This window comes from Bufo bufo, chromosome 3 (assembly GCF_905171765.1).
Source record: "Bufo bufo chromosome 3, aBufBuf1.1, whole genome shotgun sequence".
Lineage (NCBI taxonomy): Eukaryota > Metazoa > Chordata > Amphibia > Anura > Bufonidae > Bufo > Bufo bufo.
In genome coordinates, this window is record NC_053391.1 from 257191111 (window position 1) to 257263199 (window position 72089).

General features: G+C 43.3%; 1 protein-coding gene across 1 annotated transcript; it reads right to left on the reverse strand.

Annotated features, from left to right (window-relative positions):
• Nucleotides 1–16171: 16171 nt before the first annotated feature.
• LOC120995103 lies at nucleotides 16172–45182 on the reverse strand. Its single transcript, XM_040424111.1, has 8 exons — nucleotides 45068–45182; nucleotides 30563–30621; nucleotides 30133–30410; nucleotides 28002–28054; nucleotides 27324–27647; nucleotides 23762–23956; nucleotides 22136–22285; nucleotides 16172–16617 (listed from the first exon to the last, which is right to left on the reverse strand). The coding sequence occupies exons 1-8, from the start codon at nucleotides 45119–45121 to the stop codon at nucleotides 16441–16443; spliced, it is 1290 nt and encodes a 429-aa protein (XP_040280045.1). The 5' UTR covers nucleotides 45122–45182; the 3' UTR covers nucleotides 16172–16440.
• Between the last annotated feature and the right edge of the window lie 26907 nt (nucleotides 45183–72089).

Sequence of the window (72089 nt, forward strand, 5' to 3'; positions counted from 1 at the left end):
ACAGACCACTTCTCAGTTCCTATGCTTCCTGGCTGATGTTTTGTCACTTTTGAATGCTGGCTGTGCTTTCACTCTAGTGGTAGCATGAGACGGAGTCTACAACCCACACAAGTGGTAGTGCAGCTTATCCAGGATGGCACATCAATGCGAGCTGTGGCAAGAAGGTTTGCTGTGTCTGTCAGCGTAGTGTCCAGAGCATGGAGGCGCTACAAGGAGACAGGCCAGTACATCAGGAGATGTGGAGGAGGCCGTAGGAGGGCAACAACCCAGCAGCAGGACTGCTACCTCCGCCTTTGTGCAAGGAGGAACAGGAGGAGCACTGCCAGAGCCCTGCAAAATTACCTCCAGCAGGCCACAAATGTGCATGTGTCTGCTCAAACGGTCAGAAACAGACTCCATTAGGGTGATATGAGGGCCCGATGTCTACAGGTGGGGGTTGTGCTTACAGCCCAACACCGTGCAGGACGTTTGGCATTTGCCAGAGAACACCAACATTGGCAAATTCGCCACTGGCGCCCTGTGCTCTTCACAGATGAAAGCAGGTTCACACTGAGCACATGTGACAGACATGACAGAGTCTGGAGACGCCGTGGAGAACGTTCTGCTGCCTGCAACATCCTCCAGCATGACCGGTTTGGCATTGGGTCAGTAATGGTGTGGGGTGGCATTTCTTTGAAGGGCCGCACAGCCCTCCATGTGCTCGCCAGAGGTAGCCTGACTGCCATTAGGTACCGAGATGAGATCCTCAGACCCCTTGTGAGACCATATGCTGGTGCGGTTGGCCCTGGGTTCCTCCTAATGCAAGACAATGCTAGACCTCATGTGGTTCGAGTGTGTCAGCAGTTCCTGCAAGACGAAGGCATTGATGCTATGGACTGGCCCGCCCGTTCCCCAGACCTGAATCCAATTGAGCACATCTGGGACATCATGTCTCGCTCTATCCACCAACGTCACGTTGCACCACAGACTGTCCAGGAGTTGGCAGATGCTTTAGTCCAGGTCTGGGAGGAGATCCCTCAGGAGACCGTCCGCCACCTCATCAGGAGCATGCACAGGCATTGTAGGGAGGTCATACAGGCACGTGGAGGCCACACACACTACTGAGACTCATTTTGACTTGTTTTAAGGACATTACATCAAAGTTGGATCAGCCTGTAGTGTGTTTTTCCACTTTAATTTTGAGTGTGACTCCAAATCCAGACCTCCATGGGTTGAAAAATGTGATTTCCATTTTTTTATTTTTGTGTGATTTTGTTGTCAGCACATTCAACTATGTAAAGAACAAAGTATTTCAGAAGAATATTTAATTAACTTAGATCTAGGATGTGTTATTTATGTGTTCCCTTTATTTTTTTGAGCAGTGTATATAAAGGAAGTATTTATACTTCTTTCCTGATGGATCCACTTCTGGCTTTGGCTTAAAATCCTGCAGGCAGATTTGCCTCAAAACCTCTTCCCAAAAAATTCTGTGTGGCTGTACCTTAAGGCCTCATGCACACGGCCGTTCCGTGCATTGGGGACCGCAATTTAAATGGGTTCATGATCCGTCCGCACCACAAAAATAATATAACATGTTAAAAAAAAAATTGCAGTGCGGAGGCACGGACAGAAACACCACGGAAGCACTCCGCAGTTCCGGGTTGCTGACCCATTTATGTGAATGGGTAAGCATCCGTGATGCAGGGAGCACACGGCCGGTACCCGCATACTTTGGCCCTGCTGTTTGCGGGCCGCAATACGGCCACAGTCGTGTGCATGAGGCCTAAGGCTCATAGTTAAAGCTAATCCTAATTTGCCCCCACCCTATTGTTATAATTTCCATTTTACTTGTAAAAATTATAACAGTCTTAAAAGGATTTTCTCAGATGTTAATATTGATGACCTATCCGCCGTGCCGCCACTCTGTCCTCATTGACTATAATGGGAATGGGGCGGAGCTCCGGCGCAGTACAGCAGTTCGCGGCAAGAGGCCGCCGGACTAAAAAGTTAGACATGCAGGACTTTTAGTCCGGCGGCTTTTCGCCGTGCTGCGCTGGAGCTCCGCCCCCGTCCCCATTATAGTGAATGGGGACGGAGCGGCGGTCCGGCGAAATAGCGGAAGGACGGATCCGACAGGGTGAACAGCCTGTCGGATCCGTCCTGCCGCAAGTGTGAAAGTAGCCTTACAGAGCACGGCGTCTGTGCTTAGTATCGTGCTGAGCCCCATTCATTTCTATGGGACCGAGCTGCACCATGACACAGTGACTGATGAATGTGTCGTCACTGGCCTAGGAAAAGCTGCGAGAAGGCTGCAACACTCACAGGTGTGCCGCTGCATTCTCCAACAGGAGGAGAATAGGTCATCAGTATTAAAAGCTCATAAAACCCCTTTAAACTACAGGTCCCTCTGACACTAAAAACAAAAAACTGAGACCGGTGAAGTTTTTTTTTTTTTGTTAATCCCTCACCCAGCAACTCGATGCAGCCATAACAGTCGCGGCTCAGACAAGCTCTTTCCACTCTAACACACGTGAAAAGGTTTGAATTGTACAGTCAAATAACTGTTATTCTTAGGGCAGGTAAAGGAGCTTTTTCCGTTACACATGCTCACGCATTCACATGCTTGAACTATAAAGAGGATTATTTAACTATTGACATTTGCATAAACAATCAATCCTTCTCAAAGAACAGATGTATTTTTGAAAAACATGTTAGTTTATTAGGCAATGTAGACAAAACAAAGCGTCAGAAGAGATGCAAAAAATGTAGCAAACACAATTACTCATTTTTTATAGTCATATCTTTCCAGCAGATGGATGGAAAAAACAACAGATTATGTAAAAAAAACTGTAGCACCACTATAAATAAAAGATCTTTTCATATGTCTCCTTCACAACTTTTCTGCCTTTTAAAATACTATGCATTTCAAGTGTATTTTTAGGTTTATAGTTATATTTTTGTACAGTCAGTTTTAAAGCTTTATGAAAAAAAAAAAAGCCAAACCTGTGGCACACTGCATTTTGATGAAGGTGACACAGTGATGCGAGTCGCACAACAAAAAGGGTACATTTATGCGATATTTATGATGATAGTCAATAGTGTTGTACTGTGACATGCTGCGACTGTGATGCGACAGTTGCTCAAAAATCCAACTTGGATGGATTTTTTGCGACTGCCGTGTCGCAGCATTGACTATCATTACAACAAATGTTGCTGTGTAGCCCTAGCCTAAAACCCTACAAAAACAAAAAAAGGTATGCAAACTCATACGTTTTTGGCCAGTTCCACAAATCCTAGGCTGAGGACAGGTCAAACTAAGAGCATCATAGATGCCTAGGATTATGCAGTTAGTTCAAGACCTTAGACTCACAGTTACTATTATTTTTTATTATTAAAGCGCCATTCAGTCCATAGCGCTGTGGGATGGGATTTGTGGTTGTAAATGTGTTACACTTCTGAGCGCCTCTACCTCGACAGCTTTGTAGTGTCAAAAAATGGCCAATGCTAAATTTCACATGGTTAATGTTTCCATCCAGTGACCATCCATTATGACAATAGCATCCAGAATTAACACTTACCCATTCATTTCAATGGGTAAACATGCACATGAGCATTAGTTTTCCCTGACCATCTGTGCTTTCATGAAGAATAGCAGCGTGTGCTATCTTCATACCTTTTCACTCAGGACTGGTCCATTCCAGTAAGTTGTCAGTGAAAATAAAGACTGACAACATATGGACATCAGCCATGTGAGGTCCACTTTTCTGATGATTCAGTTTTTTTTTATTCACATTAAAAACTGATTCAGACAAACACGAATTCAACGTGCATGTAAAATTATCCATTTCATAATTAACAGACTTTGACACATTCCTTATCACTTATGTGAAAGAGGCCTAAAAAAGGTCATAAATGCACCGAAGAATGAAGACATTCGCCCAGTTTTCTGAAAAGCTGTGTCATTTTAGCCAGAGAAGCTTGAATAATTTATCATCATTTTGTCACCAGTTGATGACCACATGTAGCTTCTTTAACATACTGTACATTACGGCCATTAAAAGGGTTGTGCAGTGTTATGATAATGACCCATCCCCAGGATATATCATAGGCGGGGGTCTGACTCCAGGTACCCCTGCCAATCAGCTGCTTGAATGGGTCACGGTGCTTTTGTCAGAGCTGCATTCTCCTCAATCTTTAACTGCATGTGGTCTACCTTCTAGCTGTGGTGCATTGTAACTGCTTGTCCCATTCTAATGTGACCCCTTAAAAAAAAAAAAAAAAGCCAATCTGATATTGATGACCTTCCAAAAGACCGGTCTGGATCAGATTTCTGGATGTCGTTTTACATCCTTGCGGCTTGTTTGCGGTTTCAATGCGGCATTTTCCATAAAAGTGCGTTTTTTCTGCTATGTTTGCAATTTTATATTTATAGTTTAGTCTATTTGTAATTGCTCAATTGGGACAATCCATTCTTGTGTTATAGTCCTTAATGTAGGATGTCCTTTGTGTTTATTTTTCAATATAGGTTATTGCTGCCATTTATTCATTAGAAACAATACATAGTACTAAATATCAGATATAAGTAAAATTCAAACTGTAAAAAAAAATAAAAAATATGTAAAAAAATATATATACACACAGGCCTATTGCAGACTCCCACAATTTCTATGTATGGAGGATATTTTCCCTCTGATAATGGGTCTCTTTAGAATCTATTTTGACTAAAAACGCATGAAAATCATAAATATCTCCTATGATAAAAACATTTCCCCACATGTAAAATACCTAAAATGGTTCATATGAGTATAAAAATGTGGATGGGAGACAAAACGCAACCTGCTCAAAGAAAACGCAACTAAACCGCAGATGCGTTTTTAGTCAAAATAGATTCTGAAGAGACCCATTATCAGAGGGAAAATATCCTCCATACATAGAAATTGTGGGAGTCTGCAATAGGCCTGTATATATATTTTTTTACAATTTTTTTTACATATTTTTATTCATTATATATATATATATATATATATATATATATATATAAAGAAAAATGGCGGCACTGGCACAAAGGAGGAGGTACGGGTGCACGTCCCAAGGGGAATAGACTAATAACCCCAATCAATGGATCCGGAAAAAAGAGCGGCACTCGAGTAGGTAAAAGCTAGTGAACCCTTTATTCACCCAGGAACGTTTCGGCTCCAAACATGAGCCTTCTTCAAGCAAAAATACAACTCAAGTGGTGACAATTATATAGGGAAATCAATCAACATACAAGTCATGTGATCACATATCACCCAGTGGGTGTGTTACAAATCATAACAACAATATATTAAATAAATACAGTGTCTCATAGTGCATTAAATGAATCATGAGTTAAGAAGCATGACCATGCATGCTATATACATCATAGACGTGATACAAAATGTGTAAATCAAATACAATAGATTTAATCAGACAATGCGTCCACACTGATTATAGGTGTAAATAATACAACGGGAGGAGCAAGGCAGTAGTGCCGCAGACATACCGAACCAGCAGGGAGGCTCATTCAATATCGCCATGTCGGCGTTGTGGACATCTCATTGCGCAGGCGTGGCCAAGCACCAATAGCAGGCATTGGACATACAGGAAGCGCCGTGCATCATCACAGCAGGCCGGCAACCGTACGTCATACAGACGTCATTCCAGTCAGCCGCGATGATGCGCATGCCCAATGAAGGGCCTAGCTAGAAAGCGCCATCTTAGTGATTGGAAACTTGCCCATGGATCGTCACTCTGTGTAACACATCCAACCTGGAGCAAAATAGGGCATCAGAAGAAAAACTACCACAAGAGGACACAGTTTTAAATTAGAGGGGCAAAGGTTTAAAAGTAATATAAGGAAGTATTACTTTACTGAGAGAGTAGTGGATGCATGGAATAGCCTTCCTGCAGAAGTGGTAGCTGCAAATACAGTGAAGGGGTTTAAGCATGCATGGGATAGGCATAAGGCCATCCTTCATATAAGATAGGGCCGGGGGCTATCCATAGTATTCAGTATATTGGGCAGACTAGATGGGCCAAATGGTTCTTATCTGCCGACACATTCTATGTTTCTATGTTTCTATCAGTGGCTTGAAAAGGGCACAAAGCTCCCATAGAATCGGGTGCCTACATGCCCAACCCAGGCAAAGATCCACCGCAACTACGGAATCCGCAGTACCTGCAGGGTTCTCACCAGAGGTGCCAAGCCACCATTCTAGCCCAAGAGGGATCTCCTCATCTAGGTACTTAGATGCCACAGGGTAATAAAATGAATATCATGAACACATTATACCAACAGGGGCTATTATACCACAAAAGCCAATCCCGCGGTGCCCGCCATACCTGGCAAAAACAAAGGTAAAAGATGCCATCATAAAAAAACAAAATACAAAGTACAGTAGAGTGGCCCCCTCCTGAGGTATACTGCGTGCACACCATCCGTATGTTCCATCCCCCACGGTGCTGAGTGTAGGTGATCTAAAAAAAGAAGAAAAAAATATTAAAGCTAGAATAAATTGAGCTGTATAACTCTCCAAGTATGTACACAAGTAGCAGAACAACATCCCGCTAGACATCAGGGGAAAACCAACCCTCATGAAACATCCCCAAAATTATATTCAACATTTAAACCCTTGGGTTTCAAGCTGTCCAACTTGTGGATCCAGCTGAGCTCTCTACGCTTAAGTATCCTGGACCTGTCACCTCCTCGTCTGGGCTGAGGTATGTGATCAAGGATCCAGCACCTCAAATCACCTTCTCTGTGTTTGGCCTCAGTGAAATGCTTGGATACCGGCAGATCCAACCGTTTTTTCCGGATACTGAGGCGATGATTATTGAGGCGAGTCTTCAATTCGGTTGTCGTCTCACCCACATAAAGCAAATTACATGGGCAAGATAATACATAGACGACATGGTTTGAATCACAGGTTAGATGAAATAAGATACTATAGGTTGCGCCAGTGATAGGATGTACAAAATTCCTCCCTTTGCGAATGTATTTGCAGTTGACGCAGTTCAGACAAGGAAAACAACCCTGGCCGGGCTGCGTCAACTTGGTTTGTCTCAGGGATCCCTTGGGGCCAATATCGGCTTTAACCAATTGATCCCGCAAGTTTCTGGATCGACGGTAAGATGATAAAGGTGGACATGAAAACTCGGGGATATCTTTGAAACATGTACCAAGCAGACCCCAATGTTTATTGAGGATCCTATTTATAGAGTGGCTGAGTTCAGTGTATACTGAGACAAACGGAATCCCATCCCTATTGCGGACAGTTCTCCGCTGAGTCAGCAACTCAGTCCTGTCTAGAGTGTGAACCCTGTCCATGTGTTCCCTCAATAGTCGTTTGGGGTAACCCCTTGCTTGAAACCTATTGGCCATGGAATCTAGGGTCGCATCCAACTTGGCCTCATCTGACACAACACGTTTGACCCGGAGAAATTGGGAGAAAGGCAGCGACTGGATCATTCTCCTAGGGTGGGAGCTGTTATAACACAGAAAAGTGTTGGTATTGGTAGGTTTTGTATATAGTTCAGTATACAACATGCCCTCATTAAACATCACTCGGGTATCCAGGAACTGGATCTCAGTTCTAGAATAAACGAGGGTAAATTGTAAATCCGGATCCTGGCTGTTCAAAAAGCCATGAAAGTTCATCAAGTCAGTCTCTGAACCTGTCCATATGAGGAAGATGTCGTCGATGTATCTCCACCACCTCAGCACATGGCTGAAGTGGTGGGACAAATAGACGACATCCTCCTCATAGCACCGCATAAAAATATTTGCGTACGTGGGGGCCACGTGAGACCCCATAGCCACAGCACATTCTTGCAAATAGAATACATCTCTGAAAAGAAAATAGTTATATTGTAGCACAATTCTGAGCAAGTCAATTATAAATTCAGAGGCTTGAGGAGTATAAGTTGATGTCATCAACATTTGCTCAATGGCCTTGATACCCCTTTCATGCACAATTGATGTGTATAATGAAGTCACATCAAATGATGCAAGCACAACTGAAGACACCTGTGTCAAATCAACATCTTGAAGTTTGACCAGAAAGTCAGATGTATCTTGTATATAGGAAGATCCCCCTGTGGAAAAATCTCGTAGGACTTTATCTAAAAAGATGGCTATGCCACTGAAGATAAAATAAGAACCCGAGACAATGGGTCGTCCCGGGGGATCGATGAGGGTCTTGTGAATCTTGGGCAGCACATAAATCACAGGAGTGACCGGATGTGCTACCTCAAGAAACTCAAAAAGACCCCCATTGATGACACCAGCGGCCATAGCTTCCCTGAGACATCTGCGGATGATATCCGCTATCATAAATTTGGGGTCAGAATCTAAAATCCTGTATACCTGTGGGTCACCCAGTTGTCGCATAATTTCCTGTACATATTTGGAAGTATCCATTACTACGACCGCACCCCCCTTATCAGCCGGTTTTAGAGTGAGGGTGGGGTCGGATCTAATGGACTCCAAAGCTTCAATCTCAGTGGTAGTCAGATTGGGGCGTCTGAAGTCATGGTCTCCCTGGGAGGAGAGCCGGAGCTCAGAAATCCCGTCTGACAGCACCGATATAAGCATCCACTGAGGGTTCATTAACCATGGGTACAAAGTTGCTCTTTTGAAGTAAGTTGAGGGATCCCAGAGTGAAATCACTCATCTGGGGTCTCGCAATTGTATTCTTCTTATGAAACCATATTTTCAACTTAATACGGCGAAAAAAAGAAAACAAACTAGATTCTAATTCAAACCAGTTTACTGGTGCGCTGGGACAAAATGAAAATCCCTTGGACAGGACACTCACTTGACCGACAGACAGTACAACACGCAACAAAGAGACAACAGAAGACGGAGGAAGACAGCCCAGGCATCCCCTAATGTTGAGCAGTCTTTTTTAGACCAGGGTCCACAAATGCCGGAGAGACGCGGCGACGCATCAGGAGAGATGGTCGCGGACACAGAAGGTCAAGGCAGAGTACGCAGCAACAAAACCCGATCAATGGCAACCAAGATGGCCACAGGGAGGAGGAAGTGACTGTTGTCAATTTATCCTCCAAGGAACTGACTCCAGCTCAAGTGAGTGTCCTGTCCAAGGGATTTTCATTTTGTCCCAGCGCACCAGTAAACTGGTTTGAATTAGAATCTAGTTTATTTTCTTTTTTTTCGCCGTATTAAGTTGAAAATATGGTTTCATAAGAAGAATACAATTGCGAGACCCCAGATGAGTGATTTCAAAAGAGCAACTTTGTACCCATGGTTAATGAACCCTCAGTGGATGCTTATATCGGTGCTGTCAGACGGGATTTCTGAGCTCCGGCTCTCCTCCCAGGGAGACCGTGACTTCAGACGCCCCAATCTGACTACCACTGAGATTGAAGCTTTGGAGTCCCTTAGATCCGACCCCACCCTCACTCTAAAATTGGCTGATAAGGGGGGTGCGGTCGTAGTAATGGATACTTCCAAATATGTACAGGAAATGATGCGACAACTGGGTGACCCACAGGTATACAGGATTTTAGATTCTGACCCCAAATTTATGATAGCGGATATCATCTGCAGATGTCTCAGGGAAGCTATGGCCGCTGGTGTCATCGATGGGGGTCTTTTTGAGTTTCTTGAGGTAGCACATCCGGTCACTCCTGTGATTTATGTGCTGCCCAAGATTCACAAGACCCTCATCGATCCCCCGGGACGACCCATTGTCTCGGGTTCTGATTCTATCTTCAGTGGCATAGCCATCTTTTTATATACAAGATACATCTGACTTTCTGGTCAAACTTCAAGATGTTGATTTGACACAGGTGTCTTCAGTTGTGCTTGCATCATTTGATGTGACTTCATTATACACATCAATTGTGCATGAAAGGGGTATCAAGGCCGTTGAGCAAATGTTGATGACATCAACTTATACTCCTCAAGCCTCTGAATTTATAATTGACTTGCTCAGAATTGTGCTACAATATAACTATTTTCTTTTCAGAGATGTATTCTATTTGCAAGAACGTGGTGTGGCTATGGGGTCTCTCACGTGGCCCCCACGTACGCAAATATTTTTATGCGGTGCTATGAGGAGGATGTCGTCTATTTGTCCCACCACTTCAGCCATGTGCTGAGGTGGTGGAGATACATCGACGACATCTTCCTCATATGGACAGGTTCAGAGACTGACTTGATGAACTTTCATGGCTTTTTGAACAGCCAGGATCCGGATTTACAATTTACCCTTGTTTATTCTAGAACTGAGATCCAGTTCCTGGATACCCGAGTGATGTTTAATGAGGGCATGTTGTATACTGAACTATATACAAAACCTACCGATGCTGACTCAGCGGAGAACTGTCCGCAATAGGGATAGGATTCCGTTTGTCTCAGTATACACTGAACTAAGCCCCTCTATAAATAGGATCCTCAATAAACATTGGGGTCTGCTTGGTACATGTTTCAAAGATATCCCCGAGTTTTCATGTCCACCTTTATCATCTTACCGTCGATCCAGAAACTTGCGGGATCAATTGGTTAAAGCCGATATTGGCCCCAAGGGATCCCTGAGACAAACCAAGTTGACGCAGCCCGGCCAGGGTTGTTTTCCTTGTCTGAACTGCGTCAACTGCAAATACATTCGCAAAGGGAGGAATTTTGTACATCCTATCACTGGCGCAACCTATAGTATCTTATTTCATCTAACCTGTGATTCAAACCATGTTGTCTATGTATTATCTTGCCCATGTAATTTGCTTTATGTGGGCGAGACGAAAACGGAATTGAAGACTCGCCTCAATAATCATCGCCTCAGTATCCGGAAAAAACGGTTGGATCTGCCGGTATCCAAGCATTTCACTGAGGCCAACACAGAGAAGGTGATTTGAGGTGCTGGATCCTTGATCACATACCTCAGCCCAGACGAGGTGGTGACAGGTCCAGGATACTTAAGCGTAGAGAGCTCAGCTGGATCCACAAGTTGGACAGCTTGAAACCCAAGGGTTTAAATATCGAATATAATTTTGGGGATGTTTTATGAGGGTTGGTTTGCCCCTGATGTCTAGCGGGATGTTGTTCCGCTACTTGTGTACATACTTGGAGAGTTATACAACTCAATTTATTCTAGCTTTAATATTTTTTTCTTCTTTTTTTAGATCACCTACACTCAGCACCGTGGGGGATGGAACATACGGATGGTGTGCACGCAGTATACCTCAGGAAAGGGCCACTCTACTGTACTTTGTATTTTGTTTTTTTATGATGGCATCTTTTACCTGGTATGGCGGGCACCGCGGGATTGGCTTTTGTGGTATAATAGCCCCTGTTGGTATAATGTGTTTATGATATTTATTTTATTACCCTGTGGCATCTAAGTACCTAGATGAGGAGATCCCTCTTGGGCTAGAATGGTGGCTTGGCACCTCTGGTGAGAACCCTGCAGGTACTGCGGATTCCGTAGTTGTGGTGGATCTTTGCCTGGGTTGGGCATGTAGGCACCCGATTCTATGGGAGCTTTGTGCCCTTTTCAAGCCACTGATGCCCTATTTTGCTCCAGGTTGGATGTGTTACACAGAGGGACGATCCATGGGCAAGTTTCCAATCACTAAGATGGCGCTTTCTAGCTAGGCCCTTCATTGGGCATGCGCATCATCGCGGCTGACTGGAATGACGTCTGTATGACGTACAGTTGCCGGCCTGCTGTGATGATGCACGGCGCTTCCTGTATGTCCAATGCCTGCTATTGGTGCTTGGCCACGCCTGCGCAATGAGATGTCCACAACGCCGACATGGCGATTTTGAATGAGCCTCCCTGCTGGTTCGGTATGTCTGCGGCACTACTGCCTTGCTCCTCCCCTTGTATTATTTACACTTATAATCAGTGTGGACGCATTGTCTGATTAAATCTATTGTATTTGATTTACACATTTTGTATCACGTCTATGATGTATATAGCATGCATGGTCATGCTTCTTAACTCATGATTCATTTAATGCACTATGAGACACTGTATTTATTTAATATATTGTTGTTATGATTTGTAACACACCCACTGGGTGATATGTGATCACATGACTTGTATGTTGATTGATTTCCCTATATAATTGTCACCACTTGAGTTGTATTTTTGCTTGAAGAAGGCTCATGTTTGGAGCCGAAACGTTCCTGGGTGAATAAAGGGTTCACTTGCTTTTACCTACTCGAGTGCCGCTCTTTTTTACGGATATACAGTTGTGTTCAAAATTATTCAACCCCCAATGCTGTAAAGGGTTTTAGGGAATTTAGTGTACATTTGTAATTGTGTTCAGAATGAAATCTTACAAGGACTTTTTAAAGAACCAAATGCAACTAAAAGGACATCAATTGTTTTTGTAATACAGTATTAAATGTTTTTTTTGTGATTTCTTCTTTGACACAATTATTCAACCCCTTAAAGACTACCACGCTTAAGAACAAAGGTTCATTCAAGTGTTTTCGATCAGGTATTGAAAACACCTGTGGATGTCAAGGAGCAGCAATCAAGCATAATAAGCACCAATTAGGCAGATTTAAAAGGACTGTGATACTCAGCTCCTTCTAGACATTTACTGGTGTGTTTACAAACATGGTGAAGTCAAGAGAATGGTCCAAGAAGACAAGAGAAGAGGTGATTTCTCTTCACAGGAAGGGCAATGGCTATAAGAAGATTGCAAAGATGTTAAACATACCAAGAGACACCATAGGAAGCATCATTCTCAAATTCAAGGCAAAGGGCACTGTTGAAACGCTACCTGGTTGTGGCAGAAAGAAGATGCTGACTTCGACTGCTGTGCGCTACCTGAAGCGCAAAGTGGAGAAAAGTCCCCGTGTGACTGCTGAGGAACTGAAAAAATATTTGTCAGATGTGGGTACTGAAGTTTCAGCTCAGACAATAAGGCGCACACTGCGTAATGAAGGCCTCCATGACACAACTCCCAGGCGCACCCCTTGCTGTCTCCAAAGAATAAGAAGAGTCGACTGCAGTATGCCAAAAGTCATGTGGACAAACCACAAAAGTTTTGGGATAGTGTTCTGCGGACTGATGAAACAAAATTAGAGCTGTTTGGGCCCATGGATCAACGCTATGTTTGGAGGAGGAAGAACAAGGCCTATGAAGAAAAGAACACCTTGCCTACTGTGAGGCATGGCGGGGGGTCAATCATGCTTTGGGGCTGTTTTGCTTCTACAGGTACAGGGAAGCTTCAGCGTGTGCAAGGTACCATGAATTCTCTTCAGTACCAGGAGATATTGGATGAAAATGTGATGCAGTCCGTCACAAACCTGAGGCTTGGGAGACGTTGGACCTTTCAACAGGACAATGATCCCAAGCATACCTCCAAGTCCACTAGAGCATGGTTGCAGATTAAAGGCTGGAACATTTTGAAGTGGCCATCGCAGTCACCAGACTTAAATCCGATTGAGAACCTCTGGTGGGACATAAAGAAAGCAGTTGCAGCGCGCAAGCCTAAGAATGTGACTGAACTGGAGGCTTTTGCCCAAGAAGAATGGGCAAAGATACCCGTAAATCATTGCAAGACACTTGTGTCAAGCTATGCTTCACGTTTAAAAGCTGTTATAACTGGAAAAGGATGTTGTACTAAGTACTAAGATTCAATGTCACTTGGGGGTTGAATAAAACTGATAATGATGTGAGCACAGAAAAGACATTTGTGGTTATTTCATTATAAATGTTATGTTATATTTGTCTGACTTACAAGGGCCTCTTTGATTTAATTGTAAACAAGATGACTGAAATGATCAAAATCAATGTCAAACTGGCCAAAACACTCAATTTCAGTGGGGGTTGAATAATTTTGAACACAACTGTATATATGTATGTATATATATAGAGATATATATATATCTATATATATATATCTATCTCTTTTATATATTTTTTACCGTTTGAATTTTACTTATATCTGATATTTAGTACTATGTATTGTTTCTAATGAATAAATGGCAGCAATAACCTATATTGAAAAATAAACACAAAGGACATCCTACATTAAGGACTATAACACAAGAATGGATTGTCCCAATTGAGCAATTACAAATAGACTAAACTATAAATATAAAATTGCAAACATAGCAGAAAAAACGCACCTTTATGGAAAATGCCGCATTGAAACCGCAAGAATGTAAAACGACATCCAGAAATCTGATCCAGACCGGTCTTTTGGATACAATTCAGATCCAGATCGGATCTTGAGAAAGACCGACAATTAGTATAAATCACATTGATCTATAGAATCGGGGTATGCCACTGAGGAAGGGGAAAGTCTCCCTGAAACGCGTCTGGTGTAGAATCTTGGATAAATACCCCGCTTTTCATGGACACAAGTGCACTATAAAGAAAAAGAAAAAAGGAATTTTGCCACTTCACAAAGACCTCAAGACGTCATCTACCTGCGCCTGAAGTTGTAAGTACGTGACCCTCACACAGAGTCGGATCTCGGAAACAGCTGTGAGAGACACGTGGGACGCGACAAACTCCGTAGCCGGGATGCCGGCCAGAGGCGGCTCTAGACTTTGTGAGGCCTTAGGCGAAACTCGAACATGAGTCCCCCACAAAGATCGTTGGGATGCTCGTGATCTCCCGTACGGCTCCCCGGCTCAGTCCTCAAGAAATAAGCTGTGTCAACCACCGCACGGAGCGGTGGTGTGGTCAACACTCCCCCTCCATGTATCTCTATGGAAGATTTGGAGATACACAAGTGCTGTATCTGCGGCTCTCCCATAGATACATGGAGGGGGAGTGTTGACCACCACTCCGGGCACAAGGAGATCCGGAGTACCATACAGGAGATCGTGGGGGATCCCATCGAGCGGACCCCCCTTGCCCCCCCGAAGAGATGGGCACAGCAGCAAGCAGGACACACACCTGACCTTGGCCTTCTTCGGGCACCACGCACTGTCTGTCTTCGGGCGCCGGTGGCAGCCAGACAGGGACACTGAGGTGAGGCAGGGCTCTGGCTCCTTCTCCCCTGTGGCTGCGCAGCGCTCTGAGGGCGGGGCTGGCGTTGCGTTCAGTCAGAAGACGGGCCTGTGCGGCAGCACGCTCCGAGCCCTCATCCCCAGCAGCCACTGCTCTCTTAAAGAGGCAGAGTGCAGAGGGGCTCAGAGCGGCTGGGCCGCGGCGGCTCAGTCTTATTTAGTCCGCTTAGCACTGCGCAGGGCCCAGGCCACCCGGAAGCCAATAAAATTGTGGTTGCAGTGTTGTCTGGTGCTGGTGGGAGCCAGAGCGAGGCCTTAGGCGGCGGCCTAAGTGGCCTATTGGAAGAGCCGCCTCTGATGCCGGCATACAGCACGGAGTAAAGGTTTACTCGCAAGTCCCAGCGAAATAAGAATACAGGTAAAGGTAAGCCCACACAGTGGGTAAAAACTCATGAGGCATTACATCAAGTTATTAGAAGGGGAAAGAACGAACTGTATTTAGTTATATACTAAGGACTTCTTTTATCTGGATGAATCGCAACAATATATTGCTGATACAACAGAGACTGGACATATTTTGCAAAGAGGGTTAAGCGCAGATGAAATATCACATATGTGGAGCGCTACTTGTATAGTTACCCTCGGATACACCTTACATTAATACAGGATATTCAGCGGCATTTTAGCACATACGTGCGTCTTTTTATTCAAATATAGGACTGACTTGTACCACCACATTTGGTGTGTTTTTTAGGATTGGTGTGTGATATTCATTATATATGAATTTTTTTAGGATCGATGTGTGACATTCATCATATATGAAATTTGTAGGAGACACATCACCCAATTAAGCGAAGGCTGACCACATAATTTATCCTCCCCCCTTAAATTCCAGGACCCAACGGATCCACATTGGGAAAACTAGAGTGAGGATGTTTTGAGTTATCAGCCTCCGCCTAAACTGTGCATACATTAATTTCTCCAATTGTGTTTATTATATTGTATTTTATCACATTGTTGCTTTATTATATTGTAATTTTATTACAAGTTTTATAATACATTTTGTCCTATATTTCCGTATAAGAGTGCCCATCCATACTTTCTTACATCCTTACGTAATAACCAGTGTAAAACATAAAAGAAGAAAAGATTTCCAAGTGCGCAAGATTAGAAAATAATTGATAAATCTAGTAGTCACTGGAACGTGCACCAGACAACACACAATGATGTGTATCAAACCTTTAATACAAATAACTCTGGCTCATTCCCTGCATAACATAATTATATATGGGATAGATTAGACAGTCTTTTACAACATACCATTATTTCTTACATTTTTCACCCTACTTATTCTGTGGGGCAGAATTCTTTGGAAAATCTAACAAAACACTGTTTATTTCACAGGAAGAAAACACAAGTCAGTTCCCAGTCTGCAAGCTTTCTTGTTGACTGGGAAATAGTGAGAAGAAATGGACAAGATTATTAACCCTAAGACATCAGCCGACAGACGAGTCATATTGGTCTATAAAGTTATTCAGTTCTTGCACACAGAGTCCAGCCATCTCCTGCAGGCTGGAGCGCAGGGCACTTATCACAGCAGTCTCCATAGAGGGATCTTTTTTCAGTAAGGTGCTGGCAACAAAGGAAAACGTTTTGCAGTCTTGAGCAAAGGCCTGGAAGGAAAGTGAAAAAGGATTGAGGAGACAGCAAAAATCTTACGCCCATATGGCTGACCAAGTCAGTGCCCATATACACTATGCACTTGTACTACTGCACCAAATATGTATAACAAACTGTCCAGAGATCTCTCCAATGAGCTTTTTATACTCAGGATAAAAAGTGTCTCTCCAGCTGCCCAGCAAAACTACAACTCCCATTATGACAGCGTGCATCTACCGTGTTTCTCCGAAAATAAGACAGGGTCTTATATTATTTTTTTTCTCTGAAAAAAAAGGGTTCGGGCTTATTATCGGGGTAGGGCTTATTTTGCTTGAACAAAAAATCTAAATGGTTAGGGTTACCATAGTAACCATAACCCTAACTTACAATCACAATTGGTGGCGTAGTGTCAGTGGGTGGCACTCTCTCTCCGATATGCTCTCTCATAGGCAATGGAACCGTGCCCTCTCCTCTCTGCACTTGGGAGGCGGAACTCTGGAGACACTGACAGTGGCACCGTGCCCTCTCTATGGTACAGTATCTCGGGAGTCAGTAGACGCATCTACAGTAGTGATTGGATGAGTGGATCGTGCCTGCTACCGTCCTGTATAAGGCTAGCTACAGTACCATGACGTCACGCGACATAACCTAGCACTGGAGGATCTTACTGTATCTAGGGCTTATTTTTGGAGTAGGGGTTATATTTTGAGCCTACTCCAAAAATCCTGCAAAATAGTGCTAGGGCTTATTATCGGGGTAGGGCTTATTTTCGGGGAAAGAGCATGGTGGGAGTTTTCATTTTGTAAAAGTAGGAAAGCCTATATCACTGTAAGAGCAGAGAGACTACGAAACTCTGTCAAATGAGTAGTTGATGGTGAACTGCCTAAAAAAAAAGTTCAAGAGGGCCTGGATGCATTTCTTGATTGTAATTATATTTAAATATAGTGATGAGATTTCTGGAAATATGTAGTTGATCCGGGTAGTTATTCTGATTGATAACAATAAAAAATAAATTTGGATCATCTCACCTTCATACAGGTTTGGTGCACACGATCTGGGCTGGCAACCCGGAATAATGCAGTAAAAACGTTAATCTGAGATCTGATACAGACTGAGGTTTGATACAGATTTGATATAGATTTTCAGCCATGCAAACCATATGACTTATTTTTGGCAACTTTTTTCCATTTGAGTGCAATAAAAACACTGTTGCAAATGTGCCCTTAGTGGCATTGTACTGTACTTTGGCAAAACTTTTAGAATATCTAAAAAGTTTTGATTGGTGGGGGCTCGAGTGCTTATAACTAGAATGATGAGAGAAAAGTGCTCACATACCACACGCTCTCTCCTCACTGCAGGACACAGATATTGATCGTATGCACTGGAAATTTTTTGCAAGGGAATTTTGATGCCGTGCGTGAAAAATCAGCCACAAAAATAACAGGCATGTTATTTATTTCAGGCAGAAAAATGTGAGAATTAGAACCACAGCATGACAATGGGTCTAATCCTAGTGCTGATCTTCTGCACAGCAAAGTGTAGATTTGAAGTAGAAATCCAAGGGTGGGTACTACTGCATGTGTCACTGTGAAATTAAATGCATTGTGTGCAATCCTTTATTTTGGGAATGGGTTTTATTGCACACAAAAGCTTTATTTCAATAAAAATTATACCTGGTTTAAAAAAGAAATCCAAGGGTCAGGCATGGATTAACTACTGAGGAAACAACACATCAGAAAATATCACAGTGTGGATGTACTTCAGACAATAATGGAAATTAACAGTCACACAAACAATTATAATTGGCCAATGTAGGTGCTCTTTTTAATGAACACCAATTAATTGGACGGAACTTGTTACAGGCAATTATCTGTCCATGTTCAACAGGGGTCTCGAACAGGCAGCCCCTGAGACAAGTATCTGCAGCCCACGACCATGAGGTGAGATGAGCCTATGGCTCCCATCCCAACTGTTCAGCTTTATTGACCTGAAGTCTATGAGGCAGCAGAACGGCACAGGAGGTAGCAATAACATCACAGCGAACTTCTACTCCAGGTATCAGGCCGTGTGATGACGTGGTCACACGCTACCGTTCATGACCACGTCATCGTGCTGCCTGAAACCCAGCTCAGGAGGCCGTGATGATGGCATCGCCTGCAGCATCAGGATTTGGCAACTTTCTGGCCTGTATCTCAGACAGTGATAATGGAGAACGGGAGTCAGGCAAGTGTATTTTTTCCAATATGTGGGCACTACTGGGGACATTAACATGGGCCAGAGCACAAAAGAGGTAGCATTACAAAACATGAGGCACTACTGGTGGCATTAATATAGGCCGGAGCACTACAGGGGTGGACATTATAATACAGGGTCACTACAGGAGGATTAAAGGGTGTTGTCTAATTTCAGCACAAGGCATTTATCATGTATAGAAAGTAAATGAAGGCACTTGCTGATGTATTGTGATTGTCCATATTGCCTCCATTGCTGATTTGATTAATTTTTCCATCACATTATACACTGCTCGTTTCCAGGGATTGACAACTCTGCAATCCAGCAGTGGTGGTCGTGCTAGCACATTATCGGAGGAAAAATGCCAGCCTATGCACACTCCAGCAGTCCCAGGCAACCAGAGAGACAGTGTGCAAGCATTGGCTGCTATCCCCCTCCCGACACTGGATTTATTTTGTCCGTGTACAGACAGAAGCAACAGCGGCGGTGCAGGGACCAGGAGCGGCACAGGGAGCAGGGTAAGTACACTGCTCAAAAAAATAAAGGGAACACAAAAATAATACATCCTAGATCTGAGTTAATTAAATATTCTTCTGAAATACTTTGTTCTTTACATAGTTGAATGTGCTGACAACAAAATCACACAAAAATAAAAAAATGGAAATCACATTTTTCAACCCATGGAGGTCTGGATTTGGAGTTACACTCAAAATTAAAGTGGAAAAACACACTACAGGCTGATCCAACTTTGATGTAATGTCCTTAAAACAAGTCAATATGAGGCTCAGTAGTGTGTGTGGCCTCCACGTGCCTGTATGACCTCCCTACAACGCCTGTGCATGCTCCTGATGAGGTGGCGGACAGTCTCCTGAGGGATCTCCTCCCAGACCTGGACTAAAGCATCTGCCAACTCCTGGACAGTCTGTGGTGCAACGTGACGTTGGTGGATAGAGAGAGACATGATGTCCCAGATGTGCTCAATTGGATTCAGGTCTGGGGAACGGGCGGGCCAGTCCATAGCATCAATGCCTTAGTCTTGCAGGAACTGCTGACACACTTAAGCCACATGAGGTCTAGCATTGTCTTGCATTAGGAGGAACCCAGGGCCAACCGCACCAGCATATGGTCTCAAGGGGTCTATGGATCTCATCTCGGTACCTAATGGCAGTCAGGCTACCTCTGGCGAGCACATGGAGGGCTGTGCGGCCCTTCAAAGAAATGCCACCCCACACCATTACTGACCCAATGCCAAACCGGTCATGCTGGAGGATGTTGCAGGCAGAATGTTCTCCACGGCGTCTCCAGACTCTGTCACGTCTGTCACATGTGCTCAGTGTGAACCTGCTTTCATCTGTGAAGAGCACAGGGCGCCAGTGGCGAATTTGACAATCTTGGTGTTCTCTGGCAAATGCCAAACGTCCTGCACGGTGTTGGGCTGAAAGCACAACCCCCACCTGTGGTCGTCGGGCCCTCATATCAGCCTCATGGAGTCTGTTTCTGACCGTTTGAGCAGACACTTGCACATTTGTGGCCTGCTGGAGGTCATTTTGCATGGCTCTGGCAGTGCTCCTCCTGTTCCTCCTTGCACAAAGGCGGAGGTAGCGGTCCTGCTGCTGGGTTGTTGGCCTCCTCCACGTCTCCTGATGTACTGGCCTGTCTCCTGGTAGCGCCTCCATGCTCTGGACACTACGCTGACAGACACAGCAAACCTTCTTGCCACAGCTCGCATTGATGTGCCATCCTGGATAAGCTGCACTACCTGAGCCACTTGTGTGGGTTGTAGACTCCGTCTCATGCTACCACTAGAGTGAAAGCACCGCCAGCATTCAAAAGTGACCAAAACATCAGCCAGGAAGCATAGGAACTGAGAAGTGGTCTGTGGTCACCACCTGCAGAACCACTCTTTTATTGGGGGTGTCTTGCTAATTGCCTATAATTTCCACCTGTTGTCTATCCCATTTGCACAACAGCATGTGAAATTGATTGTCACTCAGTGTTGCTTCCTAAGTGGACAGTTTGATTTTACAGAAGTGTGATTGACTTGGAGTTACATTGTGTTGTTTAAGTGTTCCCTTTATTTTTTTGAGCAGTGTATATTACCTGTGAGCGGCCCAGCACATTGGGGGGGCTGTTGGAGACATCGGATAACAATCCCTTTAAAAGGGGTTGTCAGAGTTCAGAGCTGATCCCGGACATAGCCTTATTTTCACCCAGACAGCCCCCTGATGTTGGCATCGGAGCATCTCATGCTCCGATACGCTCCCTTGCCCTGCGCTAGATTGCGCAGGGCACAGGCTCTTTTGTTTACAATAACACTGCTGGGCGTAAGCTTTCGCCCGGCAGTGTGTTCGGTGACGTCACCGGCTCAGATGGGTGCGCTTTAGTGCTGCCCTAGCAGTTTTACTGGTTAGGGCAGCGCTAAAGCCCGCCCATCAGTGCCGTTGACGTCACCAGGCTTCCTGGCAGCCCCATGGAGAGCCCAGTACGTCACCGGAACTCTTGAAAATGCCTTTGCCCTGCGCGATTTAGCGCAGGGCAAAGGAGAGCATCGGAGCATAAACTGCTCCGATACTCAAGTCAGGGGGGCTGCCTGGGTGAAATATAGGTTGGAGCACATTACTAATGGAGGCTCTAAAGCGGTGCGTTATAGAGGGACCTTGTTAGTTCTGGGGGCATTGTATGGGGGCCTAATTGCTACTGGAGGCACCATGGTGGCATAATTACTACTGGGGGTTCTGTGGGGGCACTCTAGGCGAGCATTATCACTATTGGAGGTACTATAGAGGGCACTATTACTACTGAGGGCAGTCTGGGAGCACTATTACTATGTGTGGACAATCTTTATGGCACCGTTATATTTATAGTATCATGTTTGGGGGCATTGGACAGCACAGCTGGCACAGTATTGGGGGGAGGATGATGGAAAAGTGAGAAACCTAGGATGTCTGTGCGCCAATCTCTGCAGAGACGAGACGCGGCTGAAATGTGAATGTGGTCTGGTCTGAACTGAGAAGATGAGGAAAGAGAACCTTGACATTAGAGAAGACGTCACTGGATGTAAGAGGTATGTGGTGCTGTATTCTATTAATAATTTTATATTATATCGTATTTGAAATGAACATGGCCCATCAACTGAAATTTTTTTCTATGCGAGGCACATGTATCTGGCAGAGTTTGAGATGTCTGATGTACCGGAGATAAGGACCCTTATAAGATATGTAGACTGGTAGGCTTCAGTCTGTTGGGCCTCTACAGCCCGTGAATACAGCTTTATTTGAATTCTGCAGAATGGAATCTTACCACTTCAATCTGTTCTTTTCTTGCCAAGATAAAGGCTGTACGAAGTTCTTGTGCAGTGTCGGGCAGCTTAAAATTCACAGATCCTGTGTGCTCTTGTTCAGTGGTGCTAGCAGACACCACAGACTCTGATGGAATATCCCCCCAGCAGCCCTGTAAAAGAATAAAGGACACATTAAAGTTTTCCTTAATAGCTCTAGATTACGTAATGAGGCCAGTAAATACCTCTGAGGTTAGCACAAAAATTAAAATTGAACATTAAAGGGTTGGATCATCTCAGATATTGATGGCATATTGGCATTCATCACTCTGTAAGTTCCAGTAATAACTGAGCCACGGCTCCATTCACTGCGATGGAACTGCTGGAAATAGCACTCAGCTATTTTCAGAACTCCCATGGTGGTGAACAGGTGGTGGTCGTGCATGGAAAGTGCTCTCCATTCACTTTGAAGGCACCAATCTGGAGATAGGTGTGGGTACCAGAGGTGGTACCCAAAATCATCTGACATTTATGGCAAATATGAGGAGTTAACCCCTTTAATACTACAGATTGAAATGTGGTGGCTTAGTGGTTATCACTATTGCCTTGCAGTGCTGGGGTCCTGGGTTTGAATCTGACCAAAGACACCTGCATGGAGTTCATATGTTCACACAGTTTTTTTATGGGGAAAAAAAAAAAGTAACAGGTATTACATCTTAATTTAGCATCAGCCGGGATCATTATAGAGTGCTGTGAATGAGAACACAGAGTCTTTACTTGGAACATAAAGGTAACCATTTGTAGCTGCTTGCAAAACAGGGATGGTCAACCAAAATAAAAGGGTTCCTGGTGCTCTTTAAAAAGTTCGGGCCAGCAGGTGGCAGCAATGAACTGTAATATGGAGATTTCTGTGTAGAATATTAGAGCAAATTCCATTGTTCTATACAAATTACAACCTGATGATTGCAAGTTGGTGTGCAATTGGGGACCTAACAAAAAGTACTAAAAACAAAAACATTTCAAATCACCCCCTTTCCCCAAAATAAAACAAACAAAAAATAATAATGGGCATCGCCACATGCAAAATCTCATACAGTGAATGGCATAATGGAAAAAAAAAAAAAAAAATGGCTGATTCGCCGTTTTTCCATCACTTACCAAATGATCAAAAAGTCATACATAACTTAAAATATTAGCAAAAACTACAGATCGTTCCGCAAAAAATTAGCCCTCACACATCTCTGTAGACATAGCTATAAAAAGGTTATGGGGGTCTGAATAAGGCAATCACAAAAAAAAAAAAAAATTCAAACTTTTTTTTTTTTTCCAGTATTAAAAAAGACTACACAAGTCTGGTATTGATGTAAAGGTACTGACCTGGAAAATGAAGAGCACAAGTCAGTTTTACCAGACTTGTAAAAACAAAACACATAACACTGTGGCATAATTGCATTTTTTTTCCAATTCCCCCCCAATTGGCATTAGAAAGGACAACTTGTCCCGCAAAAAACAAGTCCTCATGGTTAAGTGAAAGGAAAAATAAAAATAAGTTATGGTTCTGGGAAGGCAGGGAGAAAAAAAACTAAAATGCAAAATAGCTGCGTCAGGAAGGGGTTAAATGGACTAAGGTGAATTCAGGGATATATTACCAGCAGAGGGATCTGATCAGTCTTCTCTTCATCTCTATCCTGGTTCCCGCATAGTCTCTTTACCACAAATGATTCTGCTTCCCTTTGTTCCAGAGAGACGCCGAAATCCTCCACCTCTGAATGAGACCTTTTTCCAGGATTCACACTTGTTGGCAGTTCTATTGCCTGTGCAATTTGCTCAGTTTGAGGCATCTCCTACAAGAATCAAACATCGCTAGAATTGCAATTCAAGTCATAAAATCTAACAAAAACGAATATATGATTGGTTGATAAAGACTATAGTAAACTGGTGGAAAAACTGATCTTGAAAATCCCTGCCCATAAACTCCTGACAGGCTGTCCACTGCTGGAACCCCCAGCAATCCACTGTAATCTGTTACAGCAAGTTTTTCATTGCACATTACCATTCAATAGGCTGAGTAATGTGAAATGCAGGGATGAGACGGGTTCTCCAGAGACACTCTTTTAGCTGCTCCCATTCTGGCTAAGAGAATGAGGGATCATAATAAGGTACTTCTGCATCTGCAACAACCCAGAAACATAAGCATGCAACCAAACATAAATCGCCATTTTCTGACTTCATTATTTATTAGAGCATAGTAAAGAAGTCCAGGTCACCGTGACCATCCTTTACCTACATTCCAATGTAGTATACAGGAAGGCAGCATCTATCCAGCTCCCAACTTGCAAATAAAATCCAACTTTTATTGGAAATCCATAAAAAAAAATGTAAGGCCTCTTTCACAAGGGCGTCACGTTTTGGCTCCGCATGCGTCCCGGGTGCAGGGTGCATTGCGGCAAACCCTCACGAGTAGGTACGCAATTGCAGTCAGTTTTGACTGCGATTGCGTTCCGTTGTTCAGTTTTTATCACGCGGGTGCAATGCGTTTTGCACGCGTGTGATAAAAAACTGAATGTGGTACCCAGACCCGAACTTCTTCAGTGAAGTTCAGGTTTGGGTTCAAGGTTGTGTAGATTGTATTATTTTCCCTTATAACATGGTTATAAAGGGAAAATAATAGCATTCTTAATACAGAATGCTTAGTAAATTAGGGCTGGAAGGGTTAAAAAAATATAATATATAATAATTTAACTCACCTTAATCCACTTGTTCGTGCAGCCCGGCTTCTCTTCTGTCTTCTTTCTTCAGGACCTGGGTAAAGGACCTGTGGTGACTGGACCATGTGATGAGCGCAGTGACGTCACCACAGGTCCTTTACCCAGGTCCTGAAGAAAGAAGACAGAAGAGAAGCTGGGCTGCGCAAACAAGTAGATTAAGGCGAGTTAAATTATTTTTATTTATTTTTTTAACCCCTCCAACCCTATTGTACTAAGCATTCTGTATTAAGAATGCTATTATTTTCCCTTATAACCATGTTATAAGGGAAAATAATATTATGATCGGGTCCCCATCCCGATCATCTCCTAGCAACCATGGGTGAAAATCGCACCGCATCTCCACTTGCTTGCGTTTTTTACGCAGCCCCATTAATTTCTATGGGGCCTGCGTTGCGTGAAAAACGCACAAAGTAGAGCATGCTGCTATTTTCACGCAATGCACAACTGATGAGTAAAAATCACCGCTAATGTGCACAGCCCCATAGAAGTGAATGGGTCCGGATTCAGTGCGGGTGCAATGCGTTCACCTCACGCATTGCACCCGCGCGGAAATCTTGCCCGTGTGAAAGGGGCCTAAAGAGTACAAGTGTACAGAACGTTTACTGGTAACACAACCCCTTAGTCATGGCAGGTCATACTAAAGGGGCATGCTGCACCTGAAGTGCAATGGCGTGACCTCTACACTTCTGTTCTGTACATATTTAATAGATTTACAATAAAAGTTGGATTTCACTACTGAGCTGGATCAATGCTTACCTTCAAATGAGTTTTTAATTCCATTCATAGTTAACTCAAAGTTCTACAGGTAAACTATGGAAAAAAATTGCACTGTCACCAGCAATGCTGTATGAAGGCGGCTACATAGTAACTGGCGTGGATTCAAGGAGTTATCCTAGAAAAATCCAAGTCCCAGCATCCCTGCTGCCTTTTCAAGGAGCTGCTGTGTTCCCCGGAGCTCTGATGAGCGATGCAGACTCCCAGCTGCTTCCCAATGACAGCGCCGTGCATTGTATAGTGGCAGTGCTTGGTATTGCAGCTCAGCCCGATTGACTTGAATAGGGCTGAGCTGCAACTAGGCCACATGACCCATACACAGTGATGTCACTGGTCTAGGAAGAGGCTGCAGCGCTCAATGTCTCTTCTAGGAGCTGATTACTTTATAAAGTTATGCAATTCTGGCAGTTTTATTTTCCTTACAGCGTTCATCATGCATATTAAATGCAATATTTTAATATTTTGTATCATTGATACCATTTTTTTTTTTTTTACTTTAAAACATGAGAAATGGGAAAAGTTTTTTTTTTAAAACTTTATTCCACTGATTTTTACTTAGTTTGCTTGTACTATTAACAGCAAGACTTATTACACCCTGCTACAGATGCCGTGTAACATGGAACGTCTGGGAGCCTTCAGAACTACCCCGACTGCCATAGAAACCAATCAGCACTCTGCAATTATGTGAAGGGAGTGTTGACTGAAAGGCGGAGGGAGCATGCCCCCAGTGTCTGAATGCTGAGATGCTATAGTCTATTGACCATGGCATCTAAGGGGTTAAAAGCCAGGACTGGAGATAACTCTGACCCCGGTCACAGCCAGAACCTGCCATGTATGGAGCAGGCTTGTGTACTTGTGAGCCTGCTCCATACATTCCTTAATGACCAATGACATACACATACAATCATTGGTTACTAAAAGGCTTAATGTGAACCTGTCCTCTTCAATTTAGCTATTAAACTTATCCTTTCTAAATCTATTGTGTTTCCCCAGTCATATAAATCACAATTAGAATTAAATCTGCTGCCGATTTAACTAACAATCTTTTCTTTACTTCCCGCCATCTATGCAAATGTGCATAAAAGAGTCGTATCTTACATTTCTCAGCCGAGAAGAGTCATATCTTCCCGGAGTCAAGCTCCTCAGCCCCGCCTCAGAAACTCCCCATATCGATGTAATCTCGCGCATTATTCTTATCATTGAAAACGAGGTTGTGTCGCTGTGAAGCAGGAACTAATGCGCCGCTATCTACTATCGCTGGGGGAGGATAGTTGGGAACATTTCAGCACATTGTGGTGTGAGGGGGAGGGGACATACACTGAGCTATCCGATTGCTCCAAGAAAGAAAGGGCAATTGCGCATGCGCGCGATTTCAGACGCTATTTCGAGCGAAGATGCTGAATATTGGCTGTCAATCAAAGTCTAGGGGGAGGGAAATAGGCACTGATTGTGTGAGGGGAAGGAATTAATTATGCTAATGAGAATGACAGCGGGAAATCTTTAGGGGGCAATATATTAGGATATGGAGGTCCAGAGAAGGTTATGAATGGATCGCTGGAAACTCTCATGGTAGACAAGATTTAAGGTACCTTTAGTTTAATATGTAAAAACATGGCGACAGGTTCCCTTTAAAGAATGCCAGATTAAATAGGCAGACACCCCAACATACCTCTATCTTGGATTCTGTGATCTCTGTCTTTATATTACATGCAGGTAGCATTTCATTTCTCTGATCAGAAAGCGGGCTTGTGATTTCTTCTTTTATCACAGTGTCTACCTTTACATCTTTGTTAGCTAGCTTTGCAGTCTCCTGTGAAAGCTTCTCACAGTCTTGTGGGGGACTGGGATCATCTTCAGGGTTTTTCTTTTTGGAGGAGCTTGTCTCACTTTCATTCTGCGATACATTTGAATACACATATAAGGCCTCATGCACCTGACGGTAGTTTTCTTCTTCAGGGCTTTTCTCTTTGGAGGGCGTTGCTTCACTTTCATCCTGTGATACATTAGAATATATATATAAAGAAGGCCTCATGGACACAACCATAGGTTTCTTCTCCAGGGCTTTTATGGCCTCATGTGCACAACTGTAGTTTTGGTAGTTTGGCCCATTCAATTCTATGAGTCTTCAAAAAATGGGGATGTCATCCATGTGCTGCCTGCATCTGTGTGGCCGTTCCGCAAATTATAGAACATGTCCTATTCTTGTTTGTTGTGCGGAAAAGAATAGCGGGTTCTAGTAGAAATATGAGGCATGCAAATGGATATGGTCGTGTGCATGTGGGCTTATAATAAGGAAAGTTGTTGCAATGTCATACACGATGAAGAGTTGGCTTGTAAGATGTCTTACCTCACTTATGCCTGGTGTTAATGTTACAACAGTACGACCGGGATTATGGATCACTACAACAGAAAACACATGAATGGCTGGTTTTACCAAGCTCTTTAGATTGCTTCGATTACAGAAGTAATTCTAAAATCACAAGTTTATAGCGTAATAAAAAAAAATAATAATAAATGCCCACAAGAATATATAAACATACTTATAAACTAGACTAGAAGATCAGGTAGTTTAAATCCGTTATTTAAAAATTACTGCAGAATAAAATCGTGGGGAAAGGTTTAGCAAAAAAAGTAAAGTAAAAAGAAAATTGAACAATTTGATAGAGATATAAATATCTTTCTTTCATTTTTTTATGTAACTAGATTGATTTTCTTATGTAGTTACTTTAAGCTGCTTCTTCCTTATCTAAGCAGTGCCTTCCCCTCCCCCCATTGCTCCGAGCTGTCTGTATCTCAGCAGTAAGGAGAGGGCGGGGGCATACAGCTGTGTGCTGAGCTCATCCTGACTTCTCCCACAGATGTGTGCAGAAGGATGTATAGACTGTAGAAGAATGTTTGAGCCAATTACTTAGCTAGATGATAGATATATATATATATATATATATATATATTCATTTATTCAGTGCCTATAAAAAAAAAAACACATCCTTTAAGTGTCATATCTGACGTAAGCAGTATTAATGTTCATACGACTCCATTACAAGATGGCGCCGATGCACAGATGTTTACATTAAATTAACATACCAAAGTTTGTAAGATAGTGCACAATGCACAGACGCCAAGTGTTATCTCTTTTCCTCTCATCTCTTTTTCCCTCTTAGCCAATGAAATAATGGCATGAGCCTCAAGGAGGGGGGGGCGGCGACCCCCTCTGAAGATGTAAAATGGCTTTACTCATTGGAATAAAAAATAAAAAAGAGATCGTCTTTGACCAGCTTGTGTCCGCGTCTAGTCTCTCTGCCACGCGTGGCTATTATCCCCTTGAGGGTACCTTGATTTGGAGCACCAGAGTGTATCTTAAATGCTTTAATTAAAGCAACTTCAACAAATTAATATGTATTGATTTTTGAGCACTTTAACTTTACCACTTGCCCACCGCTGCACAATTTTATATGTCGAGGCAGTAGGCTCTAACCCACTGTATAAAAGCAGCAGGTTTTTTTACAATCTGTCGGCGTTCTGTGGCACTGCAGATCGCTATGAACACACTGTCATTAGACAGCTGCAGTCACAATGAAGATCCTGGAGACCAGCCAAAGTGGTCACCGGGCAAAGATCCTCTGAAAAAAATCCAGTAAGGGCACAGGTGGCTAAGATCCTTGGTGTGAAAGGGATCCCTGCTGGCTGTAAAGTGAACTGTGATCCTGCTGTCTGTGAATTAACCTCCTTCTGCCATTACGGTAGCAGAATGGGTTAATTCACTTTGTTTAATATACATTTTTTTCATAATTTCCAGAGTTTTTTCTTCAATCATTTTTTATTTTTTTTATGTAACTAATGTGTCCTGTGAAAAATATCATTAAACACATATAGGTTAGCTCAGAGATTAAATATTAGATAGGCCCATAGCTAAAACTGGCCAGGCAGTGTGAGTTCTCATTCTGACATCTGCTCCTCTGACAGGATTGCACAGCATTATAACGGATTTATAATGCTGTGTGTCTTAGTAACTATTGAATTACACAAACATAATGCTGTCAGTGTAATTCAGTAGATACAGGTCTAACAGGGACACACAGTCTTATAAATCATTATAGTGCTGTGTGATCCTGTCAGATGAGCGGTGTTCAGTCTCTTCAACTGACACAGTTACTTCTCTATTGTAGGAGTGCTTCTTTAAAGAAAAAAAAAAAAAAAGGGAAACTAAACTAGTGCATTCCATTCTTTTTTCTTATTCTTGATGTCCTAATCTGTTTAATCTAAAAAAGCATTTTTCAAACAGCGTTTGTCAGTTCTAAAAAATTAATGGCGTGGAAGCAAACATGCATGCCTTGCTGCTTCATTCATATGGGGGAAATAAGACTGCATTCTCATGATTGGAGAGAGTCCCAGCCTTCGATCAGAAACGTATACCATTATCCTATTGATATCTGATTGCTATGCCAAATTTAGAAACCAGTTTTAATATTTCCGCTCACCTTTTTGTGCAGGTTGTGGTGTACTGGTATTCCCTCGAATTTCATTTTCATTCTTATGGGCTTTTACGGGCTTATGGGAATATTTCTTATGTGGAGTCTCTGGGACATTGCCCCGATATCGAGAAGGTTCTCCCTGTCCTCGTTGGTAGCCACCACGATAATATGTGTCTTTTCGATAGCTACCATCATGACGGCCCCCTCTGTTGTATACAGGTTCTCTATGCTCTCGATATTCATTAAATGAATTGTCATGATATGACCCATAGTTGTCGTGTTCCCTAAAAATAAATAAAGGAATACTAACTATAAAATACATCTTTTTTTTACATGCCTTCATAGAATGACTGCCATAAATGGTGCTCCTACTACATGGTTTTGAGTTAATTTTTGTCTGGAACTACACATCAGTTGAAGATGACCCTCTCCCTACCTGTGATCATGGTAGCCTCCTCTGTATGGCCTGGAGCGATGACTTCTAGGTGGAGGAATCTTTAAAAGAAAAAGAAATAAGAATTAGAACTACTCCAATCTCTACTGGATGAGTAACCTCCTGCTCATAGAAAACACCAGTATATAAAACAGGGAAGACTAGGGTGAAATGAGACACCAAGTGTATGTTCCACAACAAAATACAGTACAGACCACATTCACTCAGTGTACAAAAATACTCTGCGGATTCAAGTCAGGCTATGGATTTTCAAAGTCATAGAATGCCCCTTCGGTTACTAAAATGTTGCAGTTTCACTTCAGATTTCATTACTTGCCAAGAAAAGACTGATATCTGTGCTCAATCTTCAACATCTGCATGTAACCCAAATTTCTTTTATTTCAGTTTGAGGATTTTCATGTGGAATTACTTTTGGAAAAATTATTCGATCTGAGAATTGACCCTAAGACCACTTTCACAGTATTTTTCATCTGTATATCATAGATCCAAAGACGATCCGTTAAAGTTATTATTTTTTTTTTTTGCAATGCTGTTTCCATACAGCATTAAAATGTATAGGCTCAGTGTAGCAAAACTGAACAGACAGAAAATTTCCAAAACCTATTCTTTTTGAGGGGACTAATTCATTTAATGGAACCACCTTAAAACGAGCCCTTGATATTTGGTAAATTTGATAACCCTTTAGGTGTTTCACGGGAACCAAAATCAAAGAGCTGAAATTTTGAAATGTTTGAAAATTTTCAATTTCAGTGCTTTTTTTTTTTAGGACACAGCAGGAGATAAAATAGAAAAAAAAAAAAAAGTTATTTATGAATCAGATTCTGCCGTTTTTAGAAATATCCTATATGTGGCCTCAGAGTGAAACATGAATTAGCATGATTTTCAGGTGCCAAAACTTAACAGCCTACAAATGACCCCATTTTGGATATTACTCACTGAATTCATCTAGAATTGTTTTCCAATAATACAATGCTTTAGCCCCAATGTCTAGGAGTAAATGATAAAAAAATAAAAAAAATAAAAGTAATTTCTGATTAGGGCTCAGACACGAGAGAGCACCATTTGGCTTTTGGAGGGAAGATATGGATAGTATGGTTTTTATTGCATGCCTCATTTGTGTACAGTGGAAAACCACAAGAACTGACCATATTTTGGAAACAACCATTCAAAAATTTACTTAGGGGTATAGTGACTGTTAAGAATGGGAAGTAGAAGTAGAAAAAAAAAAGACAAATTATTGAAAGTACATAGCCACAAACAGAAGAAAATACATAACAATACCCCTATGTGGACGGAAACTGCAGCACATGTGCATATGAAGTATATTCTGGCGATTTATAAAAGCATTGGCTGACAATTGCAGATGCTCATAGGTGAAAGAGAAACATCCCCATATTAGAAACCATACACCTCAGCCAGATGGACACAGATTATGACATTATATACTTGGTGGAACTTGAAATGTATGTACATGATTAGTTTTTTATATGTGATGACGGGAATGGCAGTGCGTCTTATAAAGCGAATAGTGCAATTTTTACATTGTTGACACTAATACTTCGCCGGCCACTATGCTGCACAGCACGGCCTGCGATGTATCAGTTACAGTAAGCGGGGTGGGAGAAGGGGCTGGAGGCCGCAACTGCAGGTTGCACCCGCAGTGGGGCCCGATGCAGTGACTGTACTCTATTACACCGGGCACGCTCACAGCAGTCTCAATATGTAAAGTCTAATCATTAACCAGTGGCTCTGGTTTGTTTAACTAGTGTAATCGTGTGTAGTAGTACTCACTAACAAAGCGGCGGCAGGCAGACCGGCAGTGTAACGTCACTCATTCATTCACATTCCTCCCACTTCCTTAATGAAGCTGGCGAGCAGGAGCGTGAATGAGTGAGTGACGTTACGCTACCAGCCTGCCCGCTGCTTTGATAGTGAATACTACTACAGACTACTACTGCCAATGTCTGCAGTGAATATAGTATGTGACCCTGCTATATATTATAAAATAAGTTACTCTTTCTGCTATGCCCCCAGACTGCGTCCACCAGCACCGAAGGTACATGCCCTGTTAGTGCCCCTTAGCCAAGACCTTGTGCAGCAGCCCCACCTGTACTAGCCTAATGGCAACAATAGGGTTAACCAATGTACTAACCCCTTTTAGAGTACCACAAAGAGACAAAGGGTTAAGCTTGATCCATTTTGGCTTATTTTGCTGTTGTGACTCTAAAACATCTTGTCCTGGTCCCTGAAGAAGCTGGAGCTACATGCGGTATCAGGTGAGAAGAGGGGAGCTGATGAAACACTTAATGAGTGTGCTTGTCACCTTTGCAAGGACTGCAGCCAGAAAGGCAGGATGATGAGCAGGAGTCACATCTAACAAGTAGGGCGCCATACGCAGACTGTAATCTGTATGATTTATCTGTAACCGCTCTAACTGATCCTGCTAGGATACCTATTTGATAGATTTGGACCACTGACACGTGCAATTAGTCATTCCTCAGGAAAGACACTTCTGCTAGGTTATTGTCACAAGTACTTACAGTTACAAATTACAACCACAGCTACCCCCATATGAGTGTATCATCCACAGATCCCCCATAACCGTGTCATCCACATATCCCCCATGACAATGCATCATCCAGAGATGCCCCCATAACAATGAGTCATCGACAGATCCCCTCAATAACAATGCGTTATCCACAGACCACCATTAGTTCAAAACCCACTAAAAGCCCACCTTTTGGTTTAAAATATTTTTTTTCCTTATTTTCCTCCTCAAAAACCTAGTTGTGTCTTATAATCAGGTGCGTCTTATAAAGCGAAAAATACGGTATCTTCTGTGAGTGCTCTGTGTTAGCCGGATATGGGACTGAAGTATGGCGTATTTATTACATCCAAATTTACTTCTCACGTTCTCCCTAAAGACGCCTGCTTTCTTTCTGCTCCATCACCATGATATTCCTCTACCCACATATAGGAAGTCAGTGGTGTGTCATCTAGTCAATAGTGCGAGGGCTTGTATCCCTTGCATGTGGAAACAAACGTTGACTCCCAGAATGGCACTCTAGTTCAGTAAAATTCAGGAGGGCATGAGAATGGAGGACCTAACTGCATCTATGAGGGGTACGCATGCCACATTTCATAAAGCATGGCGACATTGGGTATTGTTCCAGGGTTCCCAGGAGTACAAAACGCTGTTGGCAACATTACCTGGACAGGTAATTACCCTTTCCCTTCTGTTTTTCTAACTCTGCCCTTCTGCCATTCTTCTATTTTAAAGGAGTTCTCTCATCACATACAATCACTAGCATATGGCCCCATTGTCTTATAGGTGCAGGTCCCACCACCGAGACCTGCACCCATTTCGAGATCGGAGCCCCAAAAGTTTTGGATGCCTCCATTCATTCTCTATGGGGCCACCAAAAATAGCCAAGCGCCATTCACCAGAGTCCTCCAGCCACCACCTTGCGGGGCTCTGTTCCCAATATAGGAGACAGCAATAGCAATATGCCCCCATTGTCTGTGATGAGACAACCCCTGTTTCTTGTATTTGTAATGGTTTCGCCCAGCATTTGGGTTTTGATGTACACTTGATAAGCATATTTCAGGTCAATGGATTGATTTTTGTCCATTCAAGATACCACTATATTCTCTAATGTTTTATTGAAAAATTAAATTAAAGCATAAAAATAAATATAGATAGGTACAGTGTATGTAGGTATTACTGGAGTTTATAATATAAAACATTATTGGTTTGCACAATATATAGCAGAACTATGGTTGAGTACAGGGCACTTTCACACTTGCGTTAAAGTTTTCCGGTATTGAGTTCGTTAGTATAGGGGCTCAATACCGGGAAAAAACCTGATCAGTTTTATCCTAACGCATTCTGAATGGAGAGCAATCTGTTCAGCATGCATCAGGATGTCTTCAGTTCAGTCACTCTTACGGTATTTGGTCAGAGAAAATACCGCAGCATCAGTGCTCCAGACTAAAAAAAAATACCTAGTAGCCATTGGCTCCTGAACTAAAAATTTTATTTGGTCGCCAAATCGAAACAGAATCAAAATTTTGGTATCATGACAACACTATGCCGATCAGATCGGCGTAGAGTTGTTTAGATACCAAAATTTTGATTTGCTTTCGTCACCATAAAAAAGTATTGCGATACTCCATACCACGCGAAAAAAAAGAAAAAACACCAAAAAAAGCCGCGTGCATTTCGCATTTTATTAAACGTTCGGCCCATAATAGAACAGTCCTATCCTATTTTTTGGGGTGACAAGGTGACTAAAAAATGGCAAATCACATGGTTTTTATTTATTTATTTCTGTTACGGCGCTCACCGCATAGGAGATATTTTTAAATAATTTAATAGTTTGGACTTTTCGGACGCAGCGCTATGTAATATGTTTATTTATTTATTGTTTATATATTTTATATGTAAAATTGGGAAGGGGGGGGGGGGGGTTTAAACTTAATATTTTAGGGTACTTCCACACTAGCGTTTTTCTTTTCCGGCACGGAGTTCCGTCACAGGGGCTCTATACCGGAAAAGAACTGATCAGGCATATCCCCATGCATTCTGAATGGAGAGTAATCCGTTCAGGATGCCTCAGGAAGTCTTCAGTTCAGTCATGCTACGGTTTTATCTCAGGCGAAAAAAAACTGAAGACTTGCCTGAATGCCGGATCCGGCATTTTTCCCCATATGAATGTATTAGTGCCGGATCCGGCATTCAAAATACCGGAATGCCGGATCAGTCCTTCCGGTCTGCGCATGTAAACTGTAAAAATGTGTAAAAAGATACAAGACGGATCAGTCTGTCCGCATGACAAGCGGAGAGACGGATTCGTTCTTCAAGCAAGTGCGGATGCGGTGCGATTTTCACGCACAGTTGTTAGGCGACGATCGGGATGATAAGGAATTTCCCCTTATCGGGATGATAATGTTATTTCCCCTTATAACATGGGTATAAGGGAAAATAATAGCATTCTGAATACAGAATGCATAGTACAATAGGGCTGGAGGGGTAAAAAAAAAAAAAATGATCTCACCTTAATCCACTTGTTCGCGCAGCCGGCATCTCTTCTGTCTTCATCTGTGAGCAATAGGACCTTTGATGACGTCACTACGCTCATCACATGATCCATCACCATGGTGATGGATCATGTGATGGACCATGTGATGAACGCAGTGACGTCAAAGGTCCTATTGCTCACAGATGAAGACAGAAGAGATGCCGGGCTGCGCGAACAAGTGGATTAAGGGGAGTTAAATTATTATTATTTTTTTTTTTAACCCCTCCAGCCCTATTCTACTATGCATTCTGTATTCAGAATGCTATTATTTTCCCTTATAACCATGTTATAAGGGGAAAAAATACAATCTACACTACAACTAACCCAAACCTGAACTTCTGTGAAGAAGTTTGGGTCTGGGTACCACAGTCAGTTTTTTTATCACGCGCGTGCAAGACACATTGCACCCAAAAACTGAACATCGGAACGCAATCGCAGTCAAAACTGACTGCAATTGCGTACCTACTCGCGCGGGTTTGCCGCAATGCACGGGGACGCATCCGGACACGCTCGTCTGTAAGGGGCCTAAGAGAACTAAACCAGCAATCTTTTAATACCTTCTACTATACACTAATACGCTGTTTTACAGTTCATAATCATTCTGACAGGCAGGATGCCATAGCAGCTCAACATGGCAGACCTGGAGCATTTCAGATAGCCCTCGGCTGCCATGTCAACTACTCAGTAACCTGTGACTGCCTTTTCGGGGTGCCAATTGGAGGACATAAGAAGCTCGCTCACTGTGTCTAACTGCTCAGATGATGGGGTCATTATTGATCGCAGGATCTGAGGGGTTAAACTTCTGGGATCTCCGTTTCTGGCAGTGGGAGAAAGGTGCCAGCTGTATAATACAGTTGGCAGTGATAAGCAATGGCATGCGCACTGAACATGACATACTATTATGGCATAATGCATGAGCTACCAGCACGTCACTGAGTGGGAAGGGTTTACAAGAAAATCTGAAGATTATTAGTTTAGTTTCTTTTCTACAAAGTTAACATTAAAGCGGTTGTTTACTGTTCCTTATCAGCAAACTGAGAGCCATGTTCTATCACTATGACACAAGATTTATCTGTATCTGAATGAACTGACATCCAGGTAAGGCTGGGTTCACATTATGTTAAATGGATGACTGACAGGTGCCATACAGTAGCAATCCATTGTTTATAATATATATATTATACATACACACACGTTAATGTATATATATATATTTTTGCGCTGGACTGCAGGATGGAAAAGCTTAGTGTATTACACTTTTGTATCCTTTTCCTATATGTTAATCGTAGGGCATAAATAGAGCATAGACCCCTTCCCCATTGTTAGGCCTGAAAATATTATACATTTGTACAAATCAGTGGTAATGTGTTTAGAGGGTCGTGACAGACATCTCTAAGAAATGCCAAAAACTTTCAATTGCCATTTAAATCTAAAATCATATTTCACTCATTTGAAAGTCTCCCAGCAAAAGATCATTTCTACTTGATTTACTTTTTAAGAGAATATTTAAAAGTGAATTGAGTGTTTTTTCAGTGTTCACATGTAAGTTTAAAGTGAATGTTGCATCAGAAAATGACCTATTGTGTAAAGCATGTCTATTCCAGAATATGGTTCTCAGCCAGAACCTCAGTCCTAGGGCCACACAAATATACCTACTGTAATAACTGGATACAGTATATACTGATATTATTCACCCATTGAGCCATCGGTATGCCCAGAAGCCATTGTGTTCCTTGCTTGCATTTCAAAGACAAATTGTAAAGTTGGGGGAAAAGCAGTCGACAACATTTGGGTGGTCATAGGGTGGAGGCTGAGAGACAGGAAGATATAGGCTAGGTGAAGCTAGGGGGCTGGGGCCCTTTCCCTGCCAACCCTGGAAGGACCACAAGCTAAGTTATATCATATGTGTGCTTTCTGTGTATGTATATAAGCATAAAGCTTAGTGTGTACATATAGTCTGCAATTGTATTCCATTATATGTGGGTCTGTAGATTGTGTGTTTATGGATGTGTACATTATATATGATATCTATTCATGAATCTCTATATGTACTGGATGTCAGCTTGTTAGAAGGGTAGGTGGTATACATGGTATATGTTGGGATCTAGAAGGAGGTACTGTTGCTGTGTGTAGTGGAGTATTCCATGTAATGTCTTGTATTTGTATCTCCATGTAATGTCCATTGCTTTGTCATCTCTATGATATCAGTAAGGTATTTTTCTATATAAGTATCTGCAAGGGTTGTATGTTACTCCTGGGGTGTATGAAGGACTGGAGGATATATATATTATATATATACACACACTCACCTAAAGAATTATTAGGAACACCATACTAATACGGTGTTGGACCCCCTTTTGCCTTCAGAACTGCCTTAATTCTACGTGGCATTGATTCAACAAGGTGCTGATAGCATTCTTTAGAACTGTTGGTCCATATTGATAGGATAGCATCTTGCAGTTGATGGAGATTTGAGGGATGCACATCCAGGGCACGAAGCTCCCGTTCCACCACATCCCAAAGATGCTCTATTGGGTTGAGATCTGGTGACTGTGGGGGCCATTTTAGTACAGTGAACTCATTGTCATGTTCAAGAAACCAATTTGAAATGATTCGAGCTTTGTGACATGGTGCATTATCCTGCTGGAAGTAGCCATCAGAGGATGGGTACATGGTGGTCATGAAGGGATGGACATGGTCAGAAACAATGCTCAGGTAGCCCGTGGCATTTAAAAGATGCCCAATTGGCACTAAGGGGCCTAAAGTGTGCCCAGAAAACATCCCCCACACCATTAAACCACCACCACCAGCCTGCACAATGGTAACAAGGCATGATGGATACATGTTCTCATTCTGTTTACGCCAAATTCGGACTCTACCATTTGAATGTCTCAACAGAAATCGAGACTCATCAGACCAGGCAACATTTTTCCAGTCTTCAACAGTCCAATTTTGGTGAGCTCGTGCAAATTGTAGCCTCTTTTTCCAATTTGTAGTGGAGATGAGTGGTACCCGGTGGGGTCTTCTGCTGTTGTAGCCCATCCGCCTCAAGGTTGTGCGTGTTGTGGCTTCACAAATGCTTTGCTGCATACCTCGGTTGTAACGAGTGGTTATTTCAGTCAACGTTGCTCTTCTATCAGCTTGAATCAGTCGGCCCATTCTCCTCTGACCTCTAGCATCCACAAGGCATTTTTGCCCACAGGACTGCCGCATACTGGATGTTTTTCCCTTTTCACACCATTCTTTGTAAACCCTAGAAATGGTTGTGTGTGAAAATCCCAGTAACTGAGCAGATTGTGAAATGCTCAGACCGGCCCGTCTGGCACCAACAACCATGCCACGCTCAAAATTGCTTAAATCACCTTTCTTTCCCATTCTGACATTCAGTTTGGAGTTCAGGAGATTGTCTTGACCAGGACCACACCCCTAAATGCATTGAAGCAACAGCCATGTGATTGGTTGACTAGATAATTGCATTAATGAGAAATAGAACAGGTGTTCCTAATAATTCTATAGGTGAGTGTGTATAATATATATATATTTTAATATGTGATCAGGTACAGCCGTACCAATAACTGACGTTTTTAACCCTTTATGCACTTAGCACTTTTTGCACAGTGTTCACTATGTGTAAACACGTACTAAATAGATACATATTCTATTTAATTGTAATAGAGGCACAGAAATATATTTATATACATTGTTCTTGATATTATTTTGATCACTTTTGTATGCTCTAAATATGAGTAGGTTTATAATGTTTATCATGCACTTATGTCATGTGAGGATATGGTTAAAGATCATGTGACTAGATTGTAGACACCCCTAACCACTGATTGTAATTGATTTGTATTGAATTGTGGGTATATATACCTTGTCATATGCACTGTTATGTAGCTTGATAAAGGCCTCATTGAGCAGGCCGAAACGTCGCTTGGAATAAAGTTTGGGGTCCTCACCCGTTCACTCTATACTGGAAGTGCTGCCTCGTCATTTGTTTGAGAGATTATATATATATATATATATACAGACAAAAGGAAGGCCAGCAGCACACCAAGGTTTTCAACGAAATGTGAAGTTTATTCCTCCAGAGTCAGCTGCTGACTCTGGAGGAATAAACTTCACATTTCGTTGAAAACCTTGGTGTGCTGCTGGCCTTCCTTTTGTCTGTATACTACATTGAATCTCGGTGCTGATTCACACTGGCCTGACCTTGCACCCGCCATTGACAGAGTGCTGCATCCTCATTTTTATGATATATAGATACAGAGAGTACGTGGGTTACATAGGAAACAAAGATAACAGCCTAGGAATGGAATAAACGGGACGGCAGACAGAGACATAGAAATCTCTCATTTCCAAGCAGCAAATTCCGCTTTTCAGCATCTGTTACCAGAAAGATATTGAAGCAGGCAGGTCCGCAGAAGCTAGCAGTCTTCGTCTCTTCCCAACAAAGGTGTAGTACAGGAGATGGGCTGACTGGCAGTTCTGCGCCTGCACTGGGTACTGAAGGGTCAGGTGTGATGTCATTTTCACTGCCTGGTCTTGTCAATCAAAGTGCAGGGGGAGCGGCAGCAGCACAGAGAACGGAGCCTCTAGGTGTAACGGCAACGCCCTGATTGCTCCTAGAGGCTCATTTGCATATATTAACATTTCAGTTTTCTCAGAAATAAAGCCTGCTAGCTTCTGCTAACCTGTGCACATGTCGCAGGTCAGCCTGTTTCACTGCAAAGATTCTGCTGACAGAAGCCCTTAAAATCAAATTTTTGCATTGCATTTTTTTATTTTCCATGTTACCATCTATATTTTAAAAATGTAAATAATCCTGCAATTTTCACACTGGCTGCTAGATCTAACTGGTAATGATTTTCCTTCTGTGCACTTAGCTTTACAGTAGCCATTATCATTATCACCACAGGCAGAATTACAGTGACCAGTAACTACAGTATATAGATAGGACAGCATCCACCATTCACAACAGGAGATATCACAGCTTATCAGCTCCCTCCTGACCTCTGAACAGGTCACACAGCATGCACAGAAAATTCTCCCATACAAGTCCATTGGGGTCTCCTCCTGTCCGTTGTGTCTATAGCCCATGTAGCTGCTCTCAAAAGAAAAGGAAGTCTTAAAGGGCATCTGTCAGCAGATTTGTACCTATGAAACTGACTGAGGCTACTTTCACACCTGCGTTAGGTGCGGATCCGTCTGGTATCTGCACAGACGGATCCGCACCTATAATGCAAACGCTTAGATCCGTTCAGAACGGATCCGTTTGCATTACCATGAACAAAAAAAAAAATATATATATATTATTATTTTTTTTTTTTTTGTTCATGATAATGCAAACGGATCCGTTTTGAATTTACATTGAAAGTCAATGGGGGACGGATCCGTTTGAAGATTGAGCCATACTGTGTCAACTTCAAACGGATCTGTCCCCATTGACTTACATTGTACGGATCCGTTTGCCTCCGCACGGCCAGGCGGACACCCGAACGCTGCAAGCTGCGTTCAGGTGTCCGCCTGCTGAGCGGAGCGGAGGACAAACGGTGCCAGACTGATGCATTCTGAGCGGATCCGCATCCACTCAGAATGCATTAGGGCTGGACGGATCCGTTCGGGGCCGCTTGTGAAAGCCTTCAAACGGAACTCACAAGCGGAGCCCCAAACGCTAGTGTGAAAGTAGCCTGACCCGTTACATGTGCGCTTGACATCTGTGTTGGTCCCATGTTCATATGTGCCCACATTGTTTTAATCAGGGGCGTAGCTATAGGGGTGCAGAGGTAGCAGTCGCTACCGGGCTCAGGAGCCTGAGGGGGGCCCCAAAGACCCTTGTGCTGCATAAGAATACACTGATATTATAGAAAGTGCATGCTGGTGAAGTTACACCTCTGGCTGGAGAAAAGGGGTTAGGTCAAGAATTTGGCATGGGGGTGGGGTTGCCGTTTAAATTTTTGCGTCAGGCAGCAGGAAGGCAATGTGCTTCCCTGCCCCCGGCCACAAAGCACTGAGGGAAGGGGGCCCAGGATGAACTCTTGCACCAGGGCCCATGACCTTTTAGCTACACCCCTGGTTTTAATATATGCAAATGAGCCTCTAGGAGAAATAGTGGAGTTGCCGTTACACCTTGTTGTACCTTTTCATAGGTAAATGCATTGATATCCAATTTATTCTAGTCAAGGTGGATCTTCATTGCCTTTAAGAGCCATGCTCGACTATAGTTGCAATTTTGTATGTCTTGAGTAGGCCAAATTAAGGTCACACAAAGGTTTATACTCTTCAGTGTTATCCTTCCCATGAATGTACCAGTCTGAGAAGAGGCCTCCTTGTTTACTTTTACATTTATGACGGGCGATAAAGATAAGCTCTGTGCAGCTGGTGATAATTACCTATACAATTAGGTAATTATCAATGAAGCAAAGTATATAATATTCATGTATTCATTTAATGATCCTTAGTTAGTCCTTTGCATAAAACAATCAGTAGGACATATATATATATATATATATATTTGTTTATATTATATTGTTATATGTTACGAAGACAACATGTATCCAGTATATTGTATATATTTCTCATTAGAAGAGTATCTGTGAAGATGTGTGTTTTGTAACAATTAATCACATCTTTGGTATGACAGGAGGTACTGATATCTCTGTGAGAAAACAAGCCATTTACGATCCATAAATTAAGTGTGAGAAACGTTAAGTGAGACGCCTAGAGGTCTGTCTCTAATTGCTACAAGTGTCAGAATTAATCCCTATGGCTTTGAATTAAAGCTTCTAAGGTCAAAATGTATATTCAGACTTACATAAGTTAACCCTTTATACTATGATGCAGATAGCTTATACAGCAGTGCCACCTAGGTATCAGTAGGTGATATTACAACAGTAGCAAAAGTGCATTCTGGGTAAGGTTATGATGTCACATTTTTTATCAATGATCACGCCCATCCGACAATGATTGGAAAGATCCAAACTAGGAAGGTGTATCTAACTGATAAGTTTGTGATCATAAGCCATACACAGGAGGTAGAAAGGAGAAGAGAGGAGAGGGAAAAGGAGAGAGAGGAGAGGAGAAGTTGAGGTCTATCAAGATGAAAGCCATGGTGAGATGCGCTATGATGGACCACCCAGCTTTCCTAGGAGCAGAAGTGAGATTCCTACTAGGACTTTGTAAGAGACACAGGAAATGGTATGTCATTTTATTAAGACTAATTTGATAGTGTGGGTGAAATTATACCATCTAGATTGGCAAATAAATAAATAATTAAATTGATCATCTCCATATTGAGATGTAGTCTTAGGATATTGTGAGGCTTCATTCTACCTGCAGAAGAATCTAGACTCATAATCTAGCAAAGCATTAAATAATTGCATATATATATTTATATATTGATAGAGCATTCTTCGCCAAGCTAAGTGATGGATTCCCACAGGAAGGACTTATTTCAAGTCCTTCCATTTAAGATATGGTCTAGTAAGATCCTAGATCCCTGTTATTTGTCTTAATAGTATTACCAAAGTTATATATGTGAAAATAGTCCAGGATGGGGCGGAAGGATACAGTTATCTCTTCTAAGTTATATCCTTGAATGGATTTGCCCATGTCTGAAGTCATGTGATGTGTAGTTGGTTAGGGGGGGCAGAATGTATTTAGCATTCTATATTGATGTCTAGGATTAGACATGCCCATCCTGATATCATGAGGTTTTCTCTGAACAGAAGTAATGTATATAACTTATGTTCCTACTTTGATATCCTAACCTAATAATAGCTTGGTTATAATGTGACAAGTTATTTCCACTCACATGTGTTGTTAAGCTTGTAATGCTTTATATTAACGCTATATATATTCATTTGCATGTATCATTGTGTTTATTTACTTATATATGTTTATAACCTTGTAACCAATAAATCTGCATATTTTTATAATACCTGTGTATTATTGTATAATGCAGAACTACATTTTATCATTAACATCATCTCACGTCAAAAAGAACTTATTTATCTGAGGAAATAGTCGGACTCAGATGTGAATTGTATCAATTAGGTTGTCTACAATTCACCAGGTCATGATTTTAAGAATTTACGACAAATTTTATAAATTTTATTTTGTTATGATTAATTATTTTTATGACCATAATTAATAATTCCTAATTGAATTATTACCCACCGACAACCTAGGAGGCTCTGCTCTCTCTGCAACTGCTGCCCCCTCTCCACTTTGATTGACAGGACCAGGCAGTTAAAACTTCACTCATTTGCATATATTAAAACATAATTTTTTAATATAAATCAGCAATGCGGGCACATATGAACATGGGACCAACACAGAGGCCTCCAGCTGCCAAGAGCACATGTAACAGGTCAGCCAGTTATATAGGTACAAATCTGCCATCAGATGCCCTGTAAATGTGGTTGTGTCTCTTCTTTGCTCCTTCTGTTGCTCATATACAGTTTTATGTTTTCCTACAGCTCCAGTCTGTTGATGCCATGAGAAGAAATGAATAGTGCCCAGTGTGAAAACTGCAGGATGTTATTTTATTTTTAATATAGATAGAGACACGGAAAATTAAAAAAGCACCAAAATTTTGATTTAAATAATAGTTTTTTTAGGACATTTCCTTTAAAGGGAATGTCACCCTCATTTTGAACTATTATCTACAATAATACATGAATAGTTCTGCAGAAGAGGAGTCCAGATCACTATTTTTCATTTTCCTACTGCCCTCCCTTACACTACTGCAAGCACTAAAATCTGCGCTTGAAGTGTATTGATGCGATTGCTGTGCATGCACATACAAGTCCTCTCAGCCGTCTAGACTGTATTTCAGTGCAGTTTTGAGAGCTGAAGGGGGGGGGGTATGGGAGGGCAGTAGAAAGAAAAAAGAAAAAGAAAAAAGAAAACAAAAAGACCTGCACTCCTTATCTTAGGTACTAGTTAAGTAGTACTACAGTTAAAAATTTAAATGGCCCTTTACACGGGTCAGGAATTGCACAGATTGTCGCTAACGAGCGTTCATAGTAACGCTTATTAGCAATGATCAGGTGGTGTAAACGTACCACCAATCGTTTGGGCACACGCAAAAGTGATCGCTTACCGGCAGCAGATCGTGCTGTGCAAACGCGATCTCCTGCTGGCAAACGAGCGATGATATTAGCGATTGCTCCTCCCCATACTCTGGAGGAGATCACTGCATGTAAATGTGGCAGTCTCCTCCGCTTGCGATCAACAGATCGTCGGGAAGGAACGCTTCCGTCCCGACAATCTGCTGTAATATCATCCCATGTAAAGGGACATTTAGATCGAAGCGAGATTCCCTTTAATAGACATTGTTTTTTCTTACCGGAAGAAGTGTATTATTCAATCAGTAAATTATTGGTGGAGCCGAAACACTTACATCTCGCTGGGGGTGTCCACGATGCCATCCCCTGTCTCCTCCACGGTGATACATTTCTTCTGAATCAAGCCAATGTGCCCTTCACAAAAAATAAGGCTTGCACATCATTCAGACTAAACAATAAAAAAACAAAATGAAAAACAGCAGCTTTAAAAGGGTTTCCCAACAAATTACATTTATCGCACAAATAAATAAATAGATTTTAACCTAATTGGATTTGTTATGAATTTTGAAGATTTTTGGACGAATTGTGCAAAACTGAAGCTCAGCACCACTTTACTGTGAATATTAGCAGGGAAAACCATGAGGGAGGAAGAAGATGGATGATCACATGACATTGGAAAAAAGTGTGTGTGTGTGTGTGTGTGTGTGTGAAGGGGGAGGAAGGGCAGGGTGCGATTGGCTTATAGGCTGACAGCTTAAATCAGACAGACAATCAGTGGGCAGGCAGCTTCTTATGCTGAGAAAAGAATTGTCAGTGTCTTAAAGGGAACCTGTCACTGGGATTTTGTGTATAGAGCTGAGGACATGGGTTGCTAGATGGCCGCTAGCACATCCGCAATACCCAGTCCCCATAGCTCTGTGAGCTTTTATTGTGTGAAAAAAACTATTTGATACATATGCAAATTAAGCTGAGAGGAGTCCTGTCCCTGACTCATCTCAAGTACAGGATTCATCTCAGGTTAATTTGCATATGTATCAAATCGTTTTTTTGACACAATAAAAGCACACAGAGCTATGGGGACTGGATATTGCGGATGTGCTAGCGGCCATCTAGCAACCCATGTCCTCAGCTCTATACACAAAATCCCGGTGACAGGTTCCCTTTAAGCTTTTGAACTGAAAGGGAGTTATATGGCAGGGTCTGACAAAAAGCCACTAATGTAGTGTGATGGGCACGCTATAGGGTTAGAATGTAATCAGATTTTAGGGAATTTGATCAGGAAAAGCTTTCAGGGAGTGAGGAGCTGGTTACACTGTTTAATACTGCTGCTGACAACTACTTCTGCATTATAGAACCCATTACAAATCCCCTTTTGTATATACACTCTGCGTATATACACTCTGCGTAAAAAAAAAAATATACACTACAGTTTATAGGCTTATTGCCAGTACACCAGCGTTTGCAGCAAAATGCTGATCAATTGCACATTATTTTCTTGTAAAAACAATTACAGTACATTATCTTTTATATTAAAACACATTGCAACATAGCAAAAGCTTCTTACAGCAATAACTATTTTTATACCCATGTTACAGAACGCATAGCTAAAGACATTTTACCGCAAACACAGAATTGTTATATCGCTGTTAGCGCATGCATTACTGCAAAAGACCACGCAGTTCACCACAAACATTGCATTGTTACTAAAGTAAATACCGAATTTTTCAGACCAACAAATCAGACCCTTAATTCTTAGACTAACAAATCAGACTCCTAATCCTCATCAGACGTCAATATATCAGACACCCAAGCTCCACCAACCTAAGATCAGACCACCAACCTCCAGCCTCAGAAAAGACCCCCCCAACCTCCATCAGCCTCAGATCAGACGCCCAGCCTCCATTAGCCTCAGATCAAATCCCCTATCCGACCCAAACAATCAGCCTCTGATCAGATCCCATCAGTCTCAGATTGCAACCCCCAGTCCCACTCAGACCAGACGTTGCAAAAATAAATTAAACAAACAAACTTACCTTACTTGCTCTGGACAGCGACACAGATCCAGAACACACCACTCCATTGCGTCTTCCGTGTCCACTGTGTATTGTGACCTGACGCGCCTACAAGCACTACATCCTGCCGCTATGCCCGGTCAGGACACCACAGCAAGACCTGGAAGAAGACCAGGAAAGGAGAGTACAGCCAGCGCAGCACTGCCCTGTGCCTCCTGCATACTAATAACTGCTTTCATAATGGAAGAAGTCAGTAGCATTCGGACTATAAGATGCACTGCCACTCCCCCCCCCCTCCCCCATTATATTTTTTTTTTGAAGGGGGGGGCGAGTCTTACAGTCCGAAAAATGTTTGGAGAATGGGAGGAACATTTAATTGCATAACCGTCTTTAAACTGCATAAGGGGGGGGGGGGGGGGGGGGGGACTTTAACAATTTATATACCAAACCCATGACTTTTCATTAATATAGGCTTCATAATAAAGTGTCTGGAAAACAGAAAACTAAACACCCAGGCCTGGTCTTCCAAGCGTCACAATGTGGGTAGTGGCGGCACCACCCATGCGGTCAGTAGATACTTCTCCCAGGCACCACATTATTACAATGAGGATGAGATTGTGGACTGGATGGCTCACTATTACCCTCAGTCACAGCAGGATGATGAGGATGTCACCTGAGTCTGAAAAAGTGCCTTGGAGCCAGAGGGGTCACAGCATTCCTCCTTTCAACCCCAAAGAAGCCTTTCAGTTGCATCCTCTCTGCTTTTTTTTTTTAATAAGAGGCAAGAAAACCCTCACATGCTATGGAAGATGCTCATTAGAGTCTTCCTGTTGACGTGTGTGAAAAGAGTCAACATTTGCACTGCCATGTGGAAAAGGTTCAAGCAGAGGCAGGGGGACTCCATGCATAGCTGTGTTGGTGGTGGTAGAAGTGGTACTTGTAGCCACAGTGGAGGCCTTAGGGCTACTAGTATGTGGCAAATATAGAGCAAGGAATTGAGAAGGGGACCAAGGAGCCCACCAGGGCAAATGACAGTCAGATAAAATAGTCAGGAAGGGTGAGAAATACTTCAATTACTCTTACCGGTAATATGTTTTCCATGAGCCCATGACAGCACCTGTGAGATCCTCCCCCTTCCGGACAGGAAACAGGAACTTCCCAGATCTTTAAATTGGTCCATTGCCTTCCACCACTCCGTATTTGACAAGATTCCTGGGACCAGCAATGCACCTATATATAGTGAAACTAATAACACAAGCAAAAAAAGCAAACCAGAAAAAACACTGCGCCAAATATATGCCAGGCATATCTCTTCTTTGGCACAATACTGAAATATAGATTTATCTTTTTTTCATCATTTTTTATAATTATATATATATTATAAAAAATGATGAAAAAAGATAAATCTATATTTCAGTATTGTGCCAAAGAAGAGATATGCCTGGCATATATTTGGCGCAGTGTTTTTTCTGGTTTGCTTTTTTTGCTTGTGTTATTAGTTTCACTATATATAGGTGCATTGCTGGTCCCAGGAATCTTGTCAAATACTGAGTGGTGGAAGGCAATGGACCAATTTAAAGATCTGGGAAGTTCCTGTTTCCTGTCCGGAAGGGGGAGGATCTCTCACAGGTGCTGTCATGGGCTCATGAAAAACATATTACCGGTAAGAGTAATTGAAGTATTTCCATTACGCCCCATGACAGCACCTGTGAGAGACTAGACTAGATAACTATTAGGGAGGGACTACAGCCTGCAGCACCTTTCTCCCAAAAGACATATCCCGCACAGATGAAAGGTCCAACCTATAGTGCTTGTAAAACGTGGAGGGGGAACTCCACGTTGCTGCCCTTTGCTGCCCTACAGATTTTTTTCAATGGTAGCGCACCATTTTTCTGCCCAGGAAGAGGCTACTGCCCTGGTGGAATGAGCTGAAAAATCTGAAGGGACCTGACAATCTGATTGTGAATATAGACCTATCGCTCTCTTGATCCATCTGGCTAAGGTACGGCTTGTAACTTTCGAGCCCCTGTTCTGACCCTGAAACTGAACAAAGAGTTGCAGGGTTTTTCTAAAGCCCTTCGTAGACTCTAAATATGCACAGACACACCTTCTGACGTCTAAAGTATGAAAGGATTTTTCCCCTTCGTTCTTTGGGTCCTGACAAAAAGAAGGGAGAACTATTTCCTGAGATTTATGGAATACCGACACTACTTTGGGCAGGAATGCAGGATCCGGTTTGAATACAATTCTATCCTCCAGAATCTGAGTATATGGTGGGGAAGAGGACAAAGCGGATAGTTCTCCTACTCGTCTGGCGGATGTAATGGCCACTAAAAATACAGTCTTATTGGACAGCATCTTTAAGGGGATGTCCCCAAGAGGCTCGAACGGAGCCTTGGTTAGAGCGGATAAAACCAGGTTAAAAGGTCCCATGGGGCTGATTTAGATTTAACTATAGGACATAGTCTAGAGGATCCCTTAATGAACTTTTTAACCCAAGGATGAGTAGCCAATCTAAAATCAAATAGGGCACTCAGTGCCGAGACCTGGACCCTGAGAGTGCTGGGTTTAAGCTTTTTGTTAAGGCCTTCCTGTAAAAAATTTAAAATTAACGGGATGTTGGGTGAGCTCAAGTCTAGGCCTGGCCCTGCAAACCGAAGGGAGGTCTTCCATACCCTCAGATAGATTTCGGAGGTGACTTTTTTTCCTACTAGCTAGAAGAGTCCCAATGACTTGTTCTGATAGGCCTCTAGACCTGAAGAATGTCCTCTCAAAATCCAGGCTGTCAGGTGGAGATTCTTGACTTCCGGATGATGTAGAGGGCCCTGATATAATAGGTCCTGTCTTTCTGGAAGTATCCAGGGATCGGCTATTGATAGTCTCCTCAACCAAGCAAACCAGACTCTTCTTGGCCAAAACGGTGCTATTAGTATCACTGTTGCCTGCTCCCCCCTGATCTTCTGGATCACTCTGGGTAATAGGCTGATGGAAGGGAAAGCATAGACTAGGCCCTTCCCCCATGTCTGTGAGAGCGCATCTGTAACTATCGACTGAATCTCCCTGCTCAGAGAAAAGAAATTTTCGCACTTTTTGTTCTCCACCGAGGCAAATAGATCTATCGTGGGGGATCCCCATAGGGCCTCTATTTGGTGAAATACTTCCTGATTCAGAAACAAATTCGCCTGACTAAATCTGTGTCTGCTGAGAAAGTCCGCCTGGTGATTCTCTGAGCCTTTCAAATGAACCGCTGAGAGAGAAAAAGCTTTCCCCTGTATTAACAAGAAGATCCTGGATGCCAGCTGCATTAGTTGAGGAGATCTTGTTCCCCCTTGCTTGTTTATATAAGCTACTACCGAGGCGTTGTCGGATAGGATCCTGACATGTTTTTGAGGCAGAGATGGGAGACTTTCCTTTAATGCACACAGGACTGCTCTTAACTCCCTGGCATTTTGGGACTGAGCACTCTGGGTTTTTGACAAAGGCCCTTGGAAAAAAACCAAAACTGAATGGGCCCCCCATCCCCAAGGGCTTGCGTCGGTGGTTATTATTAAGGGGTCGTGTCTCAACCACTCTACTCCCTGACTGAGGTTCGGAATTTTCAGCCACCAAGCTAGGGACCGGGTTACTGACCCCGGGACTACAATCTTGCGATCCAGGGATAGCGAGCGACCTCCCGTCCCATTTGGACAAAATGTGCCATTGAAGTATTCTGGACCTGAATTGGGCCCACCTCACAGCAGGAATACAAGCAGTCATCAGACCCAGAATAGACATTGCTTTTCTTAGGGAAACTCCCTTGGTTTTGCTGAAAGACCTGATTTTCTGCTGAATACCTTTCTTCTTGTCTGCCGGGAGATAAGATTTCTGTGTAATCTAATAGGATGCCTAGGAAAACGCATTTGGAGGTTGGAATCAGGGATGATTTGTCCCAATTTATTAACCAGCCCAGGCTCATCAGGGTCCCCAGGACCTTCTGTATTTGAGATCTCAACAGCTCTGGGGACTGCCCTACCAAGAGAAGGTCGTCCAGATATGAGATTATAATGATGTCTGACCTTATTTCTGCCATTACCTCCGCCATTAGCTTTGTGAAGAGCCTCGGCACCTGTGATATCCCAAAAGGAAGTGCTCTGAACTACAAATGGACGATTGATTCTCCCATCTCCACTGCTACCCTCAGGTATCTCTGAGACGATGGATGAATGGGCGCGTGATAGTAGGCATTTTTTATATCTATTGTGGCCATCACGCAGTTGGGAAACAGATGGAGGACCGTGGAGGAGATGGATTCCATCCTGAATTTCTGGTAGGACAGATATTGGTTGAGACTCTTCAAATTTATTATCAGCCTGAACGTACTGTTGGGCTTGGGAACCAGAAATAGGGTTGAATAAAAACCCTCTCCTTGTTTGTTCTTTGGGACTGGAACAAGGACTGCCTTTTCCAGAAGGTTGTTTATTTTTCTCCGTAAGTGCCGCCTGTTTTGGAGAATTTTGGTTTAAGGAAGTAATTTTGAATGTCCTGGGTGGTAGCCTTTTGAAGTCTAGGCGGTAGCCTTCCTCTATAATACCCCTTACCCAGGCGCTTGCGGTAATATTTCGCCAGGCTGGAGAAAACAAAGAAAGACGACCGCCTACCTGGGGTCTGGCGTCATTGTTGAGTGGAACTTGAAGTTTGAGGTCTGGATTTAAACAGGACACTTTTTGATTTATCGGATCTCCATTCCCTTCTTTTTTTCTGATCCCCGAAACCTTTCCTTCTCTCGTTACTCCAAAATGGCTTCCCCTGTCTAGGAAAGGATGGTGCTGGAAATCCTTTTTTCCTATCAGATGCCTTATCAAAAATATCGTCTAAGGCCGACCTAAACAAAACATTTCCTTGGCAAGGGAGGGCACAAAGCTTAGACTTTGAAGCCACATCGCCCTTCCACCCCTTCAACCATAAGGACCTTCTGGCTGAATTGGACAGTGCGGCTGCTCTAGCGGAAAGCCTCAATGCATCAGCGGAGGCATCAGAGATTAAGTCCACTGCACTGGTTGGTATAGCCTCCAGAAGCTGATCCCTAGGAGTCTTGTTCTCTATATGAGACTCTAATTGCTCCAACCAGAGCTTTAATGACCTTGCCACCGAAGTAGTCGCTATATTTGGCTTAAAGGCAGAAGTGGATGCCTCACAATTCTTCCTTAAGTATGCATCAGCCCTTTTGTCCATGGGATCTTTAAGGGACCCTAAATGCTCAAACGGGAGAGCAGATTTTTTATTTATCTTAGCTACAGGAGCGTCTACCCTCGGTACCTCCTGCCAGGCTGATACTTCTTGATCGTCAAAGGGGTACTTTGTCTTGACCGCTCTAGGGATAAAGAATTTTTTATCGGGTTTCTCCCATTCACGTTTAATCAGGTCTTTGATACAGTCCTGAATGGGGAACACCCTAGACTTTTTAGGCTTTAGGCTCTCAAACATAAGTTCTGGCCTAGACCTAGACTCCTTTTCTTCCTCCAGCTCTATCGTGGATCTAACCGCCTTTAATAGTAGATCCGTATCTTCCGCTCTAAATAACGGCTTCCATGTCAAATCCTCAGAGGACGAATCAGAGTCTGCAATAGCGCCCTCCTCAGACTCAGAATCCATAGTATCCTCCACTACCGTCTGAGCCTTCCTATATCTGGATGAACTAGGCAGGGATTTTTTAAGATCTTCCACAGAAGAACGGACTTCATTTTTAACTAAGTCTTGGATACTTTGTAATAAAGATGGCGACTCATCTGCCACTAACTTATCTAGACATGGTTGGCAACATGTTTTGGGGTAAGACGGGTCCAACTTCCGCTTGCAAATTCCACACTCCTTAGCTCTTGTTTTGTGGGTAGCTTTTCTTGGGGCTTCTTTAACCTGCATTTAATAAAACAGCCTAATACTGACCATAATAACAACTCCCCAAAGGGAGATGGTGGGGGTTAACCCCTCTTACCCCCAGGAGTACCATGCTGGATTCAGAAAGCTGCTCCTGTCTGTCAGTGCGCGGTTGTACTTCCCCCTTCTACCTGCATGATGATGCTGCTTCAAGGGGGCAAATGGAGGGCCGTAAGTGCCGCCTGCCGCCCGGTCAGTATCTGCTTGCTGCTGCTCCCTCCACGCTGGCTGGCCGGCGTTCCCTTTTTCAAATGAGCCGCGCAAAGCCCGCCATGTTAAGCTCCTCCCCTTCCGGCTGGTGGAACGCACGCGTCACTTCCTGTGCGACGCGCACGCCCAGACTCGGCCTGCCTCAATGAGAGGAGAAGATCCACCTCCCCCCTCACGCCGCAACTTTGCCGGCTAGGCAGGGATCACGAGGCAGCTACAGGCATCCTCCCCATGGCTCTGAAGGGAAAAACGCCGGACTTCTCAGCGGCTCCTAGTGGAGACTTAGGTCGACAGGTACCTCCACTAGGTTTCGATCGTTTTAACCCTAGAGGTCCTGCAGCCCAAAAGTTAGACCTGGAAAGAAATCCTCCTGTCTCTGAACAGGAAACAGGAAAGAACTGAGTGGTGGAAGGCAATGGACCAATTTAAAGCTCTGGGAAGTTCCTGTTTCCTGTCCGGAAGGGGGAGGATCTCTCACAGGTGCTGTCATGGGGCGTAATGGAAATACGATTACGATTGTGTGTTGGACAGGACCTGGGTGCTGAGAAGGAGACATCCATAGAGAAGGGTTGTGACTGTGGTGTAAGCTTGAGTGCATCGATTCGTTCAAATACTTACATTTTAATGCTGCATCCGTACAGCATTAAAGTATATTGGCTCCATGGTTCAGTTCGCCCAAAGTCGCACGTACTGTATTCATATCTGCATGTTTAAGAACAATTTAAAATAGTAATCCGAAGTGGGCTTTGGTACTGTCTGGTACCTCGGTACCAGAGCCCACTTCTGACTCCTATTTTGAAATCCTTATTTTGAAATTAATACAGTAGGGATTAACTGAAGTCTCACGTAATTTCGAGCGAGAAGGACTTTGGCTCCGTGTAGCCAATACATTTTAATGCTGTACGGATACAGCATTAAAAATCAAAGTATTTGAACAAATCCACTTCGAATCTACGATCCAAAGGTCGCTCAAACCTACTGCGGTGGCAACATAATTCCAAATCCTCCAGAGAACTGGCGGGGCCAGATCTACTTCCATTATCAGCTCAGGAACTGGTGATGCCACAGATACTGGGGTTGCAGGCTCAAACTGTGGCAGACCCATATAAAACAAAATATAAAATTTAAATCACCCACTTATCCCCCATAATAAAAATGCTGATTTGCAGTTTTTTTCGTCTCTCCACCTCCCAAAAAAAAATTTGAAAAAAGTTGTCAAAGTCATACACACGCCAAAATGGTATCAATAAAATTTTTAAAAAATAAATTAAAATAAACCTTCACACAGCTCCGGATGGAAATATAAAAACAAAGTTAGGAGAGTCAGAATATGGGGATTCAAAAGTTTTTTTTTTTGTATTTAAGTATAACTGTCGTATTTTTATTTTTTTTGGAGTATTGGATTGTGGTGATTAATATCTCCTTGGTGGCCCTATTTCAACTTTTCACTGTGTATTCAATTACCCCTTAATTCCACATTTTTGTTCCCTGTACTGCCTACTTTTACCTGTGCTTAAAATAGTGTTGCTAGGCATGGTCCAGACAGAGGACGCAGAAGCAGGCTGTGTGCAAGGTCAGATTAGTGACAGCCAGGGACTGTAAGTAAATGATTAAAGCCAGGTCCTCCCCAGCAGCTGATAACAGTGCCTGGGCTGTGTGCACTTCTCCCTGTCCCTGCGCTTGGCAGATGCTCCCTCACTCAGCAGAGCTGGAGAAGTAGAGTTGAATCAGCGCAGACCAGGGAAGGGAGATCTGCCATCTGCTCAGTGTATAAATGAAAAAGATTAACCCTTTAGGGGGGAGGGCTCTGGTTACTGACACTTTTGGGGGACTATTGTTACTGGCTAGTGAGGGCAGGCGGGATTAGCCTCAGGGTGAGGGCAGTGGCGGCCATCTTAACTGAATAGTGAAATTGCAGTTTTATGCAGACTGGTTGCTAAGGGCTAAATCTTATTAAATATGGGGTAAGTCAGTCTAATAGTAACTGATTCTGGAATATCATGTTATTAGTAACTACATATATGAAAATTGAAATTAGGGTCTAAGTGTAACAGTTATCCTTTAAGAAAAACTATATAAAATGTGGTATCATTGTAATTGTATAGACTCGGAGAATGAAGGGAACAGGTCAGTTTTACTGCGTAGGGTACGCTGAAAAAAACCCAAAACATTAGGCCGATTTCACGAGCGAGTGTTCCGCGTGGGTGCAATGCGTGATGCGAACGCACTGCGCCCACACGGAATATGGACCTATTCATTTCAATGGGGCTGTGCACGTGCGCTGGTTTTCACGCATCACTTGTACGTTGCGTGAAAAATCGCATGTTTTATATTCTGCGATTTTCAAGCAACGCAGGGCCCACAGAAATTAATGGGGCTGTGTGAAAAATCGCATCTCATCAGCAAGCAAGTGTGGATGTGATGCGTTTTTCACAGATGGTTGCTAAGAGATGTTGTTTGTATACATTCAGTTTTTTATCACGGGCGTGCAAAACGCATTAAATCGCATTGCACCCGCGTGATAAAAACTGAATGCGATCGCAGACAAAACTGAATGAACTTGTTTGCGAAATCGCACATTTTTCACTGAACGCATTCGGACCTATTCCGCACACGCTCGTCTGCAAGGGGCCTTAAACTATGGCGCAATTATTATTTTTTTCTCCAATTTCAACAGAATTTTTTTTTCTTCCATTTACCTGAATGGAAAAATAAAGTTATGATTCCGGGAAGGCAGGGAGTAAAAAATAAAAATGCAAAACAGTCCAAATAAAATGATTTGCCGTGCTGCGCCATTCATTCTCAATGTGACTGCCAGAGACCGTCGAGTACAAGCTTTAGTCCTACAGAGAATGAATGGTTTAGCAGGGTGCATGGACTTCCGCCTCTCCATGAAGAAAAGGTGCAGACCCCCGATAATAATCAATCCTATGGATAAGGGATAATTATTAAACTTGGCACAACCCCTTTAACCTGCTCAGGACCGCCGTACGCAGGATTGCGTCCTGGCGGCGGCCCTGCTCTTCTGGGTGGACGCATATACGCGTCCTCTCGCGATAGCCGAGATTTCCTGTGAACGCGCGCACACAGGCGCGCACGTTCACAGGATCGGAAGGTAAGCGAGTGGATCTCCAGCCTGCCAGCGGCGATCGTTCGCTGGCAGGCTGGAGATGCGATTTTTTTAACCCCTAACAGGTATATTAGACGCTGTTTTGATAACAGCGTCTAATATACCTGCTACCTAGTCCTCTGGTGGTCCCTTTTGTTTGGATCGACCACCAGAGGACACAGGCAGCTCAGTAAAGAAGCGCCAAACACTACCACACTACACTACACCCCCCCTGTCACTTATTAACCCCTTATGAACCACTGATCACCCCATATAGACTCCCTGATCACCCCCTTGTCATTGATCACCCCCCTGTAAGGCTCCATTCAGACGTCCGTATGATTTTTACGGATCCACTGATACATGGGTCGGATCCTCAAAACACATACGGACATCTGAATGGAGCCTTACAGGGGGGTGATCAATGACAGGGGGGTGATCACCCCATATAGACTCCCTGATCACCCCCCTGTCATTGATCACCCCCCTGTAAGGCTGCATTCAGACATTTTTTTGGCCCAAGTTAGCGGAAATTATTTATTTTTTTCTTACAAAGTCTCATATTCCACTAACTTGTGTCAAAAAATAAAATTACACATGAACTCACCATACCCCTCACGGAATCCAAATGCGTAAATTTTTTTAGACATTTATATTCCAGACTTCTTCTCACGCTTTAGGGCCCCTAGAATGCCAGGGCAGTATAAATACCCCACATGTGACCCCATTTCGGAAAGAAGACGCCCCAAGGTATTCGCTGAGGGGCATATTGAGTCCATGAAAGATTGAAATTTTTGTCCCAAGTTAGCGGAAAGGGAGACTTTGTGAGAAAAAAAAAAAAAAAAAAAAAACAATTTCCGCTAACTTGTGCCAAAAAAAACAACATTTCTATGAACTCACCATGCCCCTCATTGAATACCTTAGGGTGTCTTCTTTCCAAAATGGGGTCACATGTGGGGTATTTATACTGCCCTGGAATTCTAGGGGCCCTAAAGCGTGAGAAGAAGTCTGGGATCCAAATATCTAAAAATGCCCTCATAAAAGGAATGTGGGCCCCTTTGCGCATCTAGCCTGCAAAAAAGTGTCACACATCTGGTATCGCCGTACTCAGGAGAAGTTGGGGAATGTGTTTTGGGGTGTCATTTTACATATACCCATGCTGGGTGAGATAAATATCTTGGTCAAATGCCAACTTTGTATAAAAAAAAAAATGGGAAAAGTTGTCTTTTGCCGAGATATTTCTCTCACCCAGCATGAGTATATGTAAAAAGACACCCCAAAACACATTGCCCAACTTCTCCTGAGTACGGCAATACCACATGTGTGACACTTTTTTACAGCCTAGGTGGGCAGAGGGGCCCACATTCCAAAGAGCACCTTTCGGATTTCACAGGTCATTTACCTACTTACCACACATTAGGGCCCCTAGAATGCCAGGGCAGTATAACTACCCCACAAGTGCCCCCATTTTGGAAAGAAGACACCCCAAGGTATTCCGTGAGGGGCATGGCGAGTTCCTAGAATTTTTTATTTTTTGTCACAAGTTAGCGGAAAATGATGATTTTTTATTTATTTATTTTTTTCCTTACAAAGTCTCATATTCCACTAACTTGTGACAAAAAATAAAAACTTCCATGAACTCACTATGCCCATCACGAAATACCTTGGGGTGTCTTCTTTCCAAAATGGGGTCACTTGTGGGGTAGTTATACTGCCCTGGCATTTTAGGGGCCGAATGCGTGAGAAGTGGTTTGAAATTAAAATCTGTAAAAAAAATGGCCGGTGAAATCCGAAAGGTGCTCTTTGGAATGTGGGCCCCTTTGCCCACCTAGGCTGCAAAAAAGTGTCAAACATGTGGTATCGCCGTACTCAGGAGAAGTTGGGGAATGTGTTTTGGGGTGTCATTTTACATATACCCATGCTGGGTGAGATAAATATCTTGGTCAAATGCCAACTTTGTATAAAAAAAATGGGAAAAGTTGTCTTTTGCCAAGATATTTCTCTCACCCAGCATGGGTATATGTAAAATGACACCCCAAAACACATTGCCCAACTTCTCCTGAGTACGGAGATACCAGACGTGTGACACTTTTTTTGCAGCCTAGGTGGGCAAAGGGGCCCACATTCCAAAGAGCACCTTTCGGATTTCACCGGCCATTTTTTACAGATTTTGATTTCAAACTACTTACCACACATTAGGGCCCCTAAAATGCCAGGGCAGTATAACTACCCCACAAGTGACCCCATTTTGGAAAGAAGACACCCCAAGGTATTCGCTGATGGGCATAGTGAGTTCATAGAAGTTTTTATTTTTTGTCACAAGTTAGTGGAATATGAGACTTTGTAAGAAAAAAAAGAAAAATCATCATTTTCCGCTAACTTGTGACAAAAAATAAAAAGTTCTATGAACTCACTATGCCCATCAGCGAATACCTTAGGGTGTCTACTTTCTGAAATGGGGTCATTTGTGGGGTGTTTGTACTGTCTGGCCATTGTAGAACCTCAGGAAACATGACAGGTGCTCAGAAGGTCAGAGCTGCTTCAAAAAGCGGAAATTCACATTTTTGTACCATAGTTTGTAAACGCTATAACTTTTACCCAAACATTTTTTTTTTTTTATCAAAGACATGTAGAACAATAAATTTAGAGAAAAATGTATATATGGATGTCGTTTTTTTTGCAAAATTTTACAACTGAAAGTGAAAAATGTCATTTTTTACAAAAAAAATCATTAAATTTCGATTAACAACAAAAAAAGTAAAAATGTCAGCAGCAATGAAATACCACCAAATGAAAGCTCTATTAGTGAGAAGAAAAGGAGGTAAAATTCATTTGGGTGGTAAGTTGCATGACTGAGCAATAAACGGTTAAAGTAGTGTAGTGCAGAAGTGTAAAAAGTGGCCAGGTCATTAAGGGTGTTTAAGCTAGGGGGGCTGAGGTGGTTAAAAAGATGAACCTGAAGGTAATGTTACATTTCTGGCATCATTTCACAGTACCCCTGCTGTGCTCTTCTTTCCATCTCGTCTTATTTTACAGTCAAAACTGTGAGAACTATTTCCAAAATATTACTATATGATATGGAGACCATTCTTGGCTGTAAGACAACTGGCCACAAAACAACCCCCCGCCCAAAAAAAAAAATTACTGTGCCCGTTACAGGAAACCAGGAATGAGTTCAGGTCGTTCACAAATAGACAGTCAGTAAAGCCACAGCGCAAGTTTGCAATGTTTTTTTCACGCATCAGTTCTGCGTTGCGTGAAAAACACAGCATGTTCTATATTATGCGTTTTCATGCAGTCCTGGCCCCACAGAAGTGAATGGGGCTTCAGTGAAAAATGCATTGCATCCGCAAGCAAGTGGGGATGCAATGCCTTTTTCACCTATGGTTGCTAGGAGATGTGGTTTGTAAACCTTCAGTTTTTTATCACACGTGTGAAAAACACACCAAAAACGCATTGCGCCTGCGCAGAATAAACTGAACAACTGAATGCAATTGCAGACAAAACTGACTGAACTTGCTTGCAAAATGGTGCGAGTTTCACTGAACGCACCTGGACCTAATCAGTCACGCTCGTGTGAAAGGGCCCTATGTCTACAATGCACTGCTGATTTTTTTGAGTGATTTTTGGTACTGTACTTTTCTGCGAGTTTTCAGCTTAGCATTCACACTGAACAAATTTCAGAACAACACATATCAAATCGGTCAATGCTACCTTAGTGAAGTCCTAAAGTCACGTCAAACTACAGTGGATTTGTTGATGAACCCATGACAGCACCTGTAAGAGATCCTCCCCCTTCCAGACAGGAAACAGGAACTTCCAAGATCTTTAAATAGGGTTCTCCATACTCCCTCAGTTTATGACAAGATTTCTAGGACCGTCCATTTTCTAAATACAGTGAAACTTAACATACTATACATAAAGAAACCATCTTCAATATATGACTGTACTTTTAACACTGTATACACACACACACACACACACACACACACATATATATATAAAATAATGTAGGCGCTGTCATGGGCTCATGGAAAACAGATTAACGGTAAGAGTAATAAATGTATTTCCATTACGCTCCATGACAGCACCTGTGAGAGAATAGACTCGATAATTTTTAGGGTGCGACTACTGCCTGGAGCACCTTTCTCCCAAAGGCTACGTCCTGAGCAGAAGATAGATCCAATGCTGCAGCTATACTTAAGAAGGCAGGTATGCCAAAAGTTGGTTGCTTGGATGCCCAATGGTGGAAGAAGTTTATGGTTGAGGAAAAGGAATGGATTCAAAAACATGGGTATGAGAGACAGGTAAAAGCATGGTTGACTACTTCAACCAATCATGATCTGCAATATAATACAAAAGATGATGATGACGAGGTCATGTGTGTTAGGGCTGTGGTCAACCCTCCAGACACTGTCCAGAGGAGAGATGGATTCGGGGGTGATGCCTCCCCAGTAATTGTATCAACCCCATCATCGCCTCCAGCCTCTGCTCCTACACCTTCGCCAGTATTTCACACACCTACAAATCAGCAGGGTAACATATACCCACCTTTACCAGAATCAGAAAGCACATTATCCAGTCCAAGTATAGAATATGCTGATATAACTAGGTTAGAACAGACACATATCAGACCACCTCTGCCATAGGTTACTACCGCACAGATGACACCAATGACACCTCCGTTTAGGGAGGCAGGTGAAGATGGATGGAGATGTGGGCAGTGTCAAATGTGTAATCGTGAATGGAGGAGAAGATGTGGAAGATGTAATACCCCTAGAAGGGAGTTTGCCCATGCATGTTGGATAGGGATAGGTAATAGGTCACCAAGTTTCCAGAATCTATTAATAAGCCCTCCACAGACTACATCCACCCCTGTACCTACTATACTCCCAGCTACGTCTGGGATGTTAGTTACACGATTAATACGTGAAGGAGAAGGTGAGGACTGGAGAGTTGAAAATAAGTCAGTTTCAGACACAAATAGACCACCCACTATGACGTTGAGCTCTGCAGCCTGGATCTGTGGGTGTAATGACGCTCACCAGTATAATTAATCGAGGTGTTCGAAATGTGGAGCAGTAAATCCTAAGCTCCCACTAGCTGCCCCTGATATGGGAATGCATCCTGTAATGACCCAGACCACCAGAACTTGTAATGAACAAGGTGAGCCAGAGAGAGCGTCTCAGCAGGTTGAATGGTATAAACCCTGGAGTCAGGGGGAGCAACTTGTGTTGATAGAAAAACTCCCTGATCCCTATAAGGGTCCAATTGGAATACGATGTATACAACAAACGTATGATGCCGTATAGACAGATCTTACTGCCCTTGTGGGTGCAGCTGTAGGTATGCCTCTAGTGGAAAAGATACACGAACAGAAGATAAACTGAGACTAAAACGGGTATAGTAGCAACATATAAATATACTTTATTAAGTGATACATAAAAATTAATTAATTAATGCAATACATCAGATAAAAAAGGTGGACTACACCTGAGGGGACATAACGTAGTCACACAAAAATAGGGGAGGCAACCAAAAAGTTAAATTAAAGACACATATAGAACACCCTTAAACATAAGGATATCACATCTAAAAGGTCAAAAAAGACAATATAGATATAGATCTCCAAGCATACATATGCAAAAGGAAGACCTATCCAATGAGTCTATAAATGTCACAAGTATCAAGACAGTACTAATATGTACCTCTATGTCTCCACATGGATAAAAAACTGCCTGTGCACGGTAACAAAATCCCACGTGAAGACACATATGCACATAGCAATCAATCACCTTGATGGTCACACATATGAATGAAAATCAATCACTTAAAGGGATTCTGTCACCAAGTTTTAGGCTATAGAGATACGGACATGCACGGCTAGATCGCCGCTAGCATGTCCGCAATATACCCGTCCTATAGGGTTGTGTGCTTTTATTTTCTTTAACCACCTCAGCCCCCAGTGCTTAAACACCCTGAAAGACCAGGCCACTTTTTACACTTCTGACCTACACTACTTTCACCATTTATTGCTCGGTCATGCAACTTACCACCCAAATGAATTTTACCTCCTTTTCTTCTCACTAATAGAGCTTTCATTTGGTGGTATTTCATTGCTGCTGACATTTTTACTTTTTTTGTTATTAATCGAAATTTAACGATTTTTTTGCAAAAAAATGACATTTTTCACTTTCAGTTGTAAAATTTTGCAAAAAAAAACGACATCCATATATAAATTTTGCTCTAAATTTATTGTTCTACATGTCTTTGATAAAAAAAAAATGTTTGGGTAAAAGTTATAGCGTTTACAAACTATGGTACAAAAATGTGAATTTCCGCTTTTTGAAGCAGCTCTGACTTTCTGAGCACCTGTCATGTTTCCTGAGGTTCTACAATGCCCAGACAGTACAAACACCCCACAAATGACCCCATTTCGGAAAGTACACACCCTAAGGTATTCGCTGATGGGCATAGTGAGTTCATAGAACTTTTTATTTTTTGTCACAAGTTAGCGGAAAATTATGATTTTTATTTTTTTTTTTCTTACAAAGTCTCATATTCCACTAACTTGTGACAAAAAATAAAAACTTCCATGAACTCACTATGCCCATCAGCGAATACCTTGGGGTCTCTTCTTTCCAAAATGGGGTCACTTGTGGGGTAGTTATACTGCCCTGGCATTCTAGGGGCCCAAATGTGTGGTAAGGAGTTTGAAATCAAATTCTGTAAAAAATGACGAGTGAAATCCGAAAGGTGCTCTTTGGAATGTGGGCCCCTTTGCCCACCTAGGCTGCAAAAAAGTGTCACACATCTGGTATCTCCGTATTCAGTAGAAGTTGGGAAATGTGTTTTGGGGTGTCATTTTACATATACCCATGCTGGGTGAGATAAATATCTTGGTCAAATGCCAACTTTGTATAAAAAAATGGGAAAAGTTGTCTTTTGCCAAGATATTTCTCTCACCCAGCATGGGTATATGTAAAAAGACACCCCAAAACACATTCCCCAACTTCTCCTGAATACGGAGATACCAGATGTGTGACACTTTTTTGCAGCCTAGGTGGGCAAAGGGGCCCATATTCCAAAGAGCACCTTTCGGATTTCACTCGTCATTTTTTACAGAATTTGATTTCAAACTCCTTACCACACATTTGGGCCCCTAGAATGCCAGGGCAGTATAACTACCCCACAAGTGACCCCATTTTGGAAAGAAGAGACCCCAAGGTATTCGCTGATGGGCATAGTGAGTTCATGGAAGTTTTTATTTTTTGTCACAAGTTAGTGGAATATGAGACTTTGTATGAAAAAAAAAAAAAAATCATCATTTTCCACTAACTTGTGACAAAAAATAAAAAATTCTAGGAACTCGCCATGCCCCTCACGGAATACCTTGGGGTGTCTTCTTTCCAAAATGGGGTCACTTGTGGGGTAGTTATACTGCCCTGGCATTTTCCAGGGGCCCTAATGTGTGGTAAGTAGGTAAATGACCAGTGAAATGCGAAAGGTGCTCTTTGGAATATGGGCCCCTTTGCCCACCTAGGCTGCAAAAAAGTGTCACACATCTGGTATCTCCGTACTCGGGAGAAGTTGGGGAATGTGTTTTGGGGTGTCTTTTTACATATACCCATGCTGGGTGAGAGAAATATCTTGGCAAAAGACAACTTTTCCCATTTTTTTATACAAAGTTGGCATTTGACCAAGATATTTATCTCACCCAGCATGGGTATATGTAAAATGACACCCCAAAACACATTCCCCAACTTCTCCTGAGTACGGCGATACCAGATGTGTGACACTTTTTTGCAGCCTAGATGCGCAAAGGGGCCCAAATTCCTTTTAGGAGGGCATTTTTAGACATTTGGATACCAGACTTCTTCTCACGCTTTGGGGCCCCTAGAATGCCAGGGCAGTATAAATACCCCACATGTGACCCCATTTTGGAAAGAAGACACCCCAAGGTATTCAATGAGGGGCATGGCGAGTTCATAGAAATTTTCTTTTTTTGGCACAAGTTAGCGGAAATTTATATTTTTTATTTTTTTCTCACAAAGTCTCCCGTTCCGCTAACTTGGGACAAAAATTTCAATCTTTCATGGACTCAATATGCCCCTCACGGAATACCTGGGGGTGTCTTCTTTCCGAAATGGGGTCACATGTGGGGTATTTATACTGCCCTGGCATTCCAGGGGCCCTAAAGCGTGAGAAGAAGTCTGGAATATAAATGTCTAAAAAATTTTACGCATTTGGATTCCGTGAGGGGTATGGTGAGTTCATGTGAGATTTAATTTTTTGTCACAAGTTAGTGGAATATGAGACTTTGTAAGAAAAAAAAATAATAATTCCGCTAACTTGGGCCAAAAAAATGTCTGAATGGAGCCTTACAGGGGGGTGATCAATGACAGGGGGGTGATCAATGACAGGGGGGTTGATCAATGACAGGGGGTTGATCAATGACAGGGGGTTGATCAATGACAGGGGGGTGATCAATGACAGGGGGGGTGATCAATGACAGGGGGGGTGATCAATGACAGGGGGGGTGATCAATGACAGGGGGGGTGATCAATGACAGGGGGGGTGATCAATGACAGGGGGGGTGATCAATGACAGGGGGGGTGATCAATGACAGGGGGGGTGATCAATGACAGGGGGGGTGATCAATGACAGGGGGGGTGATCAATGACAGGGGGGGTGATCAATGACAGGGGTGGTGATCAATGACAGGGGGGTGATCAATGACAGGGGGGTGATCAATGACAGGGGGGTGATCAATGACAGGGGGGTGATCAATGACAGGGGGGTGATCAATGACAGGGGGGTGATCAATGACAGGGGGGTGATCAGGGAGTCTATATGGGGTGATAGCCACAGTCATTGATCACGCCCGTGTAAGGCTTCATTCAGACGTCCGTATGCATTTTGCGGATCCGATCCATCTATCAGTGGATCCGTAAAAATCATGCGGACGTCTGAATGGAGCTTTACAGGGGGGTGATCAATGACAGGGGGGTAATCAATGACAGGGGGGTGATCAGGGAGTCTATATGGGGTGATCACCACAGTCATTGATCATGCCCCTGTAAGGCTTCATTCAGACGTCCGGATGCGTTTTGCGGATCCGATCCATCTATCAGTGGATCCGTAAAAATCATGCGGACATCTGAATGGAGCTTTACAGGGGGGTGATCAGGGAGTCTATATGGGGTGATCACCACAGTCATTGATCATGCCCCTGTAAGGCTTCATTCAGACGTCCGGATGCGTTTTGCGGATCCGATCCATCTATCAGTGGATCCGTAAAAATCATGCGGACGTCTGAATGGAGCTTTACAGGGGGGTAATCAATGACAGGGGGGTGATCAGGGAGTCTATATGGGGTGATAACCACAGTCATTGATCATGCCCCTGTAAGGCTTCATTCAGACGTCCGGATGCGTTTTGCGGATCCGATCCATCTATCAGTGGATCCGTAAAAATCATGCGGACATCTGAATGGAGCTTTACAGGGGGTTGATCAATGACAGGGGGGTAATCAATGACAGGGGGGTGATCAGGGAGTCTATATGGGGTGATCAGGGAGTCTATATGGGGTGATCAGGGGCTAATAAGGGGTTAATAAGTGACGGGGGGGGGGGGGTAGTGTAGTGTAGTGGTGCTTGGTGCTACTTTACTGAGCTACCTGTGTCCTCTGGTGGTCGATCCAAACAAAGGGGACCACCAGAGGACCAGGTAGCAGGTATATTAGACGCTGTTATCAAAACAGCGTCTAATATACCTGTTAGGGGTTAAAAAAAACACATCTCCAGCCTGCCAGCGAACGATCGCCGCTGGCAGGCTGGAGATCAACTCTCTTACCTTCCGTTCCTGTGAGCGCGCGCGCCTGTGTGCGCGCGTTCACAGGAAATCTCGCGTCTCGCGAGATGACGCGTATATGCGTCCACTCGGAATGAATCAACCACCTCCAGGACGCGTCTGTGCGTACAGCGGTCCGGAGGTGGTTAAAAAAGGATTTTAGAGATATGTAAATTAGTCTTGTAAAGTGACCAAGGGGCCCAGCCACGCCCACCTGTGAAGGAGCCCAGCACCGCCTAGGTCCTCAGAATCTCCTCCTTTCGTCACCGTTAGATAGCCGCGAACTCGCGCATGTGCAGTTCCTTCCCTGAGGCTGATGCCAGCACAGGGAAGGAACACTATACCGTCACTGCGCATGCGCGAGCTCGCGAGATTACGGCTATCTAACGGTGACGAACGGAGGAGATTCGGAGGACCTAGGCGGTGCTGGGCTCCTTCACAGGCGGGCGTGGCTGGGCACCAGGAAGGATCGTACAGCCCCTTGGTCACTTTACAAGACTAATTTAGGCTACTTTCACACTTGCGTTCAGAGCGGGTCCATCTGGTATCTGCACAGACGGATCCGCTCCTATAATGCAAACGCTTAGATCCGTTCAGAACGGATCCGTTTGCATTACCATGAACAAAAAAAAAAAAAATAATAATAATTTTTTTTTTTTTTTTTTGTTCATGATAATGCAAACGCATCCGTTTTGACTTTACATTGAAAGTCAATGGGGGACGGATCCGTTTGAAAATTGAGCCATACTGTGTCAACTTCAAACGGATCCTTCCCCATTGACTTACATTGTAAGTCTGGACGGATCCGTTTGCCTCCGCACGGCCAGGCGGACACCCGAACGCTGCAAGCTGCGTTCAGGTGTCCGTCTGCTGAGCGGAGCGGAGGACAAACGCTGCCAGACTGATGCATTCTGAGCGGATCCGCCTCCACTCAGAATGCATTAGGACTGGACGGATCCGTTCGGGGCCGCTTGTGAGAGCCTTCAAACGGAGCTCACAAGCGGAGCCCCGAACGCTAGTGTGAAAGTAGCCTAACATATCTCTAAAATCCTTTTTTAAAGAAAATAAAAGCACACAGCCCTATAGGACAGGTATATTGCGGACATGCCAGCGGCGATCTAGCCGTGCATGTCCGCAGCTCTATAACCTAAAACTTGGTGACAGAATCCCTTTAAGTGGTCCCATACACATAGTGTCATCCGTCTCATGGGTAGAGAATCAGACTATATATGTATGTGTAAGCATGCACGTAGGTATCATAGGGCAAATAAGGCTGTTGCCAATACTTGCAATAGAGCCATATATAAAAAAAGAGGTAGCAGGGATGAATCACCCAGATGCCCGCATCCACAAAGTGGAAACAGGGATCCCAGAGATCAACCCCCGCAGCTTATATAAGGTAGCTGATTGTGCCACAAAAAAGGTGATAATTGCAACAAAAGGTAGCCTCACACAAAGAGTAACATACCCATGAGGATAGAAATCTGTCCAACTCAGGAGAGCCACGTACCCCGACGCGCGTTTCGGCTACAATACCTTCTTCTGGGGGATGTCTCTAGTGGAAAAGATAAGGAAGGTAGCAGAGAGAGCAGGTGTAGAACCAGTACCTAATGAAGCAGATGCTAGATAAAAAAGAAATCCGGAGAGATGTTCTTAAAAAGATTAGAAGTAGTCACTAAGGAATTGAATAGCAAGTTAGGAACAGGCTTGCCGGAAGCTTTCCAGGCAAATGATGAGACTGCTGATAAATATCATGCGCGAATCACCAGCATTTTCAAAGATCAGGATTTTGATGTTAGCGATCCAGATAGCAGAGACGCTCGAATACTCAGAATGTGTTTCATTAATGGATTAAGAGAAGATTTAAGAACAGAATTAATGAAAGTGAGACCTGAATGTATGCATACATCACTAGACAAGTCTCTAGTAGTGATTCGCAGCATAGAAGAGCAATTGTTAAAGAGGGAAAAAAAGGAAGTTGCAAAGCAGCCAATTTCTGTGTTCATTGCAGCATATGCTGATCAGCTGCAAGAAGGAGGGGAAGGGGAGACAGTGGATAGATGAGGAGAGGAAGTGAAAGAGGGAATACATATAATCAGAAAAAGGGACAGACAAACACAGAAGAGTATAGAAGGAAGGGGTTGTGTTTTGGCTGCAGAGAGGGGGGGGCACATAAAAAAGGATTGTCCCTCTAGGAAACAGATCTCAGGGCAATCCACGTGGCTCACAGGTGAATTCAACAAGCACTCAGATTCAGCTGGCTTCTGTAGACCAGCAAGGATATGATGACTAGGAATCAAGAAGCCCCCAGCCTACAGAATCAGCGACTGTAGTAAATGTGACACGGGGGCGAGCCGAACAATTATTTAAGCTCATGAAGTTTCACCAGAATATTTAGGCCCTGATCAGGTGATGGGAATGGGATTGACAGGGGAACCGTGTACATTGAAACAGACTAGGCCATTACAAGTACGAATTGATGACACAACTGACATGCATGCAATTGCTAGTGTCTGAAAGTTGCCCTGTGAATTTGCTTGGGGCAGATGTGTTGCACGCTATCAATGCAATTGTTAGGTTTGGGAAGAAGGGGGTATTGGTAATAGGGCCCCTTATGGAACCCATTTTGACTGCATTAATAAGCCCACTACATGAAGGTGTCTTGCAGGAGGAAGATCCCATACAAAACGAAGAAGTGGAGAATATGCTTGCAAGAGTACCAACTGGGTTGTGGGTAAAAAGTAAAACCGACGTTGGCCTGCTTCGGGTGGCGCCAGTAAAAATCAAGTTAAAACCTGGAGTGGTGCCTGTCAAGATAAGGCTACTTTCACACTTGCGTTTGGGGTTCCGCTTGTGAGATCCGTTTGAGGGCTCTCACAAGCGGCCCCGAACTGATCCGTTCATCCCCAATGCATTCTGAATGGATAAGGATCCGTTCAGAATGCATCAGTTTGGCTCTGTTCCGCCTCCATTCCGCTCTGGAGGCGGACACCAAAACGCAGCTTGCAGCGTTTTGGTGTGCGCCTGGCCGTGCGGAGCCAAACTGATCCGTCCTGACTTACAATGCAAGTCAATGGGGACGGATCCGTTTGACGTTGACACAATATGGTGCAATTGGAAACGGATCCGTCCCCGATTGACTTTCAATGTAAAGTCAGGAGTCCCTATTAATATACCATCGGATCTGAGTTTTCTCCAATCCGATGGTATATTTTAACTGGAAGCGTCCCCATCACCATGGGAACGCCTCTATGTTAGAATATACCATCGAATTTGAGTTAGATCGTGAAAACTCAGATCCGACAGTATATTCTAACACAGAGGCATTCCCATAATGATGGGGACGCTTCAAGTTAGAATATACTAAGAACTGTGGACATAACGGCTGCCTGGCAGCACCCCCTGCTGCCTGGCAGCACCCGATCTCCTACAGGGGGCTGTGATCCGCACAATTAACCCCTCAGGTGCCGCACCTGAGGGGTTAATTGAGCGTATCATAGCCCCCTGTAAGAGATCAGGTGCTGCCAGGCAGCAGGGGCCAGACCCCCCTCCCTCCCCAGTTTTAAATTCATTGGTGGCCAGTGCGGGCCCCCCTCCCTCCCTCCCCAGTATTAATATCACCCCCCCTGGGCTTCCGGTTCCGGCGCCGACATGACTGGTCGCGTGTGAGAGAAGCTCCGTCCCTGCAGCACAGCGATTACATCCTTCCAGTCAAACCAACTGCCTATTACTCACCGGCAGCTGGGACAATCTACTTCCAAGTATACCGGGCGGTCTATGGACCGTTATCTAATCTTCATGGGGAGTAAATCGAAGAAAAATCTGGCCAAACCAGAAAAGGCGCCAGCTGAATCTAAAATGGCGACTCGCCAGGACGAACCTACGGCTCCTACCTTGCCGATCGCTCCACCTCAGCAGACTTCAGTTCCCGCAGAGGAAGAAGATCTCCCCTCAGTGGACTACAAACAGTTAGCACTGGAGGTAGCAGCTCGGATATTGCCTGACCTACAAGAAGTGCTCTCTTCTACGGTGTCACAATCTTTTGCGGCATTACAAGCAGAGGTCACGCAGCATGGGACCCGCCTGGGAGAGCTAGAGTCCAGAGTGTCAGACATAGAATCTGATAATGAAATGCTCAAAAACCAACTAACCCAGGTGGTGACTGAGAATGCAAAGTTATGGAGCAAGGTAGATGATCTGGAAAATCGCTCCAGAAGGAGCAACCTCCGTCTGGTGGGTCTGACTGAAAACATACCGGCGCGGGAGCTCATCGCCATCTGTGAGTTCGAACTGCCTGAGGTGCTGGGTATAGGGGTCAAGTGCAAGGTGGAAAGAGCCCATCGGGTGGGCCTGGGAATACAACCAGACGACACCGCTAGACCCCGAAGGGCACGCCCGAATCAAGTAATAGTCAAATATCTGGACTATGCCGACAAGACCGCCATACTACGGGCCTATAAACAACAAGGCGGTAGTGTGCAGTTACGAGGGCAACGTGTGCTTATTTTTGGAGACTTTTCCGCAGATGTCACCAGGCACCGAAGAGCCTTTGCTCCTCTCTGCTCCGCTTTATTTAAAGCCCAGATCCGCTTCTCTTTATTGTATCCGGCACTTCTAAGGGTGCAACAGCCAGATGGAACTGTGGAAACCTTTGATTCGCCGATAGAAGCAAGTCGTCGTTTAAAGATTGCCTCGGTGAAACGAACCCCATTACCAGCGATCACCTACCGAAGCAGCTCAGACAGCGCATCGGAACTACCTGAGACTATGGCACCGAGAGTCTCGAATGGTGCCTCGGGTCCATCTGCATGGGAATCGCGCGCCCCAGCAGCTATCCCAAAAGAAGCTGGATGAGGGACATATCGCTATCACTAGGAAAAGATGAGTAGCAATAGTTCATATACACATGCTAGTGTCCTGAGCAGTTGTTTTGTTCAAGCTCAATATGCCTCCTGCATCGGACGTTCCTATAGAACTCAAATTACCATTGCTAATGGCGATTATTGTTGTTTTTCGATTGTTAACATTAACGTGGCTGCATGGTTATCTATGTAATGAGTCGCTGTGCGAAAGAGGAGGAGGGATGCGATTTGTCATTTTATAATGATTTGTGACCAGAGTGTTGGGAAGAAGTGAAGCCTTCAACACTATGTGTAGGGGTGAAAGCCCTTTGTTTATGTCTATGATTATACTATTAAGTTTTAGAATATGTTGGATTAGGCAGGTTAGAGTGGGGGGGGGGATGGGTTTTGGGGCACGGGTTATCTCTCTCAGCATTGCTTCTCAAGGTTCCATCTTGGAATTACCCTCATGGCTAACACTTTAAAGATAATAACCTGGAACGTAAAGGGTCTCCGATCTCCTCACAAACGTATTATGGTCTTAAAGCACTTGAAACGCCTGAAAGCAGATATCGCCTTACTCCAAGAGACCCACTTAGATCAGGAAGATTTCTTTAGGATGAAGCGACTGTGGGTAGGAGAGGTGATTGGGTCCCCAGCAGTAGGGAATAAGGCTGGCGTACTCACGCTTTTAAAGAAAGGGCTTCCATACAATGTGGCGCAAAATTTTCATGACTCGCAGGGCAGAATTGCTCATATCCATCTCACCTCGCACTTAGGAGATTTAAGCCTATATAACGTATATGGCCCGAATGACCGTGATGCTGGCTTTTTCAACTCCTTGGGTGCCTGTATTACGGGTGATCCTATAGAGCTGAAGATTTTGGGGGTTGACCTAAATGCAGTGGTAAACCCAGAGGAGGACAGACGGAGAAGTCGACCTAGGGGCACAAGTCTAGATGCACGAGATCCTAGACTTCATTACTCCAAGATGCTCAATTGACTGACACATGGAGGGTCTTTAACCCTGAAGGCAGGCAATTCACACACTTCTCGAACGCGCATTATTCCTGGTCCCGTCTGGACTACCTACTGGTGAGCAGGAACGGTCTCTCTCTTGTATCTGATCCTCAGATAGAGGAGATGATTATTTCTGATCACTCTCCAGTCTCAATCCTGCTTAGAGACTGTATCCTGAGGGGCACTGACTATATCTGGAGGTTTCCCTCTAATCTGTATACAGATGAAGACTTTAAGGACCGATTACGGGGATGGTGGCTGGAATATTTCCAAGATAATAGGGACTCGGTAGGACCTCAGTCTCTGGGACGCGGGAAAAGCGGTTTTACGTGGTAGGATTATGGCGTTTGTGGGTAACAAAAAGAAAAACATCAAAGCCAAAATAACAGACTTAAGTGAC

Bases quoted from the DNA above. Each gene is read 5' to 3' on its own strand.
- LOC120995103 (XM_040424111.1), bottom strand. From the start codon at position 45,121: ATGTATCACCGTGGAGGAGACAGGGGATGGCATCGTGGACACCCCCAG. The intron at 30,622-45,067 runs GTAAGTGTTTCG...TTTCTTTTAAAG, and splicing joins GTGGACACCCCCAGCGAGAT to ATTCCTCCACCTAGAAGTCA. The intron at 16,618-22,135 runs GTAAGATTCCAT...CTTTCCTTCCAG, and splicing joins GAAAAGAACAGATTGAAGTG to GCCTTTGCTCAAGACTGCAA.